The sequence below is a fragment of the Lissotriton vulgaris genome, chromosome 8 (assembly GCF_964263255.1).
Source record: "Lissotriton vulgaris chromosome 8, aLisVul1.2, whole genome shotgun sequence".
In the NCBI taxonomy this organism is placed as follows: Eukaryota; Metazoa; Chordata; class Amphibia; order Caudata; family Salamandridae; genus Lissotriton; species Lissotriton vulgaris.
Genome location: NC_141696.1, coordinates 1330707174 through 1330779262, shown reverse-complemented (window position 1 = coordinate 1330779262; position 72089 = coordinate 1330707174). Strand labels below are relative to the sequence as shown.

Here is a 72089-nt window from a genome sequence, read left to right as displayed (position 1 = left end):
TGGCCCATCGATCTCAAGGATCGAGAGGGAACATATGGGATCAATAAGTTCATCAGAATAGGTGGGGCCGTGCCTTTCAGAATTTTAAAGGCCAGGCAGAGCACCTTGAACTCGATCCGCTGAGCAACAGGCAACCAATGGAGCGATTGCAGTGCTCTGGACGCTGAACAACGTCTGGGCAACCCTAATACCGCTCTTGCGGCGGCATTCTGCACTCGTTGAAGCCGCATCTGTTCTGCCTTGTTCGTACCTACTAACAGAGCACTGGCATAATCTATCCTAGATAGTACAGAGGCCTGTACCACAAGCTGTCTAGTGGGGGCATCGAAAAATTTAAGCACCGGCCTGATACCCCTAATTATGCCAAAACAGGAGGCAGCCACCCTCTTAGTCTGGCAGGTAAAACTAAGTGTAGGGTCTAGCCAGACCCCGAGATTTTTTATCTCCATAGCAGGAGAAGGGATCATTCCTAGCTCGGGGGGCCACCAGTTGTCATTCCACCATCCAGGTTGCTTACCGACCACCATCACCTCTGTCTTCTTTGTGTTCAATTGGAGACAGTTTTGGTTCATCCAATTGGCCACCGCACGTAGCCCCTCACAGAAGTTGAGGGCGTCCACAGCTGAGTCCTCACTTAATGTGACCGCCAGCTGCGTGTCATCCGCATAGGACACCATTGTCAGGCCCCAGCGTTTGACTACCGCAGCCAGCGGTCTTACATAAAGATTAAATAGAGTGGGGCTCAAAGATGACCCCTGTGGGACCCCCAAGGTGAGCGGGTGGGAGGTGGATTTGCCGGGTGGTATCGCAACCTGAAAAGATCTGTTGGAAAGGAAGGAGCGGAACCATCCTAAAGCCACACCCCTGACCCCTGCTTCCTCTAACCGCCGCAACAGGATCTCGTGAGACACCCTATCGAAGGCGGCACTCAGATCTAACAACAAGAGTGCCGCTGTTCGTCCGGTGTCCAGCACGCAGCGCAGATGTTCAACCATGTATAACAAGGCTCACTCCAATAAAGCCAGTAAATATATATATTTGTGGGATGAATTTAAGTCTAGATATGGAAATGCACATAGTGAAACCTGCAGACCTAACTTCTATTTATTATATTTGTATTTTGTTTTCAGGTACATAAAACAGAAAAGTTAATATTTTACCGAAAAACCATAAAGTCACATTTTAAACACATTGCATCTTTAACAGCAGCATGCACTTAAATATATTCATCCTTTAACTAACATAGAATCTAACAATTCAAACATTTTGGGTTCCCAGTCCCTGCGATTCACAAAGTCAGAGGGCTTGAATCCACAAACGGCTGTTTAATCTGCACTAAAGCTTTTGGTTGTGGGATGTGCACTGCCTGTGCTTGTCCGTATTATCCGTGCTCTAGAGTATCACTCCCCTCCTGGAGTGTGTGTGAGAGATCCGTAAGTTGCAGACCTACTGCGCGTAAGTCTGTCTCCCTAGGCACTGGGTTGATGCTGAACTTTATTCAGCCCGCAATTCATTCATACTTCAATTCAATTCGCTTATTCTCCTTAGTTTCATCAATGTTCAGTTTATTCTTCAATCATGCTTTTCTGATTATAAACATGGTTCATTCACATGATTTCATCTTGCTGTTCGAAATATATATATACATATTCCAATGCATTTCGGTGCACTCTGCACCTTCATCAGGGAACAATCTGCAATTAATAAAGAATCATAAACACCCATAGTATTTCAACTTGACCATTTCATATGTACTGCTTATGCTCTTGACAATGATACCTTTAACCTATGTTACACGCTCGCCTATGTGAGGTTTTACTCCTACGCGCATTGCATTTTCTGTTTGAAAAAAATACTCCTGATGTCTGTAAGTATATCGCTCAGGTTCTTAGTCTGTTCAATAGTTGCTACCAACGTTATTACATTATCAATCCGCTAAATTCAAGGGTAAATGCTATCTCAATGTCACTGCGCCATTATCTGCTTGTGGTTCGGTGACTTAAAAAGCTCCACGTTTATGCCTCTGTTTGTGGAAAAAACCTCAATTGTGTCTGCTTCGTTTCACCTTGCTTTTTAAGCTTTTTAGTTCGTTAATGGGTAGGTGTTAACGCTATTCAACTGCGCCGCTGTATGCTTGCACTCACTTCATTATGCATGAGTAAACGCCCAGTCTATTTGCCGTGTTTCATTAACAAACGCCGAATGTGTTATGGCATTTCGACTTGTTTCATGATCTTCCGCTGCTTAAATGTACGTTCTCTCTGTTCAACTACACTATTATTTGCTCGTGTCCTCGTGTAAGTTGAAACTATGCTCTGCAGTTGTGTCGTGTTCCGTAAGGGAAACACCGAGTTTTTCTGTATCAGCTCACCTTGTTAGTTTAAATGTGTTCGCTCAGCTCCGCCGATGCCAGAAATTATCCCAGGATGTTTCCGTGACGTCTTAGTCACGTGATATTTACCCTGAATGACCTTTCACGCATGCGTACTGTGGGATACTCGCGCTTTGCTAGTTTTTGTAAAAAACTTTATTGAGGCTTGCGATTCTAACTTGTTCTAAATGGATTATCTATATATTGTCAAAAAGCGTGCTATATAGCCCGTAACCATGACCCGCCTATGGCGTTTTGAATAATTCAACCAATGTTCATAACGACCATTATTATCACAATATGGTTATGTACGAATACCAAGTTCATAAATAGCACGTAAATTCAGTCCTGTCATTAAGCCCATATGGCTTTAAACTGTTCAGATAATATATCCAATGGTTCTCTCTTTTCAGCAAATTTTTCTTGTTCAGTGGACCTTCTTTTTTAGGGATGGTTTCCAATACTCAAGCTCTTAACTGACTGATGTGATGGTTTTTTTCATGAAAATGTACCGCTACCGATGACTTGGGTGAATTTGTGCGAATATTACTTTTGTGCTCATTGAGCCGGGTTTTCACTTTTCTTTCCGTGTGCCCGACATACACCGAACCACACGGACATTTCAGCATGTACACTATATTCATGGTGTCACACGTCGCATTTACTTTCAAGGGAATCTTATATCCCTTCATGGGATGGGAGATGAAGCTCCCCTTCATCACGTTGTGACAATTGGTGCAGTTTGAATAGGGGATCGTCCCCCAAAATGAGCTCATAAGTGGTTGTTCTCTAGGATTTTTCAACAATTCCCCTAAATTCTTCGCCCTAGTATATGCGAATAGAGATTCTTTAGCAAAAATTCCTTTGAAGTCAGGTTCCAAGGTTAAAATCCGCCAGTGTTTTTTTATTATGGCTTTGTATTGAAAGGTTACGTTTGAAAATTTGCTAACACATGTAATCCGTTGTTCTGAAGACCGTGTCTTGCTTGTCAAAAGTTCACGTCTGGACTTAGTTTTTGTTCTTGTCAGGGCTTCCTGTATTATTTCTTCTGGGCATTCTCTTTCCTGGAATCTTTTCACCATATTGTCTAATTGCTATTCACATTGTGTATCCGCAGAGACCACTCTCTTAACCCTAAGAAACTGGGAATGGGGTAAATGTTTTTTGAGTGTGTGGGGGTGATGACTCTCATATTTCAGGAGATTATTTCTGTCCGTTTTCTTCCGATATAGATTAGTGCTGAATTGGTTCACTTCCCTAGTGATCTCTACATCCATTAGACCCTACACAGTGACCTTGCATCTTTGCATTTCAGGTGTGAGTAGTTGGTGCATTGCATTCTGGTACTTGCAGTCCTGTCTATAATGGGGAAAGCAAAATAACAAGAACTACATTGCAGAAAAAGATGCATCTGACAAGAGAGAGGTTGGGATCTCTGCTTTACAATACTGCAACTTAAAATAGGTATTTATATATTAAATTCACAGAATTCGTGTGCCATCTGCTTTATGGACTACTTTGGTTTGAAAAATACACAAAGCGCTTGGAAATATTGAAATAAAGCTGGTCACTTTCGTTTTTCAATGTTGTGCTTTTATTGGGATATATTTGTCAATCCTTTTCAAACTATACGTATTGCATGTTGCCTTTAACTTTTGCCTGACACCTTATTCAAAGCATGCCCAAAGGAAACAAGAACTCTGGTTCTTTAATAGAAACACTGGGAAATCGCTTGCACTGCCTAGCATCTGCCTAGCATTTAGCGTCCTGGCTGGTATTTCTTCTCCCTTATCAATAGATACCTCTCATAGTTAATGTAAGAAGAAAACACTTTAAAATGTGTTTTCAGCTGCCCTACTGACCCCTGATTGATAATCTAATTAAAGAAAGTCAGACTGACAATGTTAAAATGAATACAGATTATTTCATATAAAGTTTTACTTAAGATTCATGTCTGGCCATAGCTGAATCTTAAAACAAGAGAGAGAGAGCCGGTATTTTTCTCTGGGAAAGGTGTCAACTCTACCTCTGCTATAGTCAGCTCTGTGCTTCCTCTTTCCCTCTAAAACCAGCAGTGCTCTGTCGAGGACGCTTTCACTCAGGGAACCCCACCCCCTCATGTAAGGTGCCTGGCAGGCCCAGACTGAAGAGAAACCAATAGGTTATTTTGTTTCTTTTCAGTCCGTCTCAGCTCCGAGCAGGCTGCACATTGCAGCTGCTTTAGGAAAGTCACGCTCCACAGACATGCTAGGGGGGCCCCATTAATGTAGAGAAGAATGGGGGCCCGCATAGTTGGGCTGCCAGGGTGTTCGTTATGCCCCTGTCTGAACTTCCTTCTCACCTCTCATCACAGGGTTCATACCGCATTGCTGCATGGCACAACAAGTCATAATGCTCTCAGGCCAGCACCTAACATGACCTCTCACGTCTACTAAGAAAATGGCCAATGCTGTTCAACCTGGCTAGCCTCACGCAGGGGATGCTGATTTAGAAAAACTATAACTTTTCTTTTATGATGGTATTTTTGTTATCTGGTAGGGCTGTTGAAAGTCAATCACAAGAGAAGTCAATGTGGCAGCGGTGAAACTGGCGCTGCTTCAATTTCACAGCCTCAAAGCAGGTGATATTGGAGACCAAATCCAATGCGATGAAGGTTTTGATCCAGGTAGGACCGTCCACCGCGTTGAACTCCTTCTCGAAGTCCACCAATAATAATGCACTAGGCTCAGCTCTGTTCTGCCGGCGGGCCTGCGCCACATTGACTTATTGAATGCGATGGAGAGTGCTAAGGGTGGGCATAACGCCACACTAGTCTGAATGGACAAGGTCTGTCAGAGCACAGTGGAGGTGATTCACCAGTGCTTTTATGAATATTTTGAGTGGTGTATGGATCAAAGAGATACGTGGGTATGCATCACAGTTATCTGTAGGCTGCCTCGTCTTGGGTGGGACCACTATGGTGACCACTTCTATTTCCTAAGGGAACAACTCCTTTTGGACTACTTCTCCATATATAAATTTTGGAGATGCAGAGTAAGAATGTCTGGTAATCTTCGGTAAAGGGACAACCCTCTGGCCCTGGAGTTTCCCCGTATTCATCCTGTTTGGCCTTCTCTATCCTCTTTTCCACAAAGAAAGAGTCAAACTTCAGTTGTTGGGACCTCGTAAGTGTAGAAAGAGATATTTCCTAAAAAAGTGGGCTGGCTCTTTCTCTTTCTGGTCAGGGTTAGGAAATGTACAAAGTTCAATAGTAATTCGTGAATGCCTCCACTATCTCCTTGAGAGCAGTAATGTAATTCCAATGTCAATCATTAAATCCCAGGCATAATCCTGGACCCCATATCCCTGGTGGCCAGCCAGTAGAAGATTTTCCAATTGTTGTCCCTGTATTCATATACCTGTCGGGTCAATACCCTCGCCCTGTCTTGAAAGTGTTTATGCTGCAGATCTTTTGAAGTTACAATATTTGAGTCTCAAGCTTGGTGGTCTGGCTGAACTTTTTAGTCTCTCTTAGATGTGATCTGGCCACCCCCTGTTGTTTAAAGCCTCAGGCAAGACTCTTACCAAGAACTGTAGTTGATTCAGATAAAGAGAAGACTAATGATGATCCATAGATGAATGTTGCGACCATAGAGGTGTGATGTTGCTTGTACATTTGTTTTACCTTGGTGAAATTACACCACCTGCATTCATATTGGTGCAATAAACTGTCCCTTAGGGACAGGAGATGCTCAGGTGATTGCCTGATTTCACCCACAACCTTACAAGGAAATGATCTGAGTCATTACACATTTCGCTCCAAAGGTTATCTGCCAGCTGAAACTGTTGGGCCCTAGACTGCCTCAACGTGTGCAAACTTATTATAAATACTGGCTGTTTTCAGTACTGCATCTGGAGCAATACAGCCTATTATTCATAGTAAGTTCCTGATTATATGTGTTTTAATTTGCCTGAGTTGCTGCGGCCACAGACCCCATGTACCACTCATGCCACCACCAGAGTTCCGCTCAAGGAAGCAGGACAATCTTCCCACCTCCCGCTATTCTTACCCAATGCTCCTCCCTTCCATTGGACACACCTGGAGAGCATAAGTAGTTGTTGTCTCACACTGCTTCCCAGCAGAGCCGGACTGGGAACAGCAACCACCCTTGGTAAATTGCTACTCGAGAAGGGGGGTGAGGGGATAGGGCCGACTTTAGTGCTGATGGCGCCCAGTGCGACAACTATTTTGGTGCCCCCCTCCCCATGACCTCTTCCTCAGATTCCAAAAACTACCACCCGGCAAAAGTGCCCCTCACATCTCCATAACCCTTCCCTCAAATACATTTCCTGTTTTTTAAAGCGCTGGAAAAGGCTGGCTTTACTAATACACTCATGTAGCCACATAAAATACAAATCTGTTCTTTGCAGCAGGCATATTAACCCTCTGTGCTACTTTATGATGTGTCAAAAGTGCCAAAACTCTGATCCCTCTCTGTAGCAGGAACAAGAGTTATCTTGCCTTTTTTATTGCTGTCTGAAAGCTGGATGCCCAAGTAACACTGCAGCAAGTGCTTTTAAATCTTAAGTTATTGCTAACCACATTATACCCCCTTAGGTCAGTGCCCCCCCTCCAGGTCAGTGCCCAGTGTGGGCGCACCAGTCGCAACGCCCTATAGGCAGCCCTGGGGGAAACTAGAAAGAAGCACCGTTCCCGCTTTTGTTCCAGGGGGCTGCAAAACCGGCCCCCAGTGACAAAACTGGCCCTTACGTCCACAAAACCACTGTTAAAGTTAAGAAAGGTCCGTAGTCCATAAGTGTAATCCAGGATCATAGCTTTATTCTTCACTTTAGATCTATAGTATAAGATGTAATGTAGAGACCACCCTAAGCCCCCTGCCCAGGGGGGAAACGCCCGGTGCCCGCTATGGCCAGTCTTGGCCTACTCCCCAGACCACAGGTTTACAATCAAACATGGATGTAATACTCCTTGAGTCTGTTACCAATGCTGCTCTGAAGAATGCTGAAGAGTCATACCGTGGGTACAGCATGGCAGACGCACTGCACCCCTCTGCCCTTTTCTGCATTCTAAGAAAAAGAAAAAATCATAGCTCTTCTCCTTCTGGAGATATCTGATCAAAAGCCATCATTAAAAAAACTGGAAGTGATGTGGGTGTTACCTGCCCTTTATAGTCTGCTTAGTGGGCAGGGTAAAGATCAGGGAAATACAAATGAGGAAGGAATAAAAACTTGGGAAGGTGGTGCAAGATTAAGGAGGTAAGGCCTCTTTCCTCATTTATGTAAGGAATGGGAAAGGAAGAGGGTGATGAGATAATGCACTTCATCAGCATTACAAATAAGAGTACCTTATAATATGTAACTCCCGGAAGAGGTGCCCACCATCATGATTTAACCTAAAACCAAATGCAGTTTTGCTCTCTGCCTTATTACTACACTTGAACAATACAAAAAGGCGATGAATGGAATGCTTGACTTAATCTCAGCCACTGATAACTCCTGGGGCCTTATCCCAGTCCATTAGTTGTTTTGCCTACCATACCACCTCCCATTAGATCCAGCCATACTTAAATCAGACTTGGTCCTGCTGTGATAAGAACAGACCAGTCTGAACAGCCATGTCAGGTCCCCTCTGAATCAAAACACAAACCCGATGGACTGAGATGTGTCCTGAGTAATCATCAGTGGCTGAGATTAATTCAAGTATTCCATTACTCACTTTTTTGTGTTCTTCCTCATTACTACGCATGGCCAGTGAACTCACAGGCTCCTCTCTTTTAACAATACTGGAAATGATCAAATTAAAATTCCTACCAGCGTTACACTATGGAAATTAGTTTTTCAAGCGCAATGTACATTCCTTGGTTTCAGCTGGTGTAAAGCAACTTCCCTAGGTATGCTTTTAGTCTTCCTCATTTGATAGTGCAAGCCCACATTAAGCTATATTTTGGCATGATAAATCAGCTCTGTACTGGAAGAGCTTCAATGATAAGATGCTGGTACAGGAACAAACCACCTCACCCAGTGGCAAAGTTTATTTTATAAGAATGTTACATTGAATTTTAAATTGCTATTAAAATGAGCCCTTGAAATATTTTTCTAGCTGTACACAAACTGCATTTAGCACTCAGTAAAGGCAATAGTGTAAACCAGTGTTAATCTATAGGAGAGCCAGTCAGGATACAGTGAAAAATGACTTTGGAGGACTTTCGTTGCCAGAACCTGTAGCTATTAAATATACTTATCCTGCTTTTAAATACCATGCACTTTGCACTATGGTCTACTAAGGCTTTTAAAGACTACCTAAAGGGTGACTTAAAAGTATTTAAAAGGATAGGTTTAGGCCTGGAAAAAGGGTTATTTTGCCAGGTCAAAAAGCCATTTTATACCTGCACACTCAGGCTGCATTGGCCACCCTGGAGACATGTTTTAAACTGCTATTTTAGTGGGTGACACAATGAGTGCTGCAGTCCACTAGTAGCATTATTTGCAGGCCCTAGTTACAGGTAGGTCTATATACTAGGGACTTAAAAGGAAATTAAATGTGCCAATTACGTAAATTCCAATTTTACAATGCTTAAAATGGAAAGCACAAGCTTTTTACCACTGGCTAACAAAAACAGGTTCAGTAAAGGACCGCAAAAATCTGGGGGATACCACACAAAAATTGGTAGTTTCCAACAAGGAATCATCAAATCTCTGGGGAAGATTTATGAGAGTTCATGGGTTTCACTAGTTCTTTTGGTGGTAAAACCTGAGAAATAATCATGCAAATGCAACTCTAGACAAATACATTTGAGGTGATTCAAGATTATTCAACCTCTAAGGGCCCTGTAGGACTTGGCCTTTTTAGAGAAAGTTCCCTAAATGTTTTGGTTTCCCCTAGACCATTTTTCTGACATAGAGTTGCAAATTTAGATGCTTTGGGTACTTTGCCACTGCTGATCAGTGTAGAAGTGCAAGTGTTCCCTATGTAAAGTGTAATGGTAATTCGTTGGCCATGATTGGTATGTTTGCCTTACTAGTAAAGTCCCTTGTGATGTGCACTGTGTGTGCCAGGGCTAGTAATGCAAGGGCGCGTGGAGAAGGGAACTCAAGTCTGCAGTGTAGGACCTGCGCACAGTTTGCTAATTTAGCATGTTGTCCTGACAATTGCAACCACTTGTCAGTCCTGACTTTCCCTTTTGCATACACATTGGGCACTCCTTTGGTAGGTCCCGGGTAATCCCTGTGCAGGGTGGAGTGTAGGTAAAAGGAAGGACATATGCTAAGGTGTGTGTTATGTCCTGACAGTGAAAAACACTCCATTTGGGTTTTCACTGCTGAAAGGCCATCCTGCCCATAGACAGAATGGGGAAGCTGGGTGTTGTGTTTGTTAGCCTAGTTTCCTGTGAGTTTATAATGGAGAGGTGAAGTTTAGTATGTATGAACTCACAGTGTCATAACACATCTTTCGCTGAAGGTGGTTTTCTCACTGTGTATTCAGAAACCACTCTTTAAGTGCTTTAAGCATTTTTGTGTGTCTCCGATGAAACGTGGATTGACTGTCTGGATCTGAAAAGTGAGAGGAGCTGGGAGAGTTCCTGACCCAGGGAGGGGTTGAGATGTCTCCAGGCTGCCCTGCATCTGGAGAGTAAGCGAAGAAAAAGCCCAGGAGATGAAAAGGCCTGGGCTGGTGCTCAGCCGCGGCCGGTAGTGGGAGTACCAGCCGGGCGGTGATGTGGGGAGGGGGGTAGTAATGTATGGATTACGGAGCTTAACAGGTAAGTAAACATATTAAAAAATAAAACAAATTTTGTTGCATGAACTGCATCACCAAATGCGATGCAGTGCGCGCAACGAAATTCGTTTTATTTATTTATATGTTTACTTACCTGTTAAACTCTGTAATCCATACATTACTACCCCCCACAATGCCCCTCCCCACGTCACCGCACGGCCGGTACTCCCACTACCGGCCACAGCTGCTGGTACTACAAACCACTTGACCAATCTCCTGCTGAGTGATTAATGCTACAGCCCCCCAGTATCAAAGGAAGATATGTGACACTGGGAGGGAGACAACCAGGACTGATTTAGGGAGGGGTCAGGGACCCGTGAGCACAAACAAACTTCAAAGACATTAAGGGGTATAACTATGAGAGCTGAAACCCCTGAACGTTGGAATGAAACAGAAATGGATTGAGACTGAAAAGGCTTGGACCCATTTTGTGGTCAAGAAGAATCTCTGCTAAAGAAGGAGCAACTGAAGAGACTGGTGTGGAAAGACCAACTCTTGCTTCGTGATCTGGGGCTGGTCTGCAGTTCGCTGCTCTAACCAAGGGAAAGGCTGTTTGGACTGTGCTTGGAGAAGGCCTGGGCTGTAAATTCCATTCCGTTTGCGGAATTAGCAGAATTTGGGTAATTTTGCGTTCCACGGAGAACGCAAAATTGCCCAAAATTCTGTGTTCCGCGAGTTTGCGAAATTATTTGCATGTTTGCGTTCTCAAAATGCGTGTTCACAAGGAATTTCCCCCCGAGCATGCAAACAGTGATTGTGAACAGTAAAAAAGCATTGCAAACAAGCAATTCCGCGTGTTTGCAGAATGTCTGCATGTTCTCTGAGATTTCTTACCGTTTCGCGGAGATTTGCGATTACGCAAATTCCGCCCACCCCTAGCTTGGAGATGCTGGGTTCCCCTGCTTGAAGAAGACTATGCTTTGTGCTATGTATTGTTACCCCAAAGGCCACAGGTGAGCTGCCTCCCTGTTTGGAAAAGCAGGAACATAAAAGTTTCCGGAGAAGTCCCAAGCAACATGGTCTACGTGTGCTTTTGCAGCTTGAGACACTCAGAAGTTATGCCTTGTGATCGTGGGCACCCAGGAGTAAGCTGAGTCTCGGACGCGTAGGGTGTGTGTTGTGGTGCAGGCCAAGGCGTTAGTGAGGAGCCCCTGGTCGTTGTGTGCACAGGGAGACGAAGTGAGGCTCGGACACGCAGAGTGCATGTCGTGGTGCAGGCCAGGGCGTTGGTGAGGAGCACCTGGTCATCATGTGACCCAGGAGAAGAGGTGAGACTCGGACGCGCAGAGTGTGTGTCGTGGTGCAGCCAAGGCATTGATGAAGAGCTCCTGGTCATGGCATGCACCGAGTGAAGAAGTGAGTCTCGGACGTTCAGGGTGCGTGTCGTGATGCAGGCTGGGCGTTGGTGAATAGCACCTGGTCATTGTGTGCACCGGTAGAAGAGGTGAGACTTGGACGAGCAGGGTGCGGGGTGCGTGTCGAAGTGCAGGCAGAGGCGTTGGTGAAGAGTGCCGGGTCATCGTGAGCACCAGAAAAGAGGTGAGACTCAGACGTGCAGGGTGCGTGTTGAGGTGCAAGCAGAGGCGTTGGTGAAGAATGCCAGGTCATCATGAGCACCAGAGAAGAGGCGAGTCTCGGACGCACAGAGTGCGTGTTGAGGTGCCACCAAAAGGGCGCTGGAGAGGAGTGTCTGAGTATTGTGTGCACCCAATTCGAAGTAAGTCTCCAGAGTGCTGAGGGCGGGTCTCGGTATTCACTGAGACCGCCGGAAGGAGGTCCAGGTCATTTGGCGCTCAGAGTGAAAAAACAGCGGCTCAGACCAGTAGCCCAGGTGGAGCTGAGCCACTGGCCCGAGCTCGCTGTACCCATTGAGGGAGTTCTGGATCAAGGCCCTGAAGGAGGAGAGGAGAGTGGGGTTGTGCCCCCCAGGTAACGTGGATCACCACCTGGGGTGGGGTGCGGGCCCGCAGGGACACTCTCTCGGCCTGTTGCTTCTGTCAGCTGCGCAAGCCTGTTTCTTCAGCTCGGATCTAGGCCCGTGCTGACCCAAGGAGGGGCATTACTGGGGCCGAAGTGAGAAGCCGGGGCTGGTCACTCGTGGGCGCCATCTTTGCTTGGGGTGAGTGTGTTTGAGCGCGGGCGCCATCTTGGAGCGTCCCGACGCTCGAGTTGTGTTGGGAGCTGCCTATTTAAGGCGGACTTACACTTTCTGGCTTCCTGATCATTGCTGCACGAGCGCAGGTCGCGCTGCTAGCCTGCTTGCCAATTCGAGATTTTAATTACTACCTTTAGCGTATTTTGGTTATTCTAAGTTGCTTAACCCCTGATTTTACCCTTCGCTCTGCTGGGCTTCTGTCCCCTCACCTGCAGTTAATTTCTGGAAAACTCACCGCCATTTGGCGGGTCCGGGTCCCGGGGCTGGTTACTCGTGGGCGTCATCTTTGCTTGGGGTGAGTGTGTTTGAGCGCGGGCGCCATCTTGGAGCGTCCCGACACTCGAGTTGTGTTGGGAGCTGCCTATTTAAGGCGGACTTACACTTTCTGGCTTCCTGATCATTGCTGCACGAGCGCAGGTCGCGCTGCTAGCCTGCTTGACAATTCGAGATTTTAATTACTACCTTTAGCGTATTTTGGTTATTCTAAGTTGCTTAACCCCTGATTTTACCCTTCGCTCTGCTGGGCTTCTGTCCCCTCACCTGCAGTTAATTTTTGGAAAACTCACCGCCATTTGGCGGGTCCGGGTCCCGGGGCTGGTCACTCGTGGGCGCCATCTTTGCTTGGGGTGAGTGTGTTTGAGCGCGGGCGCCATCTTGGAGCGTCCCGACGCTCGAGTTGTGTTGGGAGCTGCCTATTTAAAGTCGTCCTCTCCCGCGCAGCGGGAACGCGCAGTGGGACGCCGTCGCTTAGCCGGAGTCGTGCAAGAGTCCTGCCCGTCTGCGCTCGTCCGCGTCGAGGTAGCGGCAGCGGGACAAGGACTCTGGCCTCCTTTGTTAATATCATCCTGATTAATATGGTGACGCTCAGGTATGATCACGCAACCCTCTTGTCTATAAAAGACAGTCTTCTGGTGTGTAACCATGTCCCTCTATCCCCTCTTTCGGGACCCTTTGACTGTGCCTGTGGCTCCTTCTCTCTGGCCTCACCCATTGGGGTGGGCCCAGTTGATAGGACTGTCCATAATACTCCTACAGGGCGTACCGGGCAAGTACTTAACATATGGAGTTTGAATGTTAGATCCTTGGTCAAGCACCATCAGTCACTACGGGACATGATTGATACGGACCTTCTTGATATCATCTTCCTGACCGAAACTTGGCTACAGGACACCGATACTGCCATTATAAATCTGGCCTTCCCCTCCACCTATACGGTGTTTGTTCTGAACCGCTCGACTAAGGGAGGTGGTATAGCCATGGCGATTAAATCTTGTTTCCCGGCTGAGTGGAAGGCTTTGGATCTGCCAAGGTGTGAAAGCGCCTTGTTCAAGGTAAAGGCTAGTCATCAATTCACCCTCAGCGGCGTGCTTATCTATCGCCCACCTGGGAATGACACTGCTTTCAAAGCCGCCCTTGCGGACGTGGTTAGCTCGCATGCTCCCTCATGTGCTAACTTCAACATAGTAGGCGACTTAAATATTCATCTTGACCAGACGTCATCCCCTTCCATCAGCTCCTTGTTGGCGGACCTGGAAGCGATGCAGCTGAATCAACTAGTCTCCTCTCCCACCTATATAGGAGGACATATACTTGACCCCTTTTTTACCACCTTAGTTCAGGCTAGATCAACTGACCCGATGGTGGTGGGCTGGACTGACCATCTGCTGGTTAAAGTGATATGTCCCCTTGACAATCCTCAACTTAAACCTGTTGACAAACAGATTCTAAAGCGCAATTGGCGCAAACTCAAGCTAGAGGAGTTTGTCAGGATTTTGGAGGCGCAACCACTAGGCAAACTGCAGAATGCTGAACAGGGATATGAACAGTTCTGCAACTGGGTCCTTACTGCCCTCGACTCTCTTATACCTCTGCGTTGTTCAAAATGTCATGCTAAAAATCATAGCCCTTGGTATAATGAGACTCTTGCCGAGCTCAAGAGAACCTGCCGGCAAGCTGAGAGGGCCTGGAGAAAATCTTTTGATCCCACGTTAAAATCACTGTACTTTGCCCAGCTTAAGACCTACCACAGAGCCATATGTCAAACCCGGGCCGCATATTATGCAGCTGAGTTCTCCAACAGCCCTAACCCCTCTAAGTTAATTTTTAAGGTACTTAAAGACCTGATGGGGAAACGGGCCACCTCGCAAGAAATCTGCACGGACTCGCACTGTGAAAGCCTGGCATCCTTTTTTGTGGAGAAGGTGCAGAAAATCTACCGTGGTTTTATTCCACCTGCTCCCGGGGATACTCCGAGTGATGTGAAGGTCTCGGTGTCCGAAACTTTGTCCACCTTGCCGGCCATGTCTAACGGGGTATTTGACACTCTGAGCCTCAAAATTAAATCTGGCTCCCCCTTAGACCCACTGAAGCCGGAGCTTTTCACCCGTCTCCCGCCTCTCTGTCGTGAGCCCATTTTGGATTTGATCAATCTCTCCCTCAGTGAGGGCGTGGTTCCGCCATCCTGGAAGCAAGCTGTGGTCAGTCCTATTTTGAAGAAATCCAACTCTGACCCCTTGCTCCCGGAGAACTATCGGCCCATCTCCCTCTTACCTTGGATCGCCAAGGTCACTGAGGCGCACGTGAATTCCATCCTGTCTGCCCACCTCTCTCGTAATAACATTCTTGACGAGAGCCAAAATGGGTTTCGCGCTCAACACAGCACTGAAACTGCTCTGCTCTTTATGATCAAGCATTTGCGGTCGGTGCTGGATGCGGGGCAGACTGCGGCGCTCCTATTGTTAGACCTGAGCGCCGCTTTTGACACGGTGTCTCATGACATCCTGATGCGGCGACTGGAGGAAGTGGGTATTGCGGGGAAGGCTCTTCAGTGGTTCCGCTCCTTCCTCTCGGACCGGTTTTTCAAGGTAGCCATTCCACCTGGCCAGTCCTCGCTCCACCCTCTGGAACTGGGAGTCCCTCAGGGCTCTGCCCTTAGCCCCACTTTATTTAACCTGTATGTGAAGCCGCTGGCTGCTGTCGTCAGGCAATATGGCCTTACCATGACATCGTATGCCGACGACACGCAGCTGGCGGTGACACTCAGTGGGGACCCTGAGGTGACTGCGCCCAGATTCCGGGCAGGACTCATAGCTGTGGCTAGCTGGATGCATAATAATTGCCTACAGCTTAATGCCAAGAAAACCGAGGTCCTGATCGTAGGGAAGCAGGCGGATCTCTGGGGAGATCAGTGGTGGCCTTCTGAACTAGGGGTGTCCCCCCTTCCAGCGGCCGAAGTTAAAAATCTGGGGGTCTGGCTGGATTCTAATCTATCTTTTACCAGCCACACGAAGAAGACAGCAGCTACCTGTTATGGTATTCTGCGAGGACTGAGACCAGTCCTCAAATTCTTCGACCCTCCCACTCGGCAACTGGTGGTTCAGGCCTCTATCCTTTCCCGGATTGACTACGGGAGCGCCTTGCTGCTTGGAGTCAACCAGGCTGAGGCCACTAGGCTTCAGAGGGTGCAGAACGCTGCTGCACGGGCCATTGTTGGCCTTCCGAGACGTTGTTCGGTCTCGACTGTTCTGACCTCTCTTCACTGGCTTCCGGTCAGACAGAGAATCAAATTCAAGGCTCTCTGTCTGACATTCAAGATTCTGAAGCTTTCTTCTCCCCCCGCCTTGGCGGGCCTCATTTCTTCGTACGTCCCCACGCGGTCCCTCAGATCTGAATCACTCCATCTGGCGAGTAAGCCTAGGTTCAGGCTGAGTAGGATGGGCGGACGTTCCTTCCGTGTTCTGGCGGCTGTTTTGTGGAATTCCCTTCCTGTGCACATTCGCGCCCTCAATAGCCTGACTCTTTTTAGACGCGCCATCAAAACCCACTTGTTTTCCCCTGTTATCTGATCTCTCTTCTTTTCAGCTTTGATCTGTTGTGTTGTGTACATGATCTGGCGCCAGGACGCCCCTTTGCTGGGGCAGCTGTTGCGCCTAATAAATGTTATTAACATAACATAACATAACTTTTGTGTCATCATTTTTCCATATTGGGGGCACTGTTAACGGAGCTCCTAAACTGTTGTATTACACTTTGCATTATTGCTGCTAACAAACTATTTAACTGTCGTATGACACCGGACCTTATTTGTGCCTGACGAACTACATGCTGGGTGCGCTACGCAATGCGTTATTTTTCCCTTGCAGAGTACATGATTGTAACGTGGCGCATTGCATTATTTCTTCATCGTACAGTATCTGATTATAACGTGGCACAGTGCATTATTTCTTTCTTGCACAGTGCATGATTATAGCATGATCCATTTCTGTGTTTCTTCCTTGTACAGGGCATCCTGGTAGAGTAGCGGCCCGTGGTGGGAGTTCTGCCAGGCAGTGACGTGGGGCGGGGGAGGGAGGGCGGGGGTCGTAAAGTGCAGAATATGGCCGAATAGAGGTAAGTAAACTTATAAATAAATAATATACACACAATGATCCGGCACTCCAACCAGTAATATAAACTCCTATAATGAACACATTTTCAGAGATGAATCAGCAGGTCGTGGTGTAACTCCGTTATTCAATATTCTTTTCTTTCTTTAAAAATGATGACACAGAGTAGCCAATGCGTTTCGTTCTTACAGACTTCTTCAGGGCAAAATATTCTTGTATCGTCCTTTATCAGGTTGTACTTGGCTTTTTTTATGTGCGAGAGATGGTTGTAGATAAAACAAAGTTTCAAATGCTTCGGTAAGCTCCCTCAGTGGAAATGATGTGACGATTAAATCCAATGTGCTCTGGTAGTGAGCTCCAAAGTATAGCGTTGGTATAATATTTATACCTATCTAAATTTGTATAATGGCTCCATATCAGCAAAGAACGTCTCGGCCGGATTCCGCGTTTTTATATTACTGGTTGGAGTGCCGGATCATTGTGTGTATATTATTGTTCTTATGGAGTGTTCCATAGGAGAGGTAAGGGTATTGCGTCCCTGATCCTTGGCACCCAAACATATAACTGTAACCTAACTAGGGGATAGTTGCAGTCACTGTTACCCCCATACCCTGTGAGCTTCTATTAATATATAAATAAATAAAACAAATTTTGTTACTCGCGCTGCATCGCCAAATGTGCAGTGCGTGCAACAAAATGTGTTTTATTAATTTATATGTTTACTTACCTCTATTCGGCCATATTCTGTACTTTACTACCCCCCACCCTGCCCCTCCCCCCTTCAGGTCAACGCCCGGCAGCATTCTCACCACAGGCCGCTACTGTGTGATACGCATTGCATTATCCCTTCAATTGCAAAGCACATGATTGTGGCACTACTTATGGCATTGTTTCTCTATTGCACAGTACAGGAGAATATCGTTACACATTGCAATATTTGTTTTCTTTTGCAACGTATGTGATTCTAGCAATACGACTTGCCTAGCCTTTTGGAAATGGTTAGAAGTGAGCTTAACTGTTGGTTAGAAGCAGTGGTTGATTAGAACCTACCAACCCACCGGAAGGAATACTACCCATTTGTTGGTTTTGTATTGTGTGGTCATATCGTATAACTTCTTATATAAAGATTATACTAATGTTATCAAAACTCGTGTGGAGTTTATTTGGGTTGCTGTGAGTGTGGTTGCACATATTGTACACTCGTACCTTGGAGATAAGCCTGGCTTCTTGTGCCAAGCTATTAAGGGGGTGAGCAGGGCTATCTCAGACGATGTCCTTACTTAGCCTAACGTTGAAACTAGGGATCTAGGACTTCCGCCTCCAGTATTTGGTGACGGCGGTGAGGGATAAGGACCCCCACTTTCAACAGGCCCAATTGCAAGTTGCCTTAAGCAGTATCCCCAGGGGGATACTCCTCCGGGCAACTGCATTTGTACCTGTGTTTCCAGGCCCAGAATTGTCAGGTCTGCAGACTCCAGGCCACACAATTCCAAGCCCAGAGACGTCTCGACAGAGTTGCAGGGGCTGTGGGCAGCTGTTGTGCTGGCAGCTGTTGTGCTGGCCTATGCCCACTCACATCCTCACCTGGGGTGAGTAGGTGCATTACCTGAAGTAAAAAGCAACCTGCCCTACGGCGGCTCCCGCCCCCGCCACTCCCTCATAGGCTAAAGAAAAAGTCCCTGCAATATTTACCACTTGCTTAAGGCATGTGGTGAATGTTTGCAGATTTGGTCCCATTATTTCTTCTTTAGGAAATAAAACCAAGCGAAATTTGACCCTGTTTTCCAGATTCTGCTATGTTATTCCCCATTCTAAGGTCAATAACTTGTAATTTGCATTTAATTTCACAGTGCAATCCCACTCACTATTGTTAATTCTGACCCATTATCTTTCCAAGACCTGTCTTCCAAGACAAGTGCACAGTATGAAAATGACATTCTTCTGTGCAAAGTCAGAAATCATGATGGATTTATAGTAAATAGATGTGAACCTAAAAAGTTTATTGTTCATTGACAAACATATAAATAATATAATCACAAATATAACGTATTAATTAAAATATACACTTTCTGAGTGTCTTGAATTAAAGAATAAATAGCGTTGTCAGCTTTTACCACTAATTTCCTCAAATATGTATGTGGGCAATTACAAAAATAGAATATATTCCTAGAGCAATCTTTCACTTTTTGAAGAACAGTCTGCTTTCCGCTGCGAATTCTAATTCAGAGCTTTTCTTAACATCCAAACCAGCTGGTACTCTTAAGTGTGCGCGTGACTTTCTTAGACTTTATGTTGAATTCAAACTGCTTGTGCCCACTGAAGAAATACAAATGTCCTGCGAAAAAAATAAAGGTAATTATTGTACCTTGCATGTCATTGTACAAATCAGTTCTTGAGAACCAGTCCCTTTTCGCCAAGCACCAATATTCTAATACAGTCTGTCAGGATAGTAAGGCGCAAGCTTAACTTCCGGAAAAAACTGAAGACCCATATGTTCAAAATGCACCTTAACCCCCTCCCCACCCCGTATGGCCTCCATCAAGATCCAGACGGTCATTAAATTCAATTGTTCTGTCTGCTCAAGTCGCCCCCTCTCCTCGTGCCTTTTATGACGCAGTGCTTTATTGTTCTAGGTTTACCGGAATTACTCTTACACGTGTAGTTAGGTCCACCCTAAACACATTTTGTGAATGAATTAATGAGCTATTCCTAAATAGCCCACATTAAGAGTAAATCCATGTATTCCAGTTATCTACACACAACTTTCCGACCTTTACAAATAAAGTTGCTTTTGAACACACATATATAGTAGTACAGCATGTCTATTAGTGAACATTAGTGAACATTCTTCTAAATAGTGAAACCTTATGCAATTCTGCATCTGTGGAGTTTTACACACAATACAGAATGGAGGACCTGTTCTGAAATTAGGTGTGATATAAATCTAGAACTAGCTCCAAGGAGCTAGATCTGGAGTATATATTCCTTGTTTCTATTAGCCGGACCTGCTGTGGCGATGGAGTGTCACCAGTGAGCATCTTTTATCTAAAAACACCACCACTCCACGCATAACAAGAATGGCTTAATATCAGTCACCATAACCATGGACCTAGTTTAAGCTATCATGAAAAATGTCTTCAATTTATGTCTTGGGTGGATAACAGAAAATCACAAGGAAAGTCCTTGTCCAAATCATTTAGGCTCGGAAATATTGACAGAGATCAGGTGTTCCATATGTTACATTTGCTGCTTTTCCATTAAATTGATCGACTTGCCCAATTTTTTTATGGTGTGCTACTTGCTCGGCTTACCATTATCTTGAAACACAGCGTGGATTTTCTTGCCAACTCCAGGGAAGTCATCCTCTATCCGTCGTGGAGAGCCTTTGTCCATGACCCGCTTTGCTTCATCGAAACTAAAGAAGGACATATTGTAAAAAAAGGTATGATATATATATCAGCCACTTATATGTCCTGCTGAAAATCAGCAAGTGTCATAATAAGTCAGATTAAATACTCCTTTATTGGCCGAATAGCCCGCTACGGTGGGCTAAAAGGCTACATTAGCAATCACCTATACCACAATTTTCAAAATGATTCTGCTGAATAGGAGTGTAAAAGGCTTAGAATTCTGGCCTTTACTGCTGCTTTTTTACACACACAGTAATCCTTCTGAGTCTTCCTTGATTGAAGTGAGGGCCCGAAGCATGATCCTCAGATGGGACAGCGAGTAGAGAAACATTTGGGACACATGGTGGCATGGTGTTCAGGTGAGAACATCTTGAGGCTAAGGAGAGCTGGGCAGGCTAGAAGAAGAGGTTAAGAGTAAAGTATGGTGTTATGAAAAGAGGCTTGAGGTATGAAAACTGAACACAAAAACAGCAGGTTGGTGTGCTTCTGACCAGTTGGGAAGTGAGGGGTGCAGGAATGTGGATCAAAAGGAGGATAATGCAGGTTTGGAATAATGAATCTGATCGAAAAATAACATGAGACACAGAAAGAGTGAGTTGTGAAATTGAAAGTTGGATGGGGAAACAGACTTGGGCAGCAAGGAAGAAAGGTCTGGGAGTAGGAACAGTTCTAAAAGTCATTTGCCCTCTAGTGTCAGCAGCAGTACATGTCTTTTCCTCATTAAGTACCACCAACTTCGATTTCAGACCATAGTTATGGGAAGACACCTAATAAAAAGTAGTTGACCTGAGTAGTGGACACTGTAGTGCAATACATGCATGCCAACTGAGTTATAGAGCAGTCAGACTTAACTAAGAGGCAATGTGGAAAGTATTTGTGAAGCACAATAATCACAGTAAAACAGTGAAAACACCACAAAAAGACTCTGCACTTAATTAGGAAAATAAAAAATATGTAACTGATTTAAATAATACCAAAAGACTATAATCCAGTTGTATTTATCAAGATATAGGTGTTTAAAGCATGTATGAAATCGTAGTGCTAAAAACACATGAGTTTATTTTTGGACGTTTACGGTAATACACGCCCAATTGCAACGGTCTCCATCAGGAATCGTAAACAGGACTGTCCCAGCAGTGGAGCTGCAAAGCAGAGCTCCAAGAGTCCTGGGGAGGTGAGTTTACTGTTGTAAAGGAGGTAAAACTCAATGCCCAAGAATCGCCCGTACGAGAGTCGTTTCCCGGACCCTACGCAACCGAGCACTGGCAAGTCAGCTGTTTGCAGGAGAGCAGTGCAACTTTAGGGACCACATAGGTCCTGGTAGTTACAGTACCTTTTGCTGGGGCAATGCAGCATGGTATGGGCGGACGGCCGGTGGAGGTTGCCTTGAGGGCTGGGCTCTAAATACCATGATCGCGTCCCTGAGAGGGCCGCAGCGAACTGTCATTGTCCAGTGCTGGTGGGCACAGGGCGGGTGCGGTGGTCTCCTGCAGCCTCACAGGTGGGCCACACATTACCCTGGCAGCCTGAGTTTGCAGGAAAATGGTGTTCGGGCTGATGTTAAATCACTAGTCTGGACTCATCGATCGGCAAGGAAACATGAGTCCTTGATTGGCATACAAAGTGCTTTGTGGCTGGAAATCGAAGAGCTGATCTTCATTACCAAGAGTTCAGTTATTGTGCAGAGCTGGGCACCGGCAATGTGCTAGTTCTCACATAGCGGGCATGGCAGCAGTATAGCAGCCAAAGAAAACAAAGTGTTTGATGGCCCTGAGACTTCTAAGAACAGGGGGCAAGCCAACAAGCTCCTGGAGTTAGTTCAGGTTGCAAGAGGTTGTGGAGCAGTTTTAGTCCTTCTTACTGCAAGAGTCAGCAGGAAGAAGGCCAAAACAGCAGAGTAAGTTGCAAAGTGGCAGTCCCCCAATGAAGCACAGAAAAACAGCAGACAGCAGGCTTACTCAGCAGAGCAGTTAACCCCTCCTGGCAGCACAGTTCCTTTCCTCGGCAGAGTCTCATCAGGACCCAAAAGTGAACTGACCTGCAGGCTTGGGAGTATCAGGGATCCGGTACTTATAGCCAAATGTACCTTTCAAGTGGAGAAGTAATCAAAGAGGCCTTCAAACCTCACAAGGCCCGGTCCTTCCTTACCAGACTCCAGACACACTACAGGAGGGTGTTCCTCTCTTTGTTTGGGGCAGGTACAACCCTACTCAGGTACAAGTGTCAGCTCCTCCCACCCAGTTTACCTCAGAGAGGCTCATCACCTGATAATGGGCCATCATGATACAAATGTCACACCCCAGCTCCCTGTGTGTGACTGTCTGAAGGGAATGCACAAAACCCAGCTGTCACCCTAACCCAGACGTGTATTCAGAGACTAAGGCAGAGGCACAGATGGTTAAAGTAAGAAAATGCCAACTTTTTGTGTTTGCAACTTTCTACAAGTGGCATTTTCAGACCTGCAATTTAAAAAACAACTTTACTAAAGATGTTGTTTTTAATTGTGAGTCCAGAGACACCAACCTCTAATTTTCTAACTGCTCCCAATGGGAAATTAGACTTAAAAGATGTTATAAGGCCCCATGAGAGATATAGACAGGACAGTAGTGAAAAACGAATTTAGCAGAACATATAAACCTCAAATGTACAAGTCCTATCTTTTAAATACACTGCACCCTACACTTGGGGCTACCTAGGCCTACCTTAGGAGTGTCTTATATGTAATAAAAAGGAATGACTGTGCCTGGCAAGTATGCTGACTTAACAGGTCGATATGGCAGTTTAAAACTGCACACACAGGCTCTGCAATGGCAGGCCTGAGACATGTTCGAAGGGCTACTAAGTGGGTGGCGAAATCAGTGCTGCATGTCCGCTAGTAGCATTTAATTTACAGGCCTTGGGCATATATAGTGTACTTTACTAGGGACCTATAAGTAAATTAAATATAGCAATTGTGGATAAGCCAATGTTATCATGTTTTGAGTGCAGAGCACCTGCATTTTAGCACTGGTAAGCATTAGTAAAGTTAGTGCCAAAAGTCCTAGAGCCAACAAAAACAAATTCAGCAAAATGGGGAGGAGGAAGGCAAAAGGTTTGGGGGTCATCCTGCAGAAAGGGCAATTTCCAATAGCCAGTGCCTAATATATACAGGACTTACTTTTCATTTGGAGAACATGTCTTATTTTTCATTATTTAGCAAAGGAAAATAACAGTATTACAAAACAGAAAATGAGAAATGGGATAAAAGGAACCAACAAGAGTGAGAGAGTGACAGTGACAGTAAGTAAGTGTAGGATTGGGGAAAAAAACGGCATGAGGTGTATTTACCAATATGCAGCCCCATTATTCAGGGTCTGCAGCATTCATCAACGACAGGGGAGGGCTCCAAAGAAAACAATTGAGGCTCTTTAATTCTTTTTTTTTTAAATGACTACTGCATTTTTTGTTAGCAGGGAAACAAAGTTGCAACTCTTCAGGCACTCAGAGCCTGATTCACAAAGATCCTCTGCAGTCGTGGTGGAGGCTTCGTAGTCGCAATGGAATTTCCGCACTCGTGTCAGAATATTAGCGGTGAGAAACCGCAGTGAGGAGATTCCATCATGAGTGTGGAGATTCTGCCATCACTGAACAGGCGCCTCCTCCGCCCCTAGGGGAAGGGTGCCCTTAGTAGCGCCACCGGACTGAGCCTCCTCCGGGGCCAAGAAGGGTCTGGATGAAGAAGGGGTCAGGAAATACCTGGTAAGTTATTTAAGGCTGTGTCCCAGGGGTTTCAACCTCTTTATCCCCTTGAACCTCAGGCAAGCTGTAGGGGTACGTCGTCGCCTGGGAGTGAGGTTTCTGTTCGGCGGCTGGCGGAGTGTGGCACGGTAAGTTGGAGGGGGCCGTGGCATAGTGTGTCACCCGCATAATGGGGCATTTAGTAATATTTAGTTGTTGTTCACATTAGTTACTACAGCTAGTAACTAATGAAACATATTGGTATACTCACATTTTCTGAAAGAAATATGAGGTTGACCCGGAGGAAAATTGGATAGATATTGAGGCAGCTGTAGGGTTTTCTGAACTAGCATCGCGCCGAAAATCACAGTAAGAAATGCAGTGGGCGAGGCGGTAAATTGGATAGTGAGGTTGCTGCGATATGCGGGGTCATGCCCATATGCAGGGGCGGCGGTAATGGTGGTGGGCAACAGTTATGAAGAAATTTAAGGCGGAACTTTAAGGCTCCCCCCATATGCAATTTGCCTTACATGAATAATGCCCGCTTACGCAGACCGGAAAGCCGGTAATGGATGCCCGGGTCATCAATAAAAAATTTGCGGTTGAAGCTGAAAGTTTGAGGGATAATGAGGCTGCTGCAATAGGCAGGCTCACCCATATGTGGGGGTGGCGGTAATGGCAGCTCGCTGCTTCTTTCTTTGAAAGCATTAAGGTTGTGATGCAACTGTAAGCTGGAATGAGGCTGCACCCATTTGCAGGAGAGAGGCGGCTCACAGCACGAGTCGGGTAGAAAACTTTATTGATCTGGATAATGAGGCCACTCCCGCACACTTTACTTTATTGGTTATGGTGGTTTTTGAGCGCGGCAATAATTGCAGTCCAGGATTCACCCGTACAGGGGGATGCGGCCGCACTTGGGAGAGTAATTGCAAGCACAATATTTATAGCTCCAGTCGCTCTAATACATGGGGAGAGGACACGCTTGGGGTTTCAGGGCCAATGACTACGGGCCTGGCTGTACATGTGCAGAGAGGTTGGCTGTATTTAGGACTGCAGAAAGGGGCGTACCCAGGTGCACAGGTAACGTTGGTTCATGCAGATTGTGGGTGCGGCCTGGATGGGGCAGAGGACCATCTCAGGAAGTGAAAGGGTGTACTCTTTTAGCAATAATCACAATGTCGGCAGGTTCTATGTGGCACAGAGTTTGCAGGGTACTCAGAGACTACATATAATATCTATTGTTTCTGAATAGTAGGTTACAAGACATGGCGCCAAAGAGGGCACGGTCAAACCCCAGGAGTCTGCGACCCAATAGAATTTCCACGCCCTGAGCGAGCTTTGGAAGGTGGCAAAGCAGCATGGCATGGAGGCAGCGCTGCAGGAGTTGGCAGGTGGACCAGAGCAACAGCCTGATGATGGGGCACCAAAATGGCAGAGGAAGGTCCCAGTTCGCTATAGGGAGGGTCAACAGGACAAGCCCAGTGCACAGCCTGAATCAGTAGCCACAGTGGTGCGTGAGTCAATTGCTCAGGGCATGGCCAAGCGCAGCTCTGGCCAGGTGGTGCAGGGGTCAGTACTTAACATGAGTGTGGGCACGTTGGGCAGAGCACAATGGCGATCTCAAATACAGCGGCATCTGTGGGCTCACCACCGGTAGGTGGAGTGCCAGCAGTGACACAAGCGGCAGGGAGCGCTGTGGCCCACCAGTCCCCGGTACTAACGACGGGGGCGCCGGTGTCGCCACCACCCGGGCCAGGCATGCCGACAGAAGCACATGGGGGGTTGCAAGCGGCAGGGAGCGCAGCCGCCCACCAGTCCCCGGTAATGATGGTGGGGTCTCTGGTGCCACCACCACCCGGACAAGTTACGGTGACAGAAGCACAAGACAGAGTGGCAGCACAAGTGTGGGCACAGTCTGGGGGGGACGCCCGTGATGGTGGGGTTGGGAGTAGCTCAGCCTTCTCCCACAGTGGCGACAGTGGGGGCAAGCATAGTACACTCTCCTTCTGTAGTGACCCCATTGATATTTGGGTCTACCTTCTTGGTGCTGGCCCCTCCTTCAGCAATTGCATTGCACGTACCGACGGGGACGCGAGAAAGGATTCACAAGGGGGAATAACGTCTTTGACTTGATCAATGCAGGGGTGGTCCCAAGTAGGCCCAGAGCAGGAAAGGAGAGTGAGCTAAAGCCAAAAACGGTGTAGGTAGAGTGGTCCTTGAGGAACTGGGCGATGTTTTCTTTTATTTATGCAGTGATTTACCATTGTTAGCCTCACAATTATTTGGGTGCATGTCCCTCATACATGGGGCTTCCTCCGAGTTCCAATGGTCAGCGTGGATGCAGTACGACATTATGTTCAGGCAGATGAAAGCTGTTAGGCTAGAAATAGCATGGGACCAGAGGGAGATCAATATTTGGCACGCAGAGTTCAATATGTCTCAAGAAACGGTGGGGGCAGCTCCTTTTGTTTCAACAGAAGTTTGGGAGAGAAAAACTGGCCTGCTGGCAGTACAACAAGATGGAATGTAGCAAGGGGGCAGCATGTAAGTTGAAACACATTTGCTCCTTCTGCGGGGCAAGGCCACCCAGAGTTTAAGTGTTTTAAAAAGCAGAGGAAGCAGGGAGAGCACAAAAACCCTAAGAGTCGACTGTAGTAGGCTGGGCGTAGTTTGCGAAGTAGCGCTACGTGTAGCTACGCAAAGTGCAATTCGCACTACGCCTAGAACTATGCGAACTGCGTAGTACCCTTTTTGAACTGTGCAAGATGCAGTTTTCTATGATTGCACAGTGCAGACAAGCATCCGGCACTGTGCAATCATTGAAAACGGCATCTTGCACAGTGCAAGCTGCAGCTTTGAGCGGCAGCTTTCTCAACACGGACTGGTAGTTTCTCATCGGGAGCGGTCGCGAGCATACGCGACCACTAGCAATGAGAAACCTGACCTCCCCGCATTGAGAATCTCGCCGGGAGGTTTATTTTCCACGCTCGCGATCGGCAACTTGATGTTGCTGATCGCGAACGAGGAAAAAGTCTCGCCGGGATGTCATTTCGCTTGCTCGCGGTCTCCAACTTGAGGTTGAGGACCGCGAGCAAGCAAAAAATGACCGCTGCACTATGCTACGCGTGTTTGCACTGTGCTACGTGCAGTTCCCGTAGTGCGAAGTAGCGCAAACTACGCAAGCATAGCCTAGTGCTTTCCCCAGGATTAGTCGACAGCCCAATTGTTACTGTGAAGCTCCCTTCCCCAATCTGCCTTCACGTTCTCACGCATCTCCTCAGCAAATATAAAAATAGCAAGGACGCACGCATGCTGTACTACAGTTTCAAGGACGGGTCCCACATTCCTTCCCAGGCACCACCTACAACATTCCCACCAAAGAATCAATTGTTAGTTCTGCGACAGCATGAGTTAGTCTTGGACAAGATTATGAAGGAGGTGCCAGCGGGCAGGGTGGCAGCGATCTTTAGTTCTCCACTGTGTGCATCCTTGGTTTGTTCGCCCCTAGGGCTGGTTCCACAGAAAGAGCCAGGCAAATTCTGCTTGATTCAAAACCTCTCTTACCCCAATGGGTTATCTGTAAATGATGGGTTGGACCAGACACTATGCACAGTGCGATGCAACACCTTTGATGAAGCCATTGCAAAACTGCAGAGATTAGGCAGGGGGGCCCTGATGGCCAAGTCAGACATAGAGGCGGCCTTCCACCTTCTACTCGTCCACCCCAAAGGGTTAACACCTGTTTAATGGCCAGGAAGGTTACGCTACATAAGCTGCAGGTCTTGGTAGGACAATTGAACTTCGCCTTGAGAGTGATTCCCATGGGGAGAGTTTTTTCAAAGAACATAGCACGAGCAATGACCGGCTTACGGGCAAAGCACCACCACACGAGATTGTCTGCAGAGGTCAGAGAGGACTTAGAGAACTGAAGGGGGGTTCCTAGATCATTTCAATGGAATGCTATTGTGGCAGCAACTAGCACAGAACAGCAAGGAGATAGCCCTCGACACAGATGCGGTGGGCAGCTTTGGGTTTGGGGCAGTGTTGGGCTCTAGATGGTACATGTAGCATTGGCCAGGGGAATGGATTGCGTCTGGGATCCCACGCCATGTTACGTTTCTAGAATTGTTTCACATCATTGTCGCCTTACCCATTTGCGGGGCATCAATATCAAACACCAGGATAATGTTTTGGTCAGACAGCATGTCACTGGTCATGGCAATCAATAATCAAAGCGTGAAATTCCTTTGGGTGCTGCAGTTGCTGAAGACAATTATTTGCCTATGTCTCTTGCATAACATGCATTTTTCTGTCAAACAACTACTGGGTTTGGATAATGCAGTGGCTTACGCTTTGTCTCGATCTAAGTTGGCAGAGTTCAGGGCACAGTGGCCGCAAGCGGACAAAGTATTGGCGGAGTTCCCAGAGGAGCTGTAGAGGCTTGGTGCCCCTTTGCCACAGACCTAATTGCATCAGCACTGGCATCCAAGACAAAACGTATGTACGAGAAGGCTTAGTGGGTGTATGACACAATGTTCAGATCAGGCGATGAAGCAGTAAATGTTCACCCAGGTAGGAAACTGGGTTTTATGGTGGGACAGCGGGATGCGGGAAATCGCTGTTGCTACTGCGCTGGCATCTGTCCGCCATTGCCTTCTTTGCCGGGTTAAAAAGGGTCAGGGATCCCACCAAGGACTTTAGGGTACGAAAGGCCATCAGAGGTTGGGAACGCATGGTACCGGGCATACAGGGCAATAGGCGACCTAGAAACATGGAGAGGCAGGGGAGGATTTTGGGGGTCTTACAGCAAGTTTGCCGGTCCCAGTATGAGGTAGAGCTAATCAGCCTTGTGTATGTGCTGGCCTTTTTTGGCGCCCTGCGCATCTCAGAGTTGGTAGCATCGTCAAAGAAGGGTGAAGGAGGGCTGGGCATGGCGGATGTTCTCCTGGAGGTAGGGGCGATCCATCTTAGAATCAGGAGGTCAAAAACAGACCCGCTAGGGAAAGGCACATGGGTAAATTGCACACAGCACACGACACCGCGCACTGTCCAGTGGCATTGGCAAGGGATTACCCTCAGGGGACGCCCATGCTGGCTTTAACCAGGCTTCTAGTACACATGGATGGGGCACCCCTGACACGATACTAGTTCATTCAGGTGTGTAGGCGGGCGCTGGCCTATCTGGACGAGGATTCAACACAGCTTAGCTCCCACTCATTTTGCATAGGGTCGGCCACCACAGCAGCGGCGATAGACCTGCCGGCGGAAGCAATCAAAAAGGTGGATCAATGGCGGTCAGCATGTTTTGAGCCGTATGTACGGCAAGTCTAGTGTAGAGGGAGGAATGAGCCCAGGGGCCCGCCAGTCATGATCATAAGAGCAATTCTTTCTTTCAGTTGATGTGCGCAGCAGCGTAAATGTATGTTGGTGTGGGCATTTTTTTATTTGCAGAGCAGCAATTCTGTGGGTCCAGTCTGGAGGAAGCACAGGGGGCCGCTGGGTTTGCACACCATTGGATTGGAGTGGTGGTCTAGGATTGCAGGATCTGTTTGGTCAGCTTGAACAACCAATATAGTCAAAAGAAGTTCCCCGCCTGGTCATTTTAGTCATTCACGCTGGCGGGATGATATGATGCCGCTAGGCAGGCAAGGGGTGAAGGAGGCATTGTTCGCAGCCATGTCTAGGATTAGACAATACTTGCAGACAACATCAATATTGTGGTTGGAAGTAATACCATGGGCGGTATGGGCTGGGGGGGCTCCGGTGAAGGCAATGGACGAATTTGTAAAGAAGCTGAACCATTCAATCAAAAGAATATCCGCAGGTTCCCCGATGGGCACAATTCGGCACAACTTGCCCAGCTAGGGAAAGGGAAGCTGTTCCATCAGGATGGGGTGCATTTGTCAGCAAAAGGGCAGGAGCTCTTTATCCAGACTATACTGGGGGCTATTGTGGAGCACAGTCAGCACCGAGGGGGAGGGAGGCAAGTGCCACAGGGAGCTTCTCACCCTGTGGTGGAGCACAGGCAGTTAACAACAAATGGGGATGCACAACATTGGAGGTTCAGTGACTGGATGGACCCCAGGAGGAGGTAGGATCGATGTGTGCAGAGGGTAGGTGGGGAGGAGGGACTGACCTGCTGGGGGCCCTGGACTCTACTGCCCTAACCCGCAACGTATGGACTCAGTAGAATCTTGGGGAGGCTGCCTGTGTTCAGGTACCCCGGCGGGCCGGTGCGCTATGCGGTACCCTGGATTTCAAGTTGTGCAACTGTTTACTGTAGCGCTTGGGGCCTGCTGGCACAATGTGTGCAGCAGAGTGGGTGATTGGTGGGCCTAGACGGCCAAGTTCAAGTGAAAGTGTACGGCCAAGTTCAAGTGTAATGTACTTTTACTCTTGTATTGATCTGTGGTGAATTACTTGGTTTGATGTGAATAAAAAGGCTACGCTGTGGACAACATACCCTGATTCTGAGAGTTCTTGGGCACGGCAGGGAGGAAAGGTGACAGAAGTTTGGGAGGAGTGAATGTCACGTTGTGCCCTTACTATGTGGAGGCTCTTTGTGAATCGGCCCCTTAGTGTTGGACTGCCATTTCATTCAGTCTTGCCCTGCCGGATGGGTCAGACTGAAAGGGTCAGTGTGTGGGCTATCTTTTTTTTGGTCCCTGTCACAATTTACTGGACCAAAACAGTCCACACATGAGTCATTTTAAGATGCCCCCTCCGGCATTTCCAGGCTGCCAAACTGACCAAAAGACTAGTAAACACTACAGGCACTGGATTTCTACCATCCATTCCTTTCCACTTCAGTATAAGTTAACTTTTTAACTTTGTATATTCTAATAGCCATCATTGACTGTAGCGAGGGAAGAGAAATATGCTGGAAACATAATTTTATGTGACTAAGAAAAAAAAACTTACGATCGTTTATTCTTACCTCCAATACTGGTCTCCTATGTAGAAATATGTTTTCTCTGTGCCCTGAAGATGCACGGCTGCGTCGATGTGAGTAACATTTTTTGGGAATCCAAGTTGGTATATGTTTTTCGGGTAACTTGGCAATATGTCAAATCCCTGAAGGGCCCAGTATTTATGTCCTTGAAAAGCATGACAAATGACATACATTTATGAGCAACTCTACTTTTAATATGTTTGCACGGTTCTTTTCTCGCTTTACCTTAATATTACATTTTATTTATAATGCTGTTCACATAATCGGCTTTCAAATACACAAATTCTGTAGCACCGAAAGAGAACAATATTAGTGCTAATTTAAGACAGTTATTGGCTGCAGTTTTGGACTGACTGTTGTCTCAAACAGTAGAAGAGTTCAAGCACTAGTATGTCACCACTTTAGACTGTACAAATATGGCTGTTTGTGACATTCATTTTAAAGTAATACATTACTTTTAACTGGAAATATGGCACCAGTTGTTGGCATTTCTAAAGTAAACAACAGCAAAGACTCCTAAGACATAACACTAAGCAAAAGAACAACACAGAAAAACGAACACAGCCAAAACAGAATTCAGCACAAAAGCCCAGTTTACAACACAACAACACAGTGTACAGCACAACAACAAAATGCAGTGATGCAGTCCCAAACACAGCAGCCCTAAAATCAATGAAGCACCACAACAGCAAAATGGAACATAACAAGTGAGTACAAATATTCTGATCACGCATTACCGCTAAAAAAAATCTTGTTTCGCAATACAGTGGTAAAATGTGTTTACATACAGCAATGCATTACTTTTCACCAAAGGCATATATTAGTGTCAGTCAAAAATGTTTCGTAACCTGGCCCCAAACATCTGTCTAACTGCTCATTAACATTCTTTTCTATGCATTTCAACACAAGATTGCCCGAAGTGATATTCCATTAATGTTGTAAACTTTGTATCTGAAATGTTCACATGCATGTAAGAAACCATATGCGGGTCTTTTATGATTATTTTCCTTAAGATGCATAATTGTTTTTCAACAGAATATCACAACATTTGGACCATGTAAAATGGAAGGACTTAGGTTTTTTGTAGTGGACTTATCATATTTTTTATTGTCCAACTGGGGTGCCCTAAGACTAATTAGAACATTGGAATGTTGGTAGCTCCATGGAAAACAATGGAATGATCTGGGCTTCTAATGGCTGGTAGAAGCCAAGAGCTCTAACATTTCAATGTTTGACTTTGTTCACAGCTTTTGCTGTGAACAAAGCCTCACAGAGACCAAGGGGATTTAAACTCCCTCGGGCCCCTAGAGGGCAGAATGTTCTAATAGCCTTAGATCCCTCTATAGCATGCTCTACTGGCCTTTAAAGGCCCTCTTACCTTCGGCTTGGCCTTTAACGCTGAAACAGGCCTTTAATGGTAGGTCGAGCCCTCTAAGGTGGGCTCTATGGCTATAGTATGAACAGTGGACGTTCACTAGTAGTACTTCCTATTGCTCCTTAGCTGGACTTTCAGTTTCAGTTTTAGAAAGTGAAACATCTTTTGAGGCAATATCGGGGTTCAATCATTCCTACACATAACACACTACAAAGATTTTTAGAAAAATCATGCAAATTTCACTTTTTCATTACCCAAAACAAACCATTATGAAACTAGACATTTGCCAAATCTCTGCCACCCAAAGAAAAACCTCCTTACAAAGCTAATAAACAAAACACGCTGTACTGTATGAAATGAGTGTTCAGATAATGACATACAGTGCCATGCTAATGACAGAAGACAGACAGCATTAAATTACTTTTATCAACCTACTGCACACAAATATGTCATTTTTTCACTATTCATAGTTTTATCATACTACTAAGAAAATGTGTGTCATAGAGCGCTCTCCAAAACTGATCTACCACTGGATGCATGAATTATAAGGGCTATTAGTACTCAGTGCAATGGAGCACGCTTCATGTTCCATGGAAGGATGAAAAGCTTTTGCAATTGAACCCTTGAGTTCTCCAGGTGGAACCCCCTCAAACAAAGTATTTTTAATAAATCCATGGTCAAAACATATATTTCAGCAAATATTTGTGAATGTCAGGAGGGGGGCCAGAGGTATACATGTCTATCATGGATCCTTGTAGCAGGTTCCATGTGTAGACCAGCGAAAGGGCAGTTTATGTTGAAAAGCTAACATAAATGTTTCCTATTAAAATGGATACATATATTGAAAATATTCATATCTCAGTATTTTATTTTTGATATTTACTGTGATATGGCTTCAAAATGACCCATCAATCCAGATCACCAAATATGTTTTGGGAGCACATTACCAGGGTGTGCAGTATCATACTTATCAATGAACTGGCACTGCATGTATAATATTTCATCCCAATAGTATCAGTCTTTACCCCTGGACAAAATGTGTCTTACATAGACTTGAACCTCTTCAGCTCCTAGGCATCTTCTCTTGGCCCTCCCTCTGTGCTACAGATGCCAGGCTGCTTGTACCAGATATTACAAAAGCATTGAACTGGTGCAAAAAAAAGGGCGAATCCCTTTCACCCCTTATGTTGCTTTGGTAATAGGAAATGAAACAAACAGTGGGGCATATTATCAAGGGGGTTTATCTCCACTTTGTTGGCTTTAAAAGCCAAGAAAGCGGAGGTAAAATTATCTCCCTATTACCTAGGTGTCGATAACACCACTTAGTGACAGCTAGTAGGAGATAGCGACCATCTTGGGCCACACTTTGCATGTCAGAGAAATGTATCACTAATGACATGCAAAGTGGGCATGCCAAGATGTTAGCGACTGGAAACAGTCGCTAACATCGCTATCTCCTATTACCAACTTTTGGAGATATTCGCGCTAAGCGCGACTATCTCCAAAAGCTAACACCTGCCCCGAGCAGTTCTTAGCCATGTTATCCCATGGGAGGTGGATAACATGGCTAAGAGCATTAATAATAATAATAATAATAATAGGGGCATTTGTAGAGCGCTGAGTTACGCGCACCGGCGTGTCCCCGCGCTGACAGTGAGAAAAACATAAGACAGGGAAAACAGTGCTGGCAGGTCAGGATTATCTAGTAAAGAGGTAAGTTTTTAGCTTAGCTCGAAACTTCATTTCTGCTGGCTCCAGGCGAAGGTCCGCTGGGAGCTTGTTCCAGTGGTTGGGGGCCAGGTGCCTGAAGGACCTGCCTCCCATACGAGCTTTCTTTATCCTGGGAGTCCTCAGCAGTCCTCCGCCCGCAGATCTGAGCGCTCTAGAAGGTTCATAGGCTTTGATCAGTTTCTGCAGAGGTCGGGGCGCCCTACCATGCAAAATCCGATGACATGTGCAGAGGGCTTTGTACTCAACTCTGCTCTTTACTGGAAGCCAGTGTAATTTTTGGAGTGCCAACTTCGAGGGCGCCCTTTTGGGCAGCCTAAGAATCAGGCCTGACTTTTCAGCGATATTCATGCATTGTGGACGATTTTTATCGCATTTGCGATAAACCTTGGTAATACCAAGGTTTATCTGTGATAAAAATCGCCGCAGGTCGGCGATTAATTTTTGTCTCTAACCAAGCAATATCGATATTTATCGCTATTGCTTGGTAATATGCCCCAATATTTGTTCCAATCTGAAGTTCTTTACCAGGACAAAACATGGAGCAAACTCATATCACTCTATTTCTGCTGTTTTGTCTAATAAGTAAGAGATATCTCAATGTGAACGATGGAGTCACAGGCAAATTAAGGTTGTTCCATTTAAAAAAAATAATTTTCACCTGCCTCCTCTCTCATTCTCAAATAAACCTTTAACATGATATATGAGCAATGATACATATTGTATTATATGAATGTTCAGCAGTGGCTCAACAGGATTCCCTCATTTTTGCTGTGGCCAAACATATTTCCATGATATCTTTGCTCCATTCCATATGCTGCATGGGGTGAAATTCTGAAAGATAGGTCACACACTCGGAATGGTAAACCTCCAGCATTTATCTTAAACTATACTTCTTGAATGTTGACGTTATAATGGCAACACCATATTGTTCTAATGTGGAATAATTTCATTAGTGTTCAATGCTTGAAATATGTGCAACATCATATTCTTTCCCATAAAATGATTTCATCCAGCTCTTAATTAAGGGCGTATTGGGTTAATTTGGTATAAATAGCAACATCGATAATCGGCCATAAATGGTTAATGCTCAGGAAAGGGAGGCTTTCTCACTTTATTGCAAATTATTTAGGTTACGAAATAATGATGTGGTTGTTGGTTTTATTTTGCCCTTCAGACAGCCTAAGCCATAGCATTACAAAGACCAACCCAATTTCAAATTTTAAATTAGTAGTAAGAATGCCCAGTTCTTCTCCTGAATACGATTGCCTATAAGTGCATATTGGCCCAATTCACAAAGGTACATACGTGTAGTAAAGTTACGAGTGCCGAGTCTCCGCACACAGGGCAGACTCTTCACACTGCGCCCTTTCTGCAGTGAGCAGTGCGGAGATTCCACCCCAAGTGAGGGGATTCCACCCCGAGTGCTGAGACTCCGCCCTCAGTGTGAGACTCCGCACTCGTAACTTTACTGCACGTACGTTACCTGTATGAATCGGCTCCCTAGAGGTAGCAGTTTAGAGCAGGCTGGGCATAATCAGATAATAACACTGAGGGGAGACATTTCAGAGATTTTAGACCGAAGCAGTCATCTACTTTTAGGTTTTTTACCATGGCCTCAATCAACCAAGAGTTCATCTTGTTTTCATCTACTATCATTGAATGCAATGGATGGTTATTAGGTGAGCTTTCAGGGCCCAACAAGAAACTGACGAAGGCGAGGTGCAGAATGAACATACCTTTAAAGAGGAAAACTTGGTCTTTCTCTTGGTTTTCATATGCAGCCTGAATTCCTGATGGTAATGTGGGCCAAAATGTTGTAATTGTATGATTGATGACCTTTGAGTTCTGGGAGATCTTACGCCAGAAGATGCTGTTTGGAATAACAATTTCGTGAGTCGATTGGTATCACTAGAACTGTTAACACTAACTAAACAAATGATGATCACAATGCAGTCAATGCAGTATACACATTTACTCTTTAAGTATGGCTGGTGGAATGGTTAGTGCAATGGGTCTATGTCTTTTTATCAACAATATTCACAACTAGGCATCAGGAAGCATTAAGTTCAAGACCTGATGAACATCATATAGGATGTCAATGCCAAGCAACCAATCTACCTCGCAAACATATTTGATTGTCTCTAAGCGATGACCACACAATTAGAAGAAAATTATTTGCACCAACAAATCCAAAAATGGCATATTACACCCCAAACTCTGCGTTCATCTCCTTGTGAGTCTCACATAATTTCCTTCTCTACTCTCATAGGAGCCCTTCGTACACATTCACCAAGTTGTTACCATGATATTACATAACACCTTGTATTTTCAAATGTGATATGTATGTTTCCCTTTTGTGCCAGGTCCATTAAGATGTAAAGGAAACAAAGTGGTCCTAGACGTAGATCAATTATAGCAATCAATGAAAACACATCCTTACCACCCCGTCCTGAGGAAGACCCGTAGCTGAGGAGTTTATCTACCCTTACCGCGACCCCCCCCCCTTTCTGGGGACTGCACCCTTGCTGTTGATCCCCCGCCCTCTGACCACATTCACAGATGTTGTTCCACTGTGAAAGGAAACGTAATTACAAATAACTGAAACGATTTTAGGGGCAGGCCTTCCTCATTGCTAAGGATGGTTGACCTTAGCACGACAAAACGTAGCAGAATTTCTTTACTCTATAAACTTTCTCAATCTTTTTGCCTTTTTCACACGAGCACCAACTTTTTCACTTTCCCACACTGCGCCTGGCAGTAACCCCCGCTCTCCACTGTACCAATAAGAGTTCTCAATCTGAAGTAAATGTGAATCAACTGCAATCTAAGTTGCCTTGTCTAAACTGTGCGTATACTCATTGGGTACTGTTTGATTATATATGCATTTGGCTTGCTTTTATCTCCCTCTTTACTTGCAGGATTTAATCGCATATGAATATTTAATGTGTTTTCATTGATTGTTATAATTGATCTACGTCTAGGACCACTTTGTTTCCTTTACCGCTTGATACCCAGGTCCTTAGATTTTTCTGGGTCCAACCCCATTATATTAAAGGTCCATTAAGATGGCATGACAAGTTATACTTGCTCTGCTAACATGTTGTGTGCTCTCCAGGTCAATAATTTGTATTTGGGGTGCACACATTTTGACATTGACCATGAAATTGGATCAAATTTGAAACCTTCTCATTTAGCATAATACGCAATGCTTTACTATTGAGAGAAGAGTTTTGGCACAAAAAGTAAATTTTGCTGAGTTTTTCCACTCATTTCTTTTTTGTTCAATACTTCTTACTTTAGTTTACAACTTTTCTGTTTTTGCAATCCTCCCAAAAATTGCAACGTTTTATAAAAACTAGTGGTGTAGCAGTGGAAAAACCTTCCCAATTTTACTCGTTCCTATCCAAGTCCCATGATTGTCTACTTGGTCTTTCATGCTTTCGAACTTGACACATGAAATACTACTACATTTGAAATAGTAACGCCTATTATGAACAATTCCTAGATATAGCAATGTATAAGAAGCAAGTCCTTAATATGTCAAATATATGTATATATATATTTTTTAAAAAGGAGCTTCTTTACATTTTATCAAATATGCAAGTAAATTCCTGAGATGTAAATTGATGGTTTGAATCATTGTCATGCCATGATGGGATTTTTGGTTATGTATGTTTGTCTTGTGTAGGATCAAAGACATAGCATTGTTGGAATATATGAACAAGAGACAAAAAGTTTTGGTCTTCATAAAGATGGCATTATAATCTGGATACCATTGAAACGCGTCAACGCTTGGGTGAACACAATTCAAGGATTAACCAAATCTAGTTGAATGTTGATGGGATCGTAATATTGACTACGAGGTTTCAAAATCCATTTTGAATGTGTATAAGTATTTGACAAGAGGTTACGTCATACTGTTGTTTTGTCTCTTTTCTTTTTATGATGGTCATAACTAGAATCTGTTATGAAAATTATTATATATTTCTTTGTGTTATAGTAGGAACACTTGTGGGAAGGGAGAATTGATCCTTTTGTTTTTTATAAATTGTGTAATATGATGTGTTTTTAACTGTTTTATACCATGGAATGATGACTCTAGGAAAACAATCTTTTTTATCTTTGAATAAAATGCCACTCACAGAACCTTCCAAGCGCTGAGCAAAGGACGAGTTTCAGCGGACCCACGCCCAATTGTTTGCAAGCCCTACTGGAGGTCGCGCTGCTGGTGGGAGCTCCTCCGTGATCCCCGGAGTGTCCAACAGCTCCCAGCGAGCGCTTGACCAAACTCTCATTGGCTGCCTGCACCGGGGGACTGCGAGGCCCAGAAGCCCTTGCTTCTACCACCTGGCGCCTCTTGCCCCGGCGGTAACGCCCACCATCAGCCGCCGCCTATTTACCTTTCGTGACACCCGCTTCGCGGGTGCCACTCACAGAACCTTCCAAGCGCTGAGCAAAGGACGAGTTTCAGCGGACCCACGCCCAATTGTTTGCAAGCCCTACTGGAGGTCGCGCTGCTGGTGGGAGCTCCTCCGTGATCCCCGGAGTGTCCAACAGCTCCCAGCGAGCGCTTGACCAAACTCTCATTGGCTGCCTGCACCGGGGGACTGCGAGGCCCAGAAGCCCTTGCTTCTACCACCTGGCGCCTCTTCCCCCGGCGGTAACGCCCACCATCAGCCGCCGCCTATTTACCTTTCGTGACACCCGCTTCGCGGGTGCCACTCACAGAACCTTCCAAGCGCTGAGCAAAGGACGAGTTTCAGCGGACCCACGCCCAATTGTTTGCAAGCCCTACTGGAGGTCGCGCTGCTGGTGGGAGCTCCTCCGTGATCCCCGGAGTGTCCAACAGCTCCCAGCGAGCGCTTGACCAAACTCTCATTGGCTGCCTGCACCGGGGGACTGCGAGGCCCAGAAGCCCTTGCTTCTACCACCTGGCGCCTCTTCCCCCGGCGGTAACGCCCACCATCAGCCGCCGCCTATTTACCTTTCGTGACACCCGCTTCGCGGGTGCCACTCACAGAACCTTCCAAGCGCTGAGCAAAGGACGAGTTTCAGCGGACCCACGCCCAATTGTTTGCAAGCCCTACTGGAGGTCGCGCTGCTGGTGGGAGCTCCTCCGTGATCCCCGGAGTGTCCAACAGCTCCCAGCGAGCGCTTGACCAAACTCTCATTGGCTGCCTGCACCGGGGGACTGCGAGGCCCAGAAGCCCTTGCTTCTACCACCTGGCGCCTCTTCCCCCGGCGGTAACGCCCACCATCAGCCGCCGCCTATTTACCTTTCGTGACACCCGCTTCGCGGGTGCCACTCACAGAACCTTCCAAGCGCTGAGCAAAGGACGAGTTTCAGCGGACCCACGCCCAATTGTTTGCAAGCCCTACTGGAGGTCGCGCTGCTGGTGGGAGCTCCTCCGTGATCCCCGGAGTGTCCAACAGCTCCCAGCGAGCGCTTGACCAAACTCTCATTGGCTGCCTGCACCGGGGGACTGCGAGGCCCAGAAGCCCTTGCTTCTACCACCTGGCGCCTCTTCCCCCGGCGGTAACGCCCCTTATACCTCCCCATAAAGTTAGCTGCATTCCACGCAACGCGGGACGCGCGCGAGGAGAAGCGCGAGGCGAAGCCCGGGCCAAGGGCGGGCCCGTTTAAGCCCGTTCAAGACCGGGTAAGACTGGACTGGGCCACCCCCTTGATAGCGTATCCTCTGTGCTGTTATTGTAGTACTTGTATTATAAACCCCGACTTTCCGGTTAATTAACTTAGCGCTATATTTATTAATTACGTATCATGTCACCTAGGCTTACTAGAAACACCAAGCCTACCCATGCTGCACAGGTCAAAGGGCCTATAGATCAATTTATTGCTAAAGCAAACGATGCCATAAATCAAGGTGTTCTTTTACTTGAAAGGAGAGTCTCCCAGGATTTGGCCGCAGCCAGACGCTCCTCCCTGGGACTACTGGCGGCAGCCAAAACTCCGCAACGCTCTGTAGACGCTGGTTTACAGCTGGAGACTCATACTGTCCCTGGAATAGTGGATTTATCAGTATCCATCGATCTCTCCACTACTCACATTTCACCCTCTTCTGCACCACATACTCCCCCGTCACTCGAGAGAACTCCACTTCTCTTTACTATCCCTCCCGAGGAGGATTCTCCTTCTTCTCCCTCCTTAAATGCAAGGGGTCAGAGGGAGGGGGCCATTCCGAAAAAGAGGAAAGTGAAAAAGGGTGCTAAAAAAACCTCCCACAATAACGTCATCATACAACAGGATCCCCTGATACCCCCCTCAGATCACCCCCTTCCTTCAGCTTTATCCCCATCTTACCCAGCACTGTTTCAACAGTCAACGCTTACCACAGCGCCTGAAATAATAAATCTTTCGTCAGACACACTTAACCAAAACCCAAGTGGCAATTTACATAGCGAACTGGCTCCCAGTACACATGAGACCTTCTCTTTGGTGTCCATAGAGGCTTTAATTAAGTTACACCTGAAACCCATTGAGCTAACACTTTCGAAAATTTTAAAATCTCTAGCCTCATTAACAAATGACTTAAATGATCAGAAAAGTCTGACCATAATCCCAACACCCTCACTCCCAGTGCCTCAACCTCAAAATCCAAAACCTAAAAATGCAGGTAAAACCAACTCTCTGCAAACATCCAAACCACAGAAAGTGGCGACCACCACAGCGGTGGTTCACCAGAATTCCACCAAATCACCTAGCAAACCAGCGCAGCAAATACCAACTAATAACGCAGCTAAAAACACTTCCATCTCTTCACGTCCTGCTCCTTCTGTAGCAAAGGCCCAACCCGTCACAATAACTACAACAACCCCGGCAAAATCCTCGACAAAAACCCCAGCCTCAAAAAACGTCTCTTATAACACAAGACGTAACGGAGCCCGGCCTGCTCACCTTCCCCCAGAAGCGACCCCGTACATTATCATTATGACCGGGGTCCCAGTTCTGCGTACAAATTCTGAAGAACCGGGATGGTCCCTAAAAAACAAAATAATCCACTGGTTGTCACTGAATCGCCCACTTCCTCCATATTCTAATAACAGAATTGTTTCGGTACGCAGAGTCCCGTGGATCGGGAGGGAGCGTAAAACGATCCCAGGAGATTGTATAATCATAAACTTTGAGGATCCCCAAACTGTTGAGTTGATCTCCTCTTGGGGTCCCCAAACATCCCCTGAGGGAATCGGCACTAAAAGACTAGCCTTTTTCTATCCTCCAGCTAAACCCATGCAACCAAGCCCCGAGTGGAACTGGACCCAGGTAGGCAACTGGAACAGTAACTCGGATTGGTCAAACTGGGCAGGACAAGGAGGTAGAGATAACATGCCATACCTAGATTGGGGGGGCGTCCCTACTTATAATAGGTTTGACTGCCTAGAAATGGTGGACTGACCACCACTCTCCACCGTCTTGGTAGACAGGAATATATCCCCCTCCAGCCCTCTATCCTTGTCGCCTGTAAGTTCCTTCCAACTCCCAAGTCCATCGACTCAAATAAAGACACCATTAACTACATTAGCTACAACTGCCACAGATGATATAAACCTCTGTCAAAGCGCTGATATTCAGCCCAGTCCCGCTATCATATGTAACACGCAAGGTGACATCCAGTCCCTCTCTCAAAATTTCGATCCATGCGCAATAATTAAGACTCCTTCGCATATAGGATGCCCAGCTTATGGTACTGAAACCCCGTCGTTCCACCTAGTTTCAATAATATTCTGGAACGTTGCAGGTCTCCGATCCAAGATTGTACTGGCACCTTGGTTAGACTTTGTCATCACGCATCAGATAATTTGCCTGCAAGAGACCTGGACAATTAACCCACTGCATATACAAGGATACATAACACTTCACTCCCCAGCCAGTCCAACAACACATGGTAGACCCATGGGGGGCCTTGTGGTTTATATTTCTAACACTTTAGCAGCAAAGAAAACCATAACCCTACGTACCACACCAAATTATCAAATTATTTTGCTCACTTTTAAAAATGGTACATCTTACACTCTTATAAACTTTTACAACAATTTAACACCAGCAGATTGTGCAAAGATTGTGTCTGGTATTTCTTTGTATATAACTGAACAACGTGTTAAGTATCCTTCAGCTATGAGCAATGTAATATGGGGAGGGGATTTTAATGTACAACTGTGCCCTAACTATAAGAAAACTGTCTGTGGCCTCTTAGATGAACATGATTCCCCGTTGACCCACTTTACCCATACCCCTGTAGGAGACTCTTTTAATGATAGCCTAATGTCCCTAGAAGTGATGTTCGCAAATGAACTCGTAAACCCTCCTGTGGAATTTAGACCTACCTTTCATGGCAGGGGTCGTCGTAGCACCATAGATTTTATACTATGTTCTTATCCTGTAATGGGTACGCTTCACCAATTTACTACAGGCTCAGTAATAGCCGGCGATCATTTTCCTAACAGTATTAAGATCAAGTTACCTACGACTGCTCCCAATACACTGAAGAAGAGTTTGCTGACCCAAAAAGCACTGACTATGGATAAAACAAACGGTTACTCTGTGAAATGGTCAAGTGTTGACCCATCAGTTACCTCAAGTAAGGTCATAGCCAAGGCTCTCCCCTGGATTTCCACCTGTCTCGATGAGGACTCCTCCCATGAGCAAATTATTACTAGCTTCGGAGAAATCCTCAATACCATCCAGAAGGTATTAACCCGAAAGCCCAATCCAGGTAATCACTCTGAGCCTCGATGGTTCAACACGGCTTGTCGGAAAGCCCTAACCGCTTTAAAAAAAGAGCTACACAACCCAAATAGAGATAAAGATACTGTAGCTAAATTAAGAACAGAATACAAGCAGGCCCAAACGAGTTGTAAAAAAGATCACAAAAATAAACTGTGGGCCCAATTACATGAGAGCTGCCAGAGTAAGGACAGCATTCAGTTCTGGCAGATTGTTAAATCCCCATTCCTGCTGGAGGCTAGCTCACACCAACACCTGGATGTGGCCGTGACTGCCGACGAGTGGGTGTCTCACTTTTCCAAGATCTTTAGTGATCAACCCCCGGAACACTCTGCACAATCCACCTCAATAACCGACTCCCCAACAAAAAGGGTTTATCCAATTGATCTTCATTTTACCCTAGGAGAGGTTATAAGTGCACTTTCTTCCTCTAAAACAGGTAAAGCGCCGGGCCCGGATGGTGCACCGCTCGACATATTTATATGTAACTTGGAACTATGGTCCCCAGTCATCACGCAGCTGATGGCCGCAGTCTTAAACATCGGCCTTCTGGATTCTTGGTCTTCCTCGATACTCCTTCCAATTTTTAAGAAGGGTGAAAGAAACAACCCCGCCTGCTACAGACCCATTTCCCTCCTGGATTCATTGGGTAAGGTCGCCGGTCGCCTAATTCTGGAACGCTTACAGGATTGGGCGGCAGAAAAGAACATCATTACTGACCTCCAATATGGATTCCGGGAGGGACTGGGTACTGTCGAACAGGCTCTGAATCTCACCCTTCTTATTGGGAAATATGTGGGAGTAAAACGGGACAACCTATTCATGGTCTACGTCGACCTTAGTGCGGCGTTTGACTGCGTAATTCACGTCAAGCTGTGGTCCATTCTGGAGGAGCTGGGTGTTGATCCTCCCCTCATCAAATTTTTGCGCGAGCTTTATACAGATGCCTCGGCTTGCGTAAGATATGGTAGGGGTGGAGAGTTAACATCCTCCTTTCCAGTAACTCGTGGAGTACGGCAGGGTTGTGTCCTGGCTCCCTTCCTGTTTAACTTATACACTAACGGTTTGGAAGAAGCCATGCTAGAAGGGAGTCAGGATCTACCTACCATTAATCATCGCCCTATTCCAGCGTTACTTTACGCTGACGATTCTGTACTTTTTGCTAGGACCCTAGTACAGCTCCAGAAACAGCTGGACAAATATTGTACCTACATGCTTTCGCTTGGGCTAAAGGTGAACAAGACCAAGACCTTTGTAATGCACTCCGGGCCCAAGGTTAAAAGTTCCAAACATCTCTGTATCGAGCTCACCAAACTGGAACGTGTGAGGGAATACCCCTATTTGGGTATCTTAATAGACGACCACCTGACATGGAAAAGGGCATTGGTAACCAGAAAATTACTTTTTCAACGAGCTACCTCTGCCCTTGTTTCATTTTCTAGAAAATTGGGTAAACCAACTCCATCAGCGCTCCTCAAGATCTTCCAAGCCAAATGTCAGAGTATCGCCACATATGGAGCCGGGGTATGGGGTTATGCTAATGTTATGGAACTGCAAAAAGTCCAAAATGTCTTTACCAAATATCTGCTGGCCCTCCCACAGAGTGCCCCCACCTATGGATGTCACATCGAGCTCGGGATTGACTATTTGGTAGATTATATCAAATGCCAACCTGTACTCTTGTGGCATCGTGCTTGGTCCAAACCACAATGTCATCTTACACGTGCCCTGATCTCTGAATGTTTAGAGATGTCAGCCTGGAAAAACATCCCGTGGCTGGCGTATGTGGTTAACTTCCTGAAAGATCTGGATCTCACTGAGTATATTATCGAGCCATCTTCTATCAGTGGGATAAGCAGAAAATCCTTGAAAAACCTATGTCTCAGTCATTTAAGGGAAATGCGCTTGTCTGGTGAAGTTTCCAAGCAATCTAATGCACATATTCTGATGGTTCAAGTGTCACCAGGCATACAGCCTTACCTTACATATTACATAACTAATCACGAAAGGTATTTATTAACCAGGTTTCGATTTAATTTGTTTTTTCGTTTGGTTTCTTTCCCAAAAATGTCAACTTGGACTCATGATCTGGGGAAATGTCCTTGTGATAAAGTATCCTCGCAATCAACCATGCATACAGTATTGTTTTGCCACTTTTACACTGAAATACGTAGGCACTGGGTTTTACCAGTGCTGCGCCAGATGGGGTTGAGGACCTGTCGCCCGGCGTTTCTAGCGCTACAACAGCTTGATACTCAATATGTGGCAAAAAGCTTAGCTATGTTTTTGAAATTAAGCCTATCAACTCGCAAAGCTATAGAACTGATCCCTATTTGAACATCTGTATATCTGTATTTATCACGTTCCGCGAACCCCAATGTATTTCTTTTTCATTTATTTATTTATTTTAATTTGTACTGTAATAATGCATTGTAATAACAATAATGCGCCTTATTCATGATGATGTGTTTTAAACAATTTGTGTACTTTTTATGATTATCAAAATGATTAATCGAATAAAAGACTTTTTGATTTGATTTGAATAAAATGCAACAATGATATAGTACTTGTATATTGAACAATTTTTATGTGTTTGTTTGACTATTGTATTTTGAATTCATTTGGGTCAAGGGAATTGTTTCTTGCCTAAATATATTTTTTTACCATATACAGTGCTTCTCTGCCCCCTGAGGTAAGGTCTCTTCTATAAAAATATCTTACAAAGATAATAAATACCCACAAATTAAAACATAATAAAGAATGATGATGTTTAAGTTTGCACCATTAATCATATTGCAAATATATGTCTTTTGGTCTATAATACAAATTTGTATCTGAAACATTCGTTCCATAACTCATTGTATGAAAAGCACAGAAGTAGAAACCTTTCTTTTGTTTAATCAAATATTTACCTGTCTTTGAAAAAGATGATTTCTCCACGCAATGTAGTGACGGCATCATAAACCAGATTTTCATCGCAATTGGATAAAGTGGTAGATAGTTTTGTGGTTGTTCTTTTAGTTCGGGCAGTAGTTTGGATGGTAGTTTTGGTGGGAGATGGTGTTGTTGTTGGAGGTAGGTTTGGCGATTCTCCTAAAAGGGGTAAAGCAGACGTTCTTTCAGAAAAACAATGCTTAGCATTATATGCAACAAGCAATCCATGTAATTGAACATAGATCAGTTACCTCAACAGCTTTTTCTGCAGACCATGTTTATCTTTGACCATAAGTACACTTATTGTTTTTGCATTGGAGTATTCTAGACACAATAATGAACACAATTTACCATACAGGGCTTGAATGCCATTGATATCATCCTGGGGCAGTCTGTATTGGGCTGGATCAGTATAGGAGTAAGTCGGGTACATCAGAGCACCGCGCTCGCTAGAATGAGACAGGCCCAGTGAGTGGCCAAATTCGTGGGCAGCCACGAGGAACAAGTTGTATCCTGAAAGTAAAAACAAATCACCATTTTAAAAAGGGTGATCCATGTAGTTTATTGAAGTACAATTATGAGGCATTTTTCAAAATGATTAATGACAGTATTTAATAAATCACTGCATGTACACAGAACCAAGACAAAACTAAAACAACCCTAAACCGAACATAAACTGTAAGTCAACCTTCTGCTGTTTGAGACACAAATGACTAGACTTATCAAGGACAGTCGGGTCGACCTGCACTTTCCCAAATTTGCCAGGACCACCATCTTCTTAGGCCTTCAAGTGAATATGTAGGTCTACATGGCCTGCTAGCTTAGCCACTTGAGGTGCTTTAAGGAGGATAAGCAGGGACAGAGCTTATACCGAGCTTGTCACATCAAAGATGTGCTTTGAATTTCAGGTCTTCACAAATCCAGGTGAGTAAAAAGAGCATCCTCCTTGACTGGTTGTGCAAACCATGGGATATATTTACTAACATTCTTTCCAGTACGAAATACAATGCAAAAACTAACTTTTAAACGTTTCCTACTTTGTATATATGCTATACAGTGCAGCACACATGCAAAGACGCAAAAGATTGGAGAAATTAAAACATTTCTCCTCGATAATGCCACAGTGAAAATGGTGTCATTTTGTGATGCAAAACCCTGTCTACTTTTTTGTGGATAGGGTAGCTTGGACATAGCTATGTACAACCCAGGGAACGCCCCCTTGACACAAAGTAATGCAAAGAAGCGCTACGTACTGCTTTGCATTTTTTTCAGATAATCTTCCATAGTAAGTTTTTGGATGAAAAGCACATTTCAAATACACATTTTGTGCTGATTTTAGTCACTTTTGTGATGCAAACCCAGCACAAAATCTTAGTAAATATACTCCCATGTGAGAAAAAAAGTATAACTGGAAAGCCAGTTCAGATGGTCTATCAGGTAAGAGTGTAGAAGCAGCCTGTCAATAATGTTGTCCTTCAAGGATGGACCCTGTGACAGCCAATGGTCATAGTGCAGAATACATTCCAAGGATAATTGCTGTGCTTCCACCATGATGTCTTCAATGGAATAAGTGAGCAGAGTTCCCATGTGACATACTGAACCGATCATGGAACTCAGAACCTAAGATCTCCTTTGTGAACCAATGACCGCAGCTAATGCTTCTAAGCAATTTTGCTTTATATTCTTTCTTTGCAAATGTCATATCTGGCATATTTGTAAAGGCTCAAAACAGCAGAGTAAACATCGATGCTTGACATTATGCTTTAAGGCAAGTGCTCCAATGTAGCTGTTTTGTGAGGAGTTGTGATTCCACATTCTTCTTTTGAGCACTTATCCTTGAAGCACACAGAAACATTTAAGGAAACATGTGAGTGAAAAAAGAGAAACTTGGGGGAACGTTAAATATTATTGTAATTGTTTACCGGAATGAACACGTTAGTGAAAATGTGATGGACAGCATCTTTATGTGGAAATCAGGGAGGAATTCACTTAAATAATCTTTGAAAAGTAAATCGAAACTGTTTTTATCCTCACCCAATTTATTTTCACGAAACAGCGAATGTAATTGGCGGGACAAAAAAATGTGGCGTTAGCTCGTTTTTTTAAATCAGAAGTATTATTTATTTAGATGCAACAAATTCAATCTCTGATGCTGTGTCTAAAATATTTATTATCCTCAATGATTTGTGTAGCATGTGTAAAGAGTTTGTTGAAAATTAATTAATCTGATCTAAAATGCTGTTAACATAAAGTGGTACAAAAGGGGGTAGTTAAATAAAAGTGACGGGACGTAGTAAAGAAATGCCTCCTACAATATGAAAACCTACTGTAAATTGCCAAATCAGAGGTTAAACAATACCTGAACCATACTGACCTGATGTGAATGGAAGATTATGCAGAAGCTGGTGTGAACAGTTAATATTAATGTACTTTTTGGAAGATTAGTTATTTTAGGCAAGCTATAGATAGGCATGGGTAATAAATAAGAAGATATAGGTGATAATAATAAAGTTTTCATGCAACACAGCTCTGTGTGAAAGGGAGAGAGCAGAACAGTGACATATCTATTAAGATATAGCGCTGTTTCCCTCTCCGTAATTGTACATACATTTTCCCATAGTACAAGTATGTGTGTGTGATGCCAAGCACAGGTTTTGTGCTAGGAGGATACAATTCTAGTACACAATACTATGCTAAGACATAGTTTAACACTTAACCTATTTTGTATGTGTTCCGTACAGGGCAGTCCACATGCAAAGTTGGAAGGTTTTAAGAAAAGAAAACTTTTCTCAAACTTTATGCCTTCCTCGAGGAGGTGTTAATTTTCGTCACAAAGTCCAGTCTATGTTTTTATTAGTTGGTATTTTATTTTATTAGGTAGTTGTAGGGGAACACCTGTGTGCCACCCATTGAGCATTGCCTTGATGCAAAGTTGCACTAACTGGCACAAAGAAGCATAAAGCACTACTTGGCTTTGCATTACAGATACTTTCCCACAAAAACAGGGAGCCAGATTTATCAAGGGTTTACGTCGCCCTTGCGTGGCCCTGCATGGCTTGCATGACCGTGCATGTCTTGATAAACCTCAAGTAACGCAAGGCAGTGCAAATTGCTACCTAGCATTAATGTGCCCCATGGAGGCATTCCACGAGTGGAGCGTCGGTGTTCCACTGCATCCATTGGATTTTGGTGCATTCCCAGATTTACCATTAGTGGTATACCTGGAAATGTGTTAAAATGCCACACCTCTCCAAGTGAAGCGGAACAAGAAGTACCTTTATTTCTCCTGGTTTTTCCTTCTTTCTATGTAAGCTGTATTCTGTAGCACACATAGAAGAAAGAAAATGCCTCTCAGGATTGTTTTTGTGCAGGAAGGTGTCCCTTCCTGCACAAAAATAATCATGACTAATGCACCCTTGCACCCTCACACAAGGATATCTACGTTGGTACTAGGCAGCCAAAAGTTCACCAGTGCTAGGAAAGGATAGGAAAGCACAGTATGAAGTTAAATATGGTGCATTCCTCGCCTTTTAATTTCATGCAGTGCAGCAAGGTGGCTTGCTGCGTTGCACTGTGTAAAAAGGGCTAAACATGGGCAAGGATTTGTACTGGAAAGTAAATTTTAAAACAGCACTTTACACCAATTTGCATAATTTTTGTGACGCAAACAAGGCACAAAGTGTTAGAATGCTACCTCATTTAGTCTGCACAATTAATATCTGAAATATTTTGTGAACCAACTAGACAGTTGTGGAAAAATATGTGTATGTAATATGTGAATTCAATAATCTTTTGTCCTGTAACAAGCCTAGCCTGCCATTTAAACTGAACAGTGTATCATAATAGTAACATTATTCATTTTTCTATAAAATATATTTGCACTGTTTACTAAGTGAAAACTCGGAGAAAGTACTATTTAAGACCATTGGTTCTCACTACTTTTTTTAGGTAATAACAGTTATGAATATTAGTTTATCCTGTCAAATGTGCCTATTTATGATTTCTGATGAGGTTACTCTGGTAGATATAACCTAGAAATCATTTTCTTAACCTATTAGTCTGTGCTTAGTTTGTAAAATAATGAGCGCTGGTGCTCAAACCTCAGGGCCGGTGCAATTAAATGTCATATGCTGAATACCAAGGCTGCGTAGTTGTAAATCCACCTCAGGACTCTTTAATCCACTACCACACCCTCTCCGTCCTTTTATCTCACTCTTACAGGCTGCTGCTTTCTCCCTTTGTGATGGGTTTTCTATCTTTCTCTTTTGCCATCTTGCTGATTTGTGTTTTTTCCTCTCTTGCTCTCTGGAAATGTCTGATGCGGAAAAATAAGTGCAGGTCTCCAACAATGAGTGCTGGTGGCCCCCACCGCCAACCACCCACTCAAATTATGCACTGCTAATAGTCGGAAAACAATTTGGATGAAACACATGCAAAAATTAATGTCCGAAATATAAAGTCGTAAAATAATTGTGCAGTTTTGTTGATAGTTAACTACCTATCCACGAAAACTCTGCCTTCTGATCCCAAATCGTATACCAGGGATGATGCCCTTCTTTAGCAGCACAAAAAGATGCTATGATGCCCTAACTGCGTTTGTGCTATACAAACACACGCACACACACACACAAGCATACAACTAATTTTCCCAAAAATATTTTGCTTTCATTAAAGCAGTTCATTTTCCTGCACTTCATATAGTGACTGTTCTACTGGAACAAACATTCGGCTCAGCAGGGGGCTGCAGAGAGATTGCAGATGAAACTTGTTTTTTCTGTCACTTGGAAAGCGGCTATTTCTACAAGTGCGACCCACGCACACATCCTATGAAGGATTAAGGGAATTGTGCAATACTTTGGTTCACCTACCAGCTGACCCTGCAGTCCAGGATTCATCTTCATCAAAGTGCGCATCTCCGCCGATTGTATTTCCAGGTGCAAAGGCGTGTGCAAGGGTTCCATGAGGTCCATCAAATGGGTAGAAATCCCCATGCACTAATAAAGAAAGAAATAATTCAGAAATAGCTGTCCTAGTGCTGAGCAAGGACACAAAGAGAAATATTTGATCAATATATGCAGTGATCATTGCATTTAAAGTCTTAACCAAAGGTAAGTGTTCTCATCTGCTAACGTCTTAACTGAAGAAACATGCTCCTAAACCTTATTGCCATTAAGTTTGGGTGCCACCACCTTTTCCTGTCATTATATCCATCTGGTCATACCTCCTGCTCCAAACGAGATCTGGATGTCAGCTGAATCATCATAGATCCTGGTAAACGTCAATGGGGTCACATCGCTCCAGACTTTGAATGCTCTTCGGATCGCCGTATCCACATCACTCTGAGACATATCCGGGGTGTAGTTCAAAATTCTTTTTTTTTTTCGAAAGAAAAGAAGTGGCAATATTAGTGGTGACATTGGAGATTGGATAAAATTATTTTTAAAAATTGCAAATTTGTTGACGTGATACCTGTAGGTCAAAGTGGTTGTCCTCCATGTAGGGCGTCCACCAAAATGGCTGAAGTCTGCAGCATCACTCACTCCACACCTTGGCCGCTGCATCACTTCCAGCGTGTTGGAATCCAGATTCCCGGTCACCTCCAGCCCAAAGAAAGACTGCATTTCTTGAATTTTTTCCGAGAATCGGTTGTTTTTCTTTCTTCCAACAGGTTTTCCATCAGTCTTGAGGTTGTAGAACTTCTTAAGATAATCCTAGATGAGGAGAATAAATCATTTCTAAAAATCCAGGAAGTACTTTTGTGCAGGTGGGTTTCACTGGCTGGTCACACTTCTGTACTGGCACACTTCCTTGTATTTGGTGTCAATGACGACTAATTTATAATGCTACTATGAAGGACCAGTACTTTAAGTTCATCAACAAGACATTTTCTCTGCATTTTGAGTCACCTTTACATCGAATGTATTTCAAATGAACTTGTACTAATGGACAATGCAAAATGCAATTTGTGAGCTATTTCAAAAGTGCTTGTTAATATATTGTGCTTTCTGATAATCGCAAAACATCTTTAAAATTTCATGTACTATTCCGATATTTACATAGCAGTGTTAAAGAGCAATCTGGAAAAGATCTCCATTTCTTGCATGTATATCAAATACACCGCAAAAAGACAGGCCTCATAATTTTAGTAATTTGCCTCCTTCGGCGAAATGCAAACACAAATCAGTCCCGCAGCGAAATAATATTGGCCACTGCAAAAATCAGCATTTATGCAATCCGGCTTATCTTTTTACTTTATTACTTTGTTTCATGCACTTTATCGCAGACTTTCTATTTGGTCAAAGACCTAACAATTATAGATAATTTCCTTGCCACAGAATTCTCTTTTCAAAGACAGAAGACAATTCCGAGACTCACCTCTGCCAGCTGTTGACTTTCATCCGGGTCTTCTGTTACAGGCACTGCAGGGAAGGCATATGTGTGCAGGACACACAGGAGCAGCAGCAGCGACAGGGACTTCATTCTTCTCTTCTGCTGGCCCTCCCTCTGCTCAGTCAAAGGTCTCTCTTCGGGTTCTCTGCCTCTCCATCTCGCTGCCCCCTTTTATACAGTCCTGTGAGCGCCCCCCCCCGTCACCTGCATGAGTCACTCTTTACAACTTCCGGTAGGTACAAGTCAAAACACATCCAGAGCCTGACATCATCTGTTTTGGAGTCGAACCCACCACTCCCTCCGCTCAGCCCCTACACAGTCTTTTGAAAGTGATAACTTAGAGAGAGGTCTTCGAGAATGTTGTTTTTTCTCCTCAAAGTTTGTCTATCAACTAAATGTTAAACTGTGAGTACAGAATAGTTTTGCCAGCAGGAATTACTCCACCAGCACCCTTATGCAGGTGGGGTAGTGCACACATCAGTGGTGATCTGTCGTTGATGTCTTGACGATTAATTCAATCTAACTAAAAAATATTAAAAAAAAATACATGTAATTGGTCACTGGAAGTATGCACATCCCTGCTCTGTATACTGATGGCCATGCCCCCTTCCAACCGCCCCCCCCTCTTTAATGTTCGTACAAAGCCATTCCCACGTGTAATTTGTATGTTTAATTGTTATTGCGATGAGACCCCCGTTTAACAACTATTCCGTGTTACATCGGTCTCGAGAGTTTCTCACACGATTCCATGGCATGGCAGCATTTCTCTTTCTGAAGTAGAAGGGCAACACGTCATGGTTATTAATTTATGTGTTTGTAATAGCGTACTAAACTGCTTTATAATACACAATGGAGGCATCTATTTTTGAGCAGGGCCATGTTCTTTACATGCATTGAGTTTATATACCACAAACTGAGCTGTATAGTAAAAGAGTGATGTACCTCATAGAAGTTCATGCGATACATTGGGGAGTAGTAAAGGTATAAGGAGAGGAAAGGAAAGGGTGTCCTTCCTTCAGTCCATTTTGACAGGAAATAAGCCTATTTTAAAATATTAAATAAGCCATCCCTAAATAGGCCTTGCTGCCAACACGGTAGTGTACCTACTATTTGCAAGTGGTACATAAAAAAACATAGAGTTGGCGTGAACCTACAGTTATTATCCTTAAGCTATTTTCATGGTGAAGGGTGTAGCTTTGCTCTGAGACATGAAATAAAAAGTCTACTCTCTTTGATTTGGGATAATGTTAAAGAGTTAATGCAAACACAATTTTTAATGTTTATTAAAATCCAATCCACTGGTTAAATCCGATTTTTAATACATATTTATAAAAAGTATCTTTTAGAAAGTTATACTATGTCTGCCTGTACCTCCAGTATCTTATTAGCATTAGCCTGCCAGTACCTAGCCCTATCAGTGCTTCCCCCTAATGAGGTGTGAAAATGAATCCCAGAGCACGAAGACTTGAGAGTGAGGTATATGACGCCTCTCTGCTCAGGGAGGGCAGTTGGGGAGGTTGCCGGAACTTCAGTGACTTGATAGGGACTAGAATGAGGCCTGTCTATTCACTGTTAAGTGTAGAGGGAGACCTGAGGAAGTGCGGTCTTCGATCTCTGGACCATCTGTAGCCAGCTTTCCACCATCCTAATGGAAGGGGAAGCTGGTCCGATAATCAGTTTGGTGTAGTAGATGAGGAGGGAGTTGCTAATTTCCTCCAACACAAGTCGAGCTGGCACACCAGCAGTTTCCAAGGACAGAAAAGTACTTGTTTATAAGAAGTTCCTCAAAATAGTGCACAGTTGAATAATTTGCAGTAAGGAAAACAGTATGTGCTGCTTAAATCTGAATGGATGTTCCTGGGTACTTTTTTCTCCTTGGTTAGAGAATGTCCTTAACATTTACAAATACACTGGCTAGTGAATCCTACAAATGTGGTACCTCACCTACAGCTCATCAGAACGCATGTTGACCTGCCGTCTGTCACCTACTTGGAGGCCAGAGGGGCTGCACCTACTCCCACTTGTTCCCAGGAATGTGAAGTGGACTATATAGTTTAGTTAGCTGATGCACTATGTCCCTACAGGGATTCAGAAATATGCAAAAGGCCTTGTCCCTGGAGTGTCAGCTGCTCTGAGGAAACTGCATCTTGATATGACCCTGCTGGTGGCATCCAATGGAGTATGTCCTGGCCCCTAATTTCTATCTCTGAGGTTCTGGCGCCTTAGAGGAGTCCAAGAGGAACTACTCCAGAAAGTCGGAAAATTCAGAACTTCAAAAATGTGTGACATCCAAGACCTCAGGAACATCAGTGGGACCTTACAGCAAAGGGTCTGATTTCAAGATGATTTTGTCGGATATAGCTTCATGCTTGACCACTGGAGTATATTCAGCTGCATAACAAAGACGAAGGATGGTGGTAGAAAATACTGTGTAGTGTTTTGAACATTTGTAATTTTTGTTGGTACTGCTCAATACTTTAAACACTTTTTCTTCAGTTAAGCCTGTCTGCTCTGTGCCATAGCTACCAGGGGTCGGCCCAGGTTTATTTATTACACGTGTATGTTGGACATGACAGGATTTAAGGCTTCTTACTTGGGAATGAGTCAAATCCTCCCAAACAAATAACCCATTTTCTTTCAGCTACCAAAGCAAGATATGTAGACGAGATGTCTATCCCCTGAAGTGCTTTTATGGCCTAATATTGACACGTTCAAAGGACAACCAGTTGCAGAACTCTGACCTTTTTGGTCCTAAACTTTCTATGAAATGACTCATGAAAATGTGCTCTTGGAAGTCAATTTGAACCTCTGATTCTCTCCATCAATTACATACATAAACCTTGTAAATGCACTAAGAACTGCACATAACATACATTTAAAAAGATGTTAGCATATTTTCAGTGCTGGCCTACAAAACAAGTTTGTTATTTTTGCCAGATATTATTGTGTGCAGGCAGTGGTGAGAGCTATACAGGGCAGCATTTGAGATAAGCAGAAAATACTCAGGCTAGATTTACAGAGGTGTTGCATCGGGCTTGTGGTATTTTTTTAATGCAGTAGATATGATGCCTCTGGGCATGGAGTTAAGTTGGGCAGACCCAGTTAAATTATTCAATCTCCAGCAGCTGCAATTACCCCAGCCTGTGCCACGAGAGGGCCACAGTGTCCCTTGTGACACACGCTGTGTGCATCACAGCCAAGCTGCCTAAAAGTAACTCCAACTTTGTCAACAGTAGAATGAATACCACCTAATTGGAGGAGGATTACACAACTTCACTTCTCTATGTGTCAGTCGGTAATTTCTGACATTGCACACGGAAGGGAAAGATAAACTAAGGGGTACAATGCCACTTAGGGTAAGAGAATGAAATCCCCAGAAGATATTTGAACCAGAAGTCACACAACACGAAATTCGAAATATACAGTACGGAATGCTAAACCCTGATGAAGTCCTATTCGATGAAACGCATTGACTGGGCTGATTGAAAAGTGTTATTTGGAAAAACTGAATACAAGTTGGATTCTGAAATACAATCGCAAGACTCTTGAGTATTGAATATTACTGAATTAGATCATATTGGATATGTATCTGAGATTTTTTGATGGCTTGAAATCGGCTGAAACGGGATTTATATAATGTATGCTCCTTTTCAATTGTTTTTTTGTTTGGAAGTAGAATGAATATCGCCTAATTGGAAGCGGATTACACGAGTTTACTCATCTACATGGGTTATATTTTCTTTAGAGAAAGTAATAGTTTGGTCAGGTGATGGAAATCAGAATGCCAATGAGTGTCAGAGCTTCGCTTTAGGGCCTCAACCCTGTTTAGTGTATTATATGATCTGTCAAAGGAGAACCATTTTAAGTTCAGCATGCATGAATCTATGGTAGTTTACTTTTCACAAAAACCCATTTTCTTAGTTTCTGTAATGCCAAAGAATGTATTTATCACTAGCAACTGGCTTCTTAAATTGATGTATCTGAAAAGCCTCAAAGAGCTATCCTGACACGACAACTTAAAAAAGACATTGGGGCTTATTTATGAGCCCTTTGCGTCACTTTTGCACTGCCGGTGCGTCACGTTTTGTGATGCACCAGCGGCGTAAAAAGTGAGCCTTGTTGCACCATATTCACAAAGTGACGCATCTATCTAAATGCGTCACTTTGTAAATCCCTGCGTCACATTATACCTGCGCCAGGTATAATGTATGCAGGGGGGTTGGTCTGACGCAAGTAAGCCTCGTAGAAGTGACGCAGTGAAATCTATGAGATTTCACGGCTCCACTTCTAGGACGCAAATGTGTCAATATCTTACGCCTGCCTCACAGCAGACGTAAGACTGATGCAGGCATATTTGAAATGGGACTTGCTCATATGTAATGACCTATTGCTGGAGTTGCGTCACTTTTGTGACACACCCCAGCAATGCACCATTTTTGCGCCTACAGATACGTCAGAAAAACTGACGTATCTGTAACTCCTTGCAACTTGATGCATCATACTGAAAATATGACCAATCATTGGTGTAGCAAGGATGGCGCAATGAAAAGTGACGCATCGTTATTTTCACGGAGGGATGCGTCACTTTTCATAAATGAGGCCAATTTTATCGACCTTGGAAGGATGATAGATCGGGTCTGCCCACCAGAATACAAACCTGTGATCCTCAGGACACAGACGAGCTCTGTAATAGGTGCATTTGTAAACTGGGCTGACTAAACAGTGGTTAGTGCCGAGTCTCCTTATGTCCTTGAATGCAGACCTAAGTGTAACATCACAGATTCCCTCGTCACTTAGAAAGGTGGCATCTACAAGGTGGCACGAAAAGTAGGACGGGGTCAGGAGTTATTTGCCAGATGTGGCTCAAATCTTGTAACGCTCTAACACGAGTTTCACAATAACTTTCCTTCTACGGGCGTCTCCTTTACATTTAAATGTTATGTCTGTCCGGAGGGACTGGAATGTTCACAACTCTCAAAGAATTCGGAAGCACCGATTGGGATGCTTGATAAAACTTGTTTTTGAAGACATGCCCTTTTCCGGCCAAGTGACGCATTTACATAAATCTTTTCCAAAGTCACACAAACTGGAATACAATGTTTAAGTACAAGAACATGTTTATACTTCTGCACCAAGCAACATAATTAGGCATTTCAGTAAATATAGATGGCTGATTTCCGGTGTCAGTATGTTTGTAAATAGAGCTGTGATAAATCAGTGTGAAACCACAATATAGGAAAACTAAGAAAGCATGGATTGTCATCATTTATCGAGATGGACCCGTAACTGCATGTGAAAGGCAGGACAAATTTAGTAACGTGATTTATTTTTGAAGTTTTATATTAACGCTTGTATTGTAGCTGTATCCTAGGGGCATATTATCAACAGCCAGCGATAATTATCGCTGGCCGTGCTTAGTGATAATTTTTATATCGCAGGCTATCTTAGGAATTTATCGCCCTGGTAGCCCGTTATTAACAACGTGTTTCTCCAGGGCAATAGAAATTCCAGAGATAGCGAGGTTATCGCCGTTTTGCAGGGAACATTGCTGGTTTTCCAGCGATGTTCCCTGCAAAACGGCGATAACCTTGCTGATACGACCCACAGGTTGTATCAGCATAATCCACCCCAATGTTAGGGATAGGTAAGTCTGCATTTTAGCAGACGTTAGTTTTTGCAGAAAACAGCAGTTTTCTCCAAAAACTAACATGTGCTAAAATGCTGGGGCAACCTTGTAAATATTGCGATGTGAACATCAGTGATATTTGCAAGGTTGGTCATCCGGGGTACGTCCAGTGACGCCCACTTTGCATCTCATTAGAGATGCAAAGAGAGGCATTTGGAAAAAGGGTTCTAACAAGCGATTATGCATGTTAGCACCCTCTTGTAAATAGGTGATAGTTTTATCTCGGCTTTTTTGGCTTTTTAAGCCAAAAAAGTGGAGATAAACCCCCTGTAAATATGCCCCTAAATTCTACTGTCCTTTAAAAGGAAAGCCTTGGACACTGGAGTCTTTTGCCTGGGGTCTTAGGACAATTCGTAATTTTTTGCGGTCGGTATACTCATTTAGTTTTATGCAGAATTGAGAAGAATTATAATTCACAAGGATTTTCAGGGTAGCTCCGGAAAACATGGTGTACTTGTAGCTACCCAATAATATAATCTGAAATCTGGGGCCCCCATCCTCCTCTATCTCTAGGGAGAGAAATAAATCTATATGCCCTCCTTGTCATTCCGTGCGCCCATATACATTTGTTCAGAATCGCCTCTAGCTTACAAAACCAGCTGGAATCAAAAAACAATGGGATTGCCCTAAAAAAGTATAAAAACTTTGGCAAAATAATCATTTTGATCACATTCCTACACCCTACTAAAGTTAGATGTAAATTGTTCATTCGTACCAGATCTAGAGATACTTTAGCTATTAGAGGTGTCATATTGCATTTGACAATGTCATCTAAATCTGCGGTGTTCTCCACCCCCAGGTATACAGCAGATTTCACTACCCGACTATCACTACACATGGAATATGAGTTTTTGACTATCTGGGTCTTATCCCTATTTATTCTATATCCTGAAGCTCCTCCAAGCAGGTGGGCTTCCGCTTCTATCTCTTGGATAGCTAATGTGGGATTGGAGAAGACAATGGCTACGTCATCCGCGTAGGCAAATGTTTTGAATTGCCTCTGATTTATAGGGACTGCAGGTATGTTAATATTAGATTCTAACCTCCTAAGCAGAGGATCCATATAGAGCGCAAATAATAGAGGTGAAGAAGGGCACCCCTGCCTAGTCCCTCTGTGGATCTGCACAGAGGCTGTATACCCCCTGTTAATCTTTATTCTAGCGGTTGGCCCTGTATATAGTGCCTGAATCGCTTGAACATATCCAGCACCCAGCCCATATCGAATAAGTACTGTCCATAGGTAGTCCCAGGAGACCCTATTGAACGCTTTCTCAAGGTCTAAAAGGAGAGCTGCGATAGGACCCCCTGGGACCCCCGTGGCATCAAACAGGGTGATTACCTGTCTGATATGTTGCGTAGTTCCCTTCCCAGGTATAAACCCATGCTGGGTGTCACTAACCAAGCCCTCAATCACTTTTGCTAATCTATTGGCCAATATCTTTGAGTACACTTTTGAGTCGGCATTCATCCAAGTAATTGGCCTATAGGATCCTGGGGCTGTGGCAATCTTCCCTTTTTTTTGAATGACAACGACATCTGCCCCTCCCCAAGTCTTTGGGATAGAGTTCCCCTTTTGGGCCTGGACGAACACATGCAACATTTCACCGACAATCCCTCCTTGAAATATCTTGCAAAATTCAACTGGCAGCAAGTCCGGGCCTGCTGCCTTCCCGGCCGGAAGATCACCTACTACCTTAAACACTTCTTCTAGACTTATCGGGGCTTCTAATGTTGCCTTATCTTCCTCCGAGAGGTGCGGGACGTTTCCACCCATGCTCGGATCGAGATATTCTGTTATACCTACTCCTCCATAACCATCCTCTATGTTATATCAGTCTGCATAAAACTGTCTGAAGACTTCTCTAATTTCCTCTGTATCCCTCCTAATGATCCCTTGATTATCCATAATCTCCTTAATCTCGCCCTAAGTCAATTGCTGTCTGGTTCGGATTGCCAGGATATGCCCGACTCTTTCGCTACGTTCAAACACTTGCTCTTTCTTAACTAAATATTTCTCTGCTGCCTTACTTACATTTCAATGCAATAATCAATGACATTGTTACAAATATATTTCTACATGATATGCTTGATTTATTTCATTATGCTTGAATCTAATTATGAGTTTATTTTACTAAATAAGGAATGCTAACTTTAAATGCAGTGACTTGCAGTTCGGGCTGGACTGTTCCCATGAGGCACAGAGTCAAGACTGATTTGCATATGGTCAGGTCTAAACTGGTGTGGCATGATGAGCAAAAGAATGATGGATTTAACCCAGATCTCCTGACTGGGGGTGAATGTTTTGATTGGGCCTGCATTCCTTACATCAATTGTGTCTTTTGCCTTTTTCCTTAGGCAGCATTATTTCATAGCCTGGTGTAATGGACTTTTGGTACATTTCCTCAAATGTTGCTTTATCGTTCTGTTTATGCAACATTCTTTAATCAATAGGACACTTTTCCAATACCTAATTCTGAGTAAATTGGTGGGAACTCGACATTTGACTGAATCCATGAAGAGAAACAAAGTATATACCCTGTTTGCTGTTTCTGAAATTATCTAAATTTATCAGAGTTGTTTTTTGTGTTCTTTCCAAAAACTGTGCTTAGGGGATATTGAATTTCATATACACGATGGGGAGAGTCATAGTTTATTTTCAGAACATCAGGTTAGTTTGCTGTGTATCTACAACAGAGCTCTTGATTTGTATGATCCTGGTTAGGTTGAACTTATTTTGGAGGTTGGGTCTTTCAAGTGCAATATTCTATTTTTATAGCAAGGTTCTGAGGGTAACATACTTCAACCTTATCTCAAACTTGTGCATTGGTTACCAATTATTGGTCCTCATTGGGTGGCCAATAGTTGGACAACTTTATTTCTCACCCCTCACTACGACGAAGAAAGTTCCATCTGAGGATCAATGCCACTGGGGTAAAGTATAGAATCTGAGTTTAGTGATTAAATTGAAAAATTATTCATGGGCCCAGAGCTGTTTAGAGTAAGAGCAACTTCCGCTGCAACAATGGCATCTTGGGCAACTCCGTATCCTGCATCCACTGGGCAGGCTATATCATGCTGCGACCTACTGCAACTAGTCAAGCTTATGAGATCCACCGCCCAGGCTATGGTGTTAGAAAGGAATCACTTCACATAAGATGGCCACCATGGCACCTTGTGTATATAAGCAGGTTTTATTTTCCTCTCATTTTGTCCTGCAGGGCTGGAAAAAGCATTTTGAAGAGAGGCCTTCTCTCAGCAGGTGAGGTGGGATTAGGAGCAGGCCTCTGCCAAGGGCAACTGAGTCAGAGGAGGTTACTGTTCCGGGTTAGGGGGATGTGAAGAGCAGAACTTAATCCCTTCCTTTCAGATGGGTAATGTTTGACTCTTCTAACCCTGCCTTCATCTTTTAGTCTTGTTATTTGGATGTACTTGTGAATGGGACTGGAAGGGGATCATTGTCTGAGAATTCAGAGTTACTGAACCCGCAAGTCAGACACGTCCCAGAACATTAGTATGCTACAAGCATCTCTTTTCCATCAACCAAGCAAGACTTGTGGCAGCAGGGGACCAAGTGGTAGCAGCCACACACTACTCATACAACCCTTATAGCTTAGCAGTCTCATATTCCCAACAGCAGTCTCACACCTGTTACTGACTAGTAATCGCAAAGTACCAAACTCACTCTCAAACTATAAGTCACACACAACTCACACAACATCCACACACTCTTTCACTCTTTTCAATCCCATTTGAGATTTGTGATTGTTTTTGCTTATTTTTGCATAGTGAATACAACAATTTTTTGAAATCACAAATATCATCAAAAGTATGTAGTAAAGATATGTTCTCATAAAATAATTTATTGTTTCTTAACAAATACATAAATAAGTTTACTGTTAAATATAATAAATTAGTTTAGAAAAATACAAATAATAAGCATTTTGTCCTGAATTTAAAAATAAACCTAGTTTCAGCATGGAATTCCAAGTGTCCTAAATGTTTAACCAGTACTGCTTCAAAAGTACTCCTACATCATTCTTTTTCTCCACTTTTTAAAAGGCCTTTTCCCTCCATAAGAGAACTATTTCCTGAAGATATCTTAGCACCCTAACCAGCTGGTGTTCTTTAATGTTCTGGTGACCTTCTTAGACTTCATGTTGAACTCAAACTGCTTATGTCCACTGAAGAAATACAAAAGTCCTGCAAATAAAAAACAAGGACCATCAGTGCATTGTGTAATATTTGGGAAAAAGATCTACTTTAATATAGAATCGGTTAAGAAGAAACCTCATCATTTTGCTGAGGTTATCGTCAACTTTTCCTAATTGCCCTTCATTTGACAATACTAACATATTTTAGCAATTAAGATAATAATACATACTTTAGTATTAAATAGTACAAAACAGTAGGGTCACTTTTGTTATGCGAAAAAATAGTTTCTTGGTCTTACTGTTTCAATATACGTTATATTGCAGAGTTGTAGTTGCATATTTAGTACTGGTTAAATAAGTAGACATAACAGTAACTATATCAAGACACTATTTCTTTGCATTGCATTTGTTACATTTATACTGGTGATGAAGCCTGTGAGAGGAGTGGGCCTGCACGTGTTCCATCTGAGCAGAAATAAACACAGTATGGTGCAGGGACCAGTGCTAACGCCTCTATTGCATAGGCTCGGGCGTTTAAGCTCCGAGAAGCCCGGGAGACGCTGGCACCAAAGTACAATTAAACGATGCACAGTGCAGGGTCTAGCGCTAACGCAACTCTTCAACTCCATTAGTTTCTCCTAGTCTTCCATTTACTATTCAAACACCTTTCATCCACCCATTCACTCTCAGTTCTCCCATCAACCCTTCTATCTGAGCGCCAGTCTATTCACCCGTTGTGTCCACCCATTCATTTGCAAGTTTGTTCCATCAGTTATTTTACCCCTCCATTGATTCACCCATGCACTTATTTATATATCCATCAATTTGTTCGTACACCCATTAGGTTACCTTTACATTAACATGACCTGCGACTCATTGCACCCCTTGTTCTTTTGTTTGTTTACGAGTCTACCATGCGTTCAGCTCACTTGTTCACCTGGTCCCCTATCTGCTCAGTCATCGAACCCGTTCATCATCTATGTCCTTCGTAATGTATCCATCCACTCAATTAAGTTGTTGGTTCTCACATTAAATCATCTTGCTCCCTTCTTCATACTTTTGATCAGTGATGAACTCACCCTGTCATTGATATCTGCCTTTGTTTACCTGCCTCTTTCCTTATCCATCACTCCCCCGCCCTTGTTTGACCGCCCTGTTGCTCCTTTTCCCCCTGACCCCTATGGCTTAGCTGTACATCCCTCACATTCCTAATCAAATCTGCGTAATCTTAAGTGAGTTCATTGACTACCTCATCTAACCTTCTATGTACGTTGCCAAGGACTTACTTATTCTTTTAAAACAAAATAAACACTTTCTAGACCCTTCCCTCTACTATCCTTTTCAATCCAACTAACAGACTAACATGTCCATTGCTCAAATTAATTCCATATTACCCTATACTAATTCCTCACTAATCCTGTTTCGGTAGCATGCTATCCGACGTAAAGCACTTCTACACTAGGCCAGGGCGGCAAATTCCGTTCCGCTCGCGGAATTCGCGGAGTTTGGGTAATTGTGCGTCCCTCGGAGAACGTGAAATTGCCCAAAATTCTACGTTCCGAGACTTAGCAAAATTATTTGTTTGTTCGTTTTCTCAAAATTCGTGTTCGCAAGATATTTCCCCCCGAGCACGCAAACAGTCATTCCAAACAGTAAAAAAGCACTGCGAACAAGCAATCCGCATATTCGCTGAATTTCTGCATGTTCGCTGAGATTTTTTACCGTTTTGATGATATTTGCGTAACGCGATTCTGCGAATTCCGCCCACCCCTATTCGACACCTCATCAGGGGTAGCAAGCACTATATAAATGCAAACCCTTCCCTCTTCTCTCCCTCTACTATCCTTTTTCAATACAAATAACAAACTCACATGTCAACCGTTCAAAATGATTTAATATTTATATACACTAATTCACAACTAATCATTTTTGGGTTCCGGAGTAGCGTGCTACTCGCCGAGAAAGCGCTTTGATGCCTCATCAGGGGTAGTAAGCACTATTTAAATTCAAATACAATTACAATTGTGGTACAAGGATCTGACAGGCACCCAGTGGGCATTTGTGGACTGGTGAAATGCTTCTTGTTGCCAGTGCTTGGATGGAAGAGCATGTGTCTAACCTGCATTTAAGCTGAGAGAGCATCACTGACTCCGTTGGCAGAGCCTAGCTACATAAATTGTCTGTCTGACTGCAGCCTGCACAGAAGATAAAGGGAGTTCGGCTTTAAGAAACATCAGTAAGTGTGTTTGGAAACAGTGTATTGTGCTTGTCCTCTGCTTAGATGGCAATAGTAACTTGGGGTTCTACCACAGGGAAGAGGCAATAACCTTAGCCAACAAAGGCAAAGGGTGCTCATTTTCTCTGGTTCAGTACTCTGTTACAGGTCACACATTGGTAAGTCGCAAGGAGTTTGTTTTTTACCCTGCTCTCACATGGATGAATTATAATGTATAAACACTTCTAATATTTCAGTCACCAGTTCTACCAGCCCAAAACTTTAACTTAAGGATCTCCTTACCATTATCTTCGAAAACGGCATGAACCTTCTTTCCAATCCCTGGAAAGTCATTTTCTATCCGTCGGGGAGAGTCTTTGTCCATGGTCTTTCTGGCTTCATCAAAGCTGTAGGAGTAAATAGTTTACAAGGAATTAGGATCTTCAGTTTGGTGAAACCAAGTCACATCAATTATGTTTTCACACTATTATTATCATTAATATTACTATTACCATCATGGTTAACATCATCAATAATATGTTTCATCTTTTTATGTTCTAGTTCACCAAACCTAAGAATTATGATCCATAATTTATCAGCTGGAACTTCCATTAAAGATTCACTGTTATGTATTGAGGGTGGCAGCTTCCAAAACAAAACAGAGCTTTCTCTTCACCAACAAATTCAGAGGTGATAAGTGATTGAATGTTGTAAACTGCAGAAGCCATATTGTGGAACTACTGCACTGCCCTAAAGTAATGTCTGTGAAGCAAGACATCTTCGGTGCCTTCTGCTCTTTAATGTGTCCCTCTGTAATGCAACTGGTGCTCATGTAAAGTGCTCTGATACCTTTGGGACAAGTTCGCCCTCTATAAAACTCCAGAGAACACAAAAAAACTTGATGGAACCAGACTGAGTGCCCTCAGGTGCCTTTCTTCACATCTTTTGAACATGCCTTTGGTGCCCCAACAGGTTTGCTCCAGTGCCCTTAGATCACCTGTGCTGGTGATAGGTACCACAACTTTGTCAATGGAAGGGCAGTAGGGAATCTGGTGTAGAACTAGGATGTTAAATTACAGCTATAATATGGAAAACTATTGGTCGTTGGGACAAGGCCATGCCTAACAAGAGAAAGGAGCCCATTACTCCTCCACCCCACCGAGGTGGCTTTGTTCATCTGTAAGCCATTTTATTTGTTTGACTTTATGAAGTGAGATTGGTATAAAATGTTAACCAGCACAAATCAGTTTCCCCTCAGTAGAGCATCAGCTTGACGTGTTTCCCTTTTATTGTTCCCCGTAGCTCAGGTATTGGTCCTTTCCTCTTCTCTCTCTAACCATCTCTTGTGGCTAAATTGTATTTCGTTCATTTAGATTATTTGCGGAAAACACATAAATATTATTCTTTTTTATCATTTTCACCCCGAACATTCAAGACAAAATCAAAATTTGCCTTACTAGGCATGGTGCTATAGAAATTCAATACCTTCATTTCAAAGCAGTTGACGACTTGTCACTTCCCCAAATTCTGAACAATATTAGCAGCTGCTTCACTTCATCTGCAAAATGCTTTGCCTTGCAACCCCATCTTGGTACCCCTGAATTCATACAGGGCATTCCAATTCAAGAACATCCAATTCATTGTCCTGGTGGACCCAATGTGAGGAACCATAAACACCCGAAGCTCATCCTCCCACCCAGAAGCACCTTCCTCAACAATAATGTTGTTTATGTTTCTTTAGCTTTGTTTCATGCAGAACTCATAAACTCTATCCCATCCACCACTTAGTTCATAAAGCCACCAACAGATGTCTTGCTCGGTACAGCCTTGCTCACACTGCAACATATTTGTTATGATGTTAAATGGTGCCAAATAAAAAGAAAGAAATACATCTATATTGTACGTTTTTATCATAATTACCAGGAGCACCGCTGAAATTTACTGAAAGTACCGAATTACGTAATCAGAACATCATGATCTCACATCCTTACCTCCAGTACTCCTCTCCAACAAAGAAGTATGTTTTCTGTGTGCTTTGAAATTGCACGGCTGCATCAATGTGGTTCACAGTCCTTGGGAACCCAAGTTTGTAGATGTTTTTAGGGTAATTAGGTAGAATGTCGAATCCTTGAAGAACCCAATATTTTGATCCTATAGGGAATACAAAAATAAATAAATGTTAGCATGCTTTTACCTAATTCATTATGAGCATTTTTTATGACGCCTCCATTTACCTTGAAAATGCATAAAACTCAGTGGTGGCTCATCCGCAATGATGAAGGAGCATCGCCCCGCTGGCTCAGAGCCAGCAGGTGAAAAATAAAACAATGTTCTACCCACATTTTTTTTCACCTGCTGGCTGAGCCAGCACTGTAGGAAGGGGCGGGGTCAGGGCCATGGGAGGGAGGAGGAGGTCTGGTTGTGCACTTATAAGTGCTCATGTGTGCTTGGCTGGCAGTCTTAGGCTGGCCAAACACCCATGAGCACTTAGGTTTCTCCAGCCCGACTGCATTGTACAGCCGGGCTGGAGAAACAGCACAGACTCCCTGCCCTATGCGGAACATCAAAGGAGCCCACTCATGGCAATCCCCGCTCTTCTCTCATAGCATGAGAGCAGCGTAGGGATTGCACATGGTGTCTGATGCTGCCCCAGTGCCTGCTGGGACAAGGAAGTCCAAGGCGCGACACGGGAAGCTGCCAGCAGCTCCAGGTAAGTCTCCTTGTATTCCTTTTATATTAGTATTATTAAACCTACCCCTCGCCCGGAACTCCCCCTCCCGCGCTCCCCCTGAACCCCTCCACACTCCCCACCACTGTTTGTTATTGGCTGCCACCACTGAGTAAACCACATGGCAGTAGGTTGTTAAAACACTTGTAGATCTGCTTTCAGATCTTTACATTTTCAGCCACTGCTTAGTGCACCTGTTCCTTTATTTAAAACATATTTCAGTTAAATTGCATTCCACCGACAATTACATTGCATTGACAGTTTTTAGGTCTTGCCTGGACCAGTGCGCATGCGCTGCTATGCGAGGCCTTTAGTAAGGGCTTTTGAACTCTGAACACACGCTTGTGCGTGTGTGCAGAGTTCAAAGCACCTGAAAACACCTGCAATTGGCCTGTGCATGCGTCTTTCTTGAAAAGACAGCACGCAATCGGTCCAAGACTGGTGATTGTTCCGCCTTCTTTGTTCCCTGGCCTAGAGAGTGCAGGAGCGAGCATCTGTTTCCAATTATCATGTTTGCATTATTTGGAAACAGATGGCGCTCGCACACACATGCTTGTTTTATTTTGTTTCTGCTTAATGACCCACATGCAAGTCTTACTGATTATCGTTTCTGCCTCTCTCTGGCTAGTGGTTACTTCCTACCCCCCTTTGCCTCTCTTTTTAAACCCAGTGGTTTACCGCATACTGGTTAGCGTAACCTTTGCCCATCATTTCTGTTTGTGGTGATAAGTAGTAAAGCAAGACAATCATGTACCCCAGCGCTGTGCCATTGCGACAGATTTTCCAACAGAGAAAAACAATGACTATTAAAGTATTTCATTTAGATTGATTGCCTGGGCATTCATCTCATTGGATTATTCTGAAATTGTAAGCACATATGGATCCAAAGGATCTTCAATGAACACCTGTGATCTGAGCAAGCTATGGGTTATTGAGAAATATATGTGAATATGACCCTCACTACAGCATGAGCAATGAAAGGGGTAATGCATGAAGCACAAGGACAATCATAAGCTATGATGGGGACATTTTTCAATGTTAAATCAGGCAAAGTTCAGATTATTGATGATCTTCAGTCATTAAAACTGGTGGGTACTTTCCAGGTCAAGATTCACCATGGTAACAAGAATATGGTGTAAGTGATTATGAAATGTAAATACCTTTGAAGAGGAAAATCTGATCCGTCTCTGGATTTTCATAGGCGGCCTGGATACCAGATGGCAAAGATGGCCAAAATTTTGAGATTGGGTAATTGGAAACCTCTTTAACGGTTGGAACTCTGCGCCAAAAAGAGCTGTTTTGGAAGAATAAAAGCTTATCATTTAATTGCAATATCAAAATTATCAACACTGTAAAATTATCCACATTACTTAGGATATGTTGGCATACAGAAAACAGTTATAAACATTGAAAGATGTGACACTAATAATCACTGCAAATGTCTTCATGCTAAAAGATGCCACTATAAAGGAAACAGTAGTTGTCTGTGCTTTTTGACTGAGACACAGTTATTTTTGGGCCTGACTTAGCCTCTCTAGCCCTACTCAATAATGTATAAAGATCAAACTAGAAATGTTTTTCTTCGCTTCACCTGTTCTTGAAAAAGATGATTTCTCCACGCAACGTGGTGATGGCATCAAAAACAAGAGTTGGGTCACAGATGGATGGATTGATGGGAGACACGGTAGTTGTGGTAGTAGTTGATACGGTGGTAGTTGGTGAGGTAGCTTCTGGTGTTGTTGGAACTGGGTTTGGAGATGCTCCTAATGAAATGAAAGCAAAAAGTCTTTCAAAACCAATGTGAAGTATTATGCAATATGAACTCATGCACATAAAAGACACCTTCTTTTAAATCTCACATTCATACATTAGTTGTTAGAACATAATTTAAAGAACATATTAGCCCTTCTCTGAAAATACATATTTTTTTATTGTAGAAGGAAAACTAACATAACATGCAAAGTTAACTTACCATACAGGGCTTGAATGCCATCAACATCATCCTGGGGAAGTCGGAATCGGGCTGGATCAGTATAGGAGTAGGTCGGATACATCAGAGCACTGCGGTCACCAGAATGAGACAATCCTAATGAATGGCCAAACTCATGGGCAGCCACCAGGAACAAGTTGTATCCTGTGGAACAAAGCAAAACAAATATGATTAATATACTCTCATGTCATATATAGTTATCTAATCGGACATTGTTCATTATGTATTCATTTCAGAATGCAGTGAACCAATAGCTAGTGAAGCAATAAACCAAAGCACTTTAAACTAATAACCGATTAAAATCTAAGAAAAAGTTGGGATCTTTGAAAAACTAATGAGTGAGACAAGTAGTATGTAACCATCAGGTGCTTTGTGGGCCGTACCTGGTGTCACTACGGTCTATCAGAGCCTTTCTGAGTCTATATCGGCACACTGAGGGGCATATTACCAAGGGCCTTATCGCCGCTTTAGTAGGAATTTCTCCCGCTAAAGCGGCGATAATTTTATCGCCCTATTACCTAGCTGTCGCTAACACCAGTTAGCGACAGCTAGTAGGCGATAGCGATCATCTTGGGGCCCACTTTGCATGTCAGCGATAATTATCGCTAATGACATGCAAAGTGGGCGTGCCAAGATGTTAGCGACTGGAAACAGTTGCTAACATCGCTATCTCCTATTACCTACTTTTGGAAATATTCACGCTAAGCGCGAATATTTCCAAAAGCTAACGCCTGCCCAGAGCAGTTCTTAGCCATGTTATCCAATGGTAGGTGGAAAACATGGCTAAGAGCATTAGCTCGGTAATGAATGAGTATCGCTGACTTTTCAGCGATATTCATGCATTTCGGCCTATTTTTTTCGCTTTTGAGATAAACCTTGATAATAGCAAGGTTTATCTGCGATAAAAATCGTCGGAGCTCGGCGATAATAATATTGTCGCTAAGCCAACATAGCGATAATTATCGCTAGTTGTTGGTAATATGCCCCTAAGATCTGCCAAGTCTAACCTGAATTACCAGAGCCTACCAGAGCCTAAACGATATATTTTACCGCCAGTGCTACCAGGGACTACTAAACACTACCAGAATATTCGAAGGCCTACCAATGTTTCTAAGGTATACTAGACTGTACCTGACCCTACTATGGTCTACATTACCATTAGAGCCTGTCAGGCTCCGGGTTTAACAAGAGGAACAAAAGTACAGCCTAGTTCCTCTCCTTCTACAATAGTTTTGACCAAATGATGCCACTTTAACAGTTACTACAGAGCAGCTTTTTTGTAATGGTGTGTGCTTCCAATTGTGAACAGGGCGTATTGGCAGGCTCTGAACTATCTGAACCTGTCAAAGTATTATGCAGACACGTTTTAAGGACATTTAGGTTACTTCCTGAACACCTGAATTCTTGTTTCGTTACCTTACTAGTGGGCATATTAATTAGCATTTTGTATGCATTCTGAAATTAACAGGGAGAGAAATAATTGAATGTGAGGATCTTGGTATGGGATTTATGAAAAATATAATTTTTGACAGAAACTTGAAAGTGATCTTTGAAAACATTTACACCAGAAACATATAGTGAGAATCTAATCCAGCATTATGATTTTAAATTCATTTTCATATATAAATGTAGTCCTAAAAGGTGCATATTAGATGATATGCATATGACGGTATTTCTGTTTATAATGTCCTGGTTTTATTGAACTGTTTTTAAGCGGAAGTCATTTCATATCTTTCCCATGGCAGGTGCAAAATAATTTAACGTAAAATTTACCTGTCGTTTCCTGTGAAATATGTGCGATATTGTTATAACTTTTGCTTTGAAAACATAGGGATGTGGGATCGGACTCTGTGAGCAGTGAAAATGACCACTGCATTCAATAAAATGATCTATGGTCAAATCATTCTAATCAAGGCATTTTAACCTTTTAGATGTTCTCAGTTTTCAAAAAGCTTTCTGAATAAATCTCTTTCTACAGATGACTATTTATTCCATACTCTTATGTAAGAACATTCAAACATAAAATGTTTTATGTATTAAAAAGTAAAAAAATAAGCCGTATCGCATTAGTTCAAAACGCGAATCTCCTAATCGCTGCTTCAGACACCAGCCACACCTACCATTCATATTGAGAACATATCAGGTTCACTCACATACCTTAGTTTAGCGTCCTTTGTATTACAAACGGCGGATGTCCAAGAAAGAACTGTATATGTGTAATGCAGACTCATTCACAACCAATTCCTTATCTATTTAGTAAAAAAATGTTTTGTTTTTTAAATGCTTTGTTCCTCTGATTGAACTGCTTTGGATTATTAAAATGATTTAAAAGTAGGAGAAGGATTTATATGAAAGCAGTGCAATAACAAATATGCAAAACAAAATGTAAATTTGAGAACACAGATGGCACTATGATGAAAGTATGACTGTGTGGATAAGTATCTGTCCTCGATGGAGATCAAGGCAGTGTGGGACACCAGGCTAGATCCCCCGTTCATCGTTTAAGATCGTTTACAAGCGAGGGAGGTTCAATATAGGTTTCTATAATAGGGAGTGAGTTTGTGTCATTTAAAGATATGGGTCTTTCATTTCTCTGTGAACTGCACGTGGGTAGCAAAGTCAAATTTCTTGTAATTGGCAAAGCACTTTATGATTTCCTCCAGGCATTGATTAAAATTGACCTATTCATCAGGGGGTCATTTTCTCTTTCTATTTTGTTACTCATGACTGCCCTCACATAACCATCACTCATTCCATGACACTTGAATGAGATTCAGAGAATGGTATCATATATGTGAACACCTACCGGCTGACCCTGCGGTCCAGGATTCATCTTCATCAAAGTGCGCATCACCACCAATTGAATTCCCAGGTGCAAAGGCGTGGGCCAGAGTTCCATGAGGTCCATCAAATGGGTAGAAATCACCATGCACTAAAAGAGTAAATGACAAATTAGCAAACTGCAGGAATAGAAAGCTAAGAAAAAATGAGGTACAAGAGAGATCTCCCAAGGATGACTGGAGCACATTGATTCATCTTACCTCCAGCTCCAAAGGAGATCTGGATATCAGCCGTCCCCTCGTAGATCCGGCTAAAGGTCAGTGGGGTCACATCGCTCCAGACTTTGAAGGCTCTCCGGATCGCTCTATCTACATCAGCCTCAGCCATGTCAGGTGTGTGGTTCAAAATTCTTTAAAACAATATGAAACAGCAATATTAGTGGTGCCTGTATGCATTGGGAACAATAGTATATATGATTTGATTTGATTATGGATTTGTAAAGAGCAACGAATGCCCATAGGCGTCTTCTAAAACATGTTTTCTATCATGTTACCTGTATGTCAAAGATGTTGTTCTCCAGGTAGGGCGGCCACCAAAA

At 43.8% G+C, this 72089-nt stretch overlaps 2 protein-coding genes across 2 annotated transcripts in view; both read right to left on the bottom strand.

Annotated features, from left to right (window-relative positions):
* Positions 1-18667: 18667 nt before the first annotated feature.
* Positions 18668-52066, bottom strand: LOC147698688 (matrix metalloproteinase-18-like). Its single transcript, XM_086933490.1, has 10 exons — positions 51926-52066; positions 51020-51261; positions 50772-50920; positions 50419-50544; positions 45902-46063; positions 45529-45709; positions 35610-35743; positions 30753-30912; positions 20000-20103; positions 18668-19023 (listed from the first exon to the last, which is right to left on the bottom strand). The coding sequence occupies exons 1-10, from the start codon at positions 52028-52030 to the stop codon at positions 18923-18925; spliced, it is 1464 nt and encodes a 487-aa protein (XP_086789616.1). The 5' UTR covers positions 52031-52066; the 3' UTR covers positions 18668-18922.
* A 9394-nt stretch (positions 52067-61460) lies between these two features.
* The window catches only part of LOC147698687 (matrix metalloproteinase-18-like), a 15936-nt gene continuing 5307 nt past the window's right edge, over positions 61461-72089 (bottom strand). Inside the window, exons 2-10 of the mRNA XM_086935273.1 lie at positions 72045-72089; positions 71752-71900; positions 71517-71642; positions 68693-68854; positions 68312-68483; positions 67881-68014; positions 65984-66143; positions 64296-64399; positions 61461-61826 (exon numbers count right to left, since the gene is read on the bottom strand). The exon at positions 72045-72089 is cut by the window's right edge and continues 197 nt beyond it. Coding sequence (XP_086791399.1) covers positions 61726-61826; positions 64296-64399; positions 65984-66143; positions 67881-68014; positions 68312-68483; positions 68693-68854; positions 71517-71642; positions 71752-71900; positions 72045-72089 — 1153 coding nt within the window. The 3' untranslated portion in view covers positions 61461-61725. The remainder of the gene's footprint in view (positions 61827-64295; positions 64400-65983; positions 66144-67880; positions 68015-68311; positions 68484-68692; positions 68855-71516; positions 71643-71751; positions 71901-72044) is intronic.

Coding starts and splice junctions, on each gene's coding strand:
- LOC147698688 (XM_086933490.1), bottom strand. CDS start 52,030: ATGAAGTCCCTGTCGCTGCTGCTGCTCCTGTGTGTCCTGCACACATAT. Junction 50,921..51,019: donor ACAACCACTTTGACCTACAG/GTATCACGTCAA, acceptor AAAAAAAAAAAG/AATTTTGAACTACACCCCGG. Junction 46,064..50,418: donor CTGGACTGCAGGGTCAGCTG/GTAGGTGAACCA, acceptor TTTTACTTTCAG/GATACAACTTGTTCCTCGTG.